Below are 72089 nucleotides of genomic sequence, written 5' to 3'. Positions count from 1 at the left end.
TAAGACAGGGTAACCCTAGCCCCTATAAGGGTGTTTGTTCTCTTTCTTGCTATGTGTTATGTGCAATGTATGGGGATTCTCAGATTCAGATGAGTGGTTCAAGCATTTCAGTTTATGGGGTTAAGTTCAAATTTTTGGCATGATTTAGCAGTAATCATTTGAGCCGGCATGCTGCTGAAATTTGATTAGGGATTACGTTTTATTTTCGCTAAGTCGTTTTAGCACCATAGCTTCAGAAAACTCTGATATCTCACAAAGTTTACTACTATGAATCCCTTAAACTTGCAGGATATCAGATCATTTTTGTGATCAAGAATGGAGCACCTACTGATTGCACAAATTTCATTCCAGATGCGGTTGATGGCCGGGACTTTAATTATTAACATTGGCTTTATTCTGAGTTTTGAATTGAGTGTTGAGTCTGAGTTTGATTCCACAATGTTTGTAAAGTTGGGATCAGTGTCACGCCCCCAAACCGCCCCTAGTAGTTTGGTGCCGTGATGGCCAGTAATCCGAGATTACCGAAGGCCAACTTTTAAAAATTTAACACAATCAGAGTATAATAAACGGGGCTCACAAATGCGGAAGCAATAAAACAAAATACAAGTGGTCCATAAGAGCAGTGCATAAGTCCAATGAAATGGCATACATCTCTACAACTTGAATACAACAAAGCAAAATACGTATTACATCTTGATCAAAAGGCTTCTCGAGCCGACATATACAAAATGACAGTGAATACAAGCCAAGAAGCATGATTTTCAAGATTCGCCGACATAAAAGAAACGACATCACCGACGTGAATAAAAACAAAGCCGACAAAATCATGGATCCAAAACAAGCTTTCAAAAACACATTCTAGGCGTCGCCGACGTCCTGCTCATCACCTACATATATATAGAGAGGGTGAGCTTGGATACTCAGTGAATGGTACTAATAATAAAGGTTTTGCATGAATATAGCCGAAGTCTTTCAAAACAAAACATGCCAAAACCATACGAATATTAGCCGAGATCTTTTCAAAGCAAAACACATCAAAACTTTATCAAAACAAGAGATGAACCGTATTCATCTATCAAGTTTTACAAGTCTCAAGGGATGCTTACTGGCATCGGCAAAACACAAATCAAGCTCTCCGAACAAACAAATCCACGCGGTAAACCGTCAGTGGCAAAACAGAGACTACACAATCCGTAATCGATTAGCCAAAGGTACTGCGAAAGTTTATAGTCCTCCAGCACAAGGGACTTGTGTTACTTAAGCCCGTAGCTCTTTTCAACACGATGGTCTTGTGTTACTTAGGCCTGTAGCCCGTTTTAACACAATAGTCTTTCCAAGAAAGGACCGTATCTTTTTATACTTAGTGCTGCGAAAGTTTAGAGTCCTCCAGCACAAGAGACTTTTATACTTGGTACTGCGAAAGTTTAGAGTCCTCCAGTACAAGGGACTTTTATACTTGGTACTGCGAAAGTTTAGAGTCCTCCAGTACAAGGGACTCATATACTTGGTACTGCGAAAGTTTAGAGTCCTCCAGTATAAGAGACTTTTCAAGAATGACATCAAAACAAAGCTTATACTTGATACATCAAAACAGAGCTATTCATTCATGCTTAACAAATACTTTCGTCAAAACAAAACAAAGCAAGATTTATCAAAACAGTATAACATAGCTTTATTAAAAATACCACTCACATAGATCTCCTCAGGTGTAGGCTCAAAGCAAAGATCAAGGACCTACAATCACATGGCAAATCACGTTCTCAAAACAAGCTTTATATGCACGCAAATGATCCCGGCATTCTCACCAAATCCAATCAGTAACAAAGCAAAACACGTTGGGAGTTTATACACCGCTCCCGTCTCATGAAAACACACTGGGTACCAACCAGGTCTCTGCCGAGGTTCCACACCTCCTTGCCGAGGTGTGATCCTGATGGCCACATTCAAAAGCAAGGTCGGGAAAACCGGGGCTTCCCTTTAAAGAACATGAAGAACATGATCATGAAGAAGACGAATGCAAGATCATAACTTGTTACAAAAATCTGAGATTTCATGCCATGAGTTCAAAACATGGACCTGGGTACCCATACAAGAAGGTCATGCAAGGACAAACACAAAAACATGGTTCTGGTTCCAAACTTTCGGATCAAAACGAGATTTTTCTTCAAGAACACATGAATACTATTTTTCTCTTCCAAAACCAACTTCAAATCGATGCATGACATGCAAAACAAATCCGATCATGCAATGCAGCTAGATGATCAATAACAACAACCAGAGTAGATCAAGATTCTTACCCTAAAGCTCGAATCTAACGGCTCAAACCTCGAAGATCAAGCTTGGAAGATCTATTCTCCCTCAAGAACTTGTCCTCCTTTCTCTAGAGCTTCTCTCTCTAAAGGCAAAGATTTGAGACAAAATGATTTGTTTCTTGGTCTGCCGGCTGTCTTAACAATCAGCTCGGACACGTGGCGCTACCGGGTTGGTTCAACTCAAAAGGTGATTGATTGATAAGACAAGTCTATGACAAAGCGTATGCAGCAAGCTAAGGCAAGACACGTCGGCAAGTAATGACATCGGCTAAAGTTAAAGCTTCGGCAACAGGGTAACAAAGACATCGGCTAGGGAGGACGACACTTGACTAAGCTGTGCCACACCTTGGCCGGGGTGTGCCACACCTTGGTCTAGGCCATACCTGCCCAAGGGCAAGGATCTCTAAGTGCAAAAATCTCGGCAAACATACCCGAGGTGAAGATGGGGTCGACCAAGTGGTTCCAAAACAATTCTAAGTACAAAGGTTCAGAGGTGAACAAAGCTCAAGATGACCTCGGCTACACACCAAGCAAGGAACAAAATCATGCAAGCAATACTTAAACAAAGCAAGACAAGGCAAAACTTGCAAAACAACATAACAAGACAAGATCATGCATGAATGTATGCAAGTATAACAAGAATAAGGTGAGGGTTGCTACAGTCTACCCCCCTTAAAGACGTTTGGTCCCCAAACTTAAGTTACCTTGCTCTATAAACAACTCCGGATAACGGATTCTCACATCTTCTTCCTTTTCCCACGTGGCTTCTGTGCCATAATGTTCCTTCCATTCTACCTTTATCATTGGTATCGATTTGTTTCTCAACTGCCTCACTTGCCTGTCAATAATCCTCATTGGTGTTTCTTCGTAGCCCAAATTCTCATTAACCGAAATCCCAGAATGATCAATTATATGTAGTGGATCTCAAATGTACTTCCTCAACATCGAAACATGCAACACATTGTGGACTTGGCTTAAATCTGGTGGCAAAGCAAGTCTGTAGGCAACGGGGTTAATTCTCTCAAGAATTTCAAACGGTCCAATATACCGGGGTGCTAATTTACCTTTCTTTCCAAATCTTGAAAGTCCTGTCATCGGCGAGATCCTCAAAAACACATGACCCCCAACCTCAAATTCTAGCTCCCTTCTCCTCTGGTCGGCATAACTCTTCTGTCAACTCTGCGCGGCCCTAATCCTCTGCTGAATGAGCTTATTCTTTTCGGTCATTCTTTGAACTAATTCGGGACCAATCATAGCTGTATCTCCCACCTCGGTCCAACATATCGGCGATCTGCACTTCCTTCCATACAAAGCTTCGTACAGCGCCATTCTAATGCTGGCTTGATAACTGTTGTTGTATGCGAATTCTACTAATGGCAGATGTGATACCCAACTTCCCTTGAAATCCAATACACACATCCTTAGCATATCCTCAAGTGTCTGAATGGTTCTTTCCGTTTGCCCATCAGTCTGGGGGTGAAAAGCTGTGCTAAACCTCAACTCAGTCCCCAAGGCTCCTTGCAGGCTCTGCCAAAATCTAGAAACGAATTTCGAATCTCGGTCTGATACAATAGACACCGACACACCGTGAAGTCTAATAATCTCATTCATATACAGTTCGGCAAGTCGGTCGGCATTGAACGTAGTTTTAACTGGCAAGAAGTGTGCTGACTTAGTTAGTCTGTCAACAATAACCCAAATTGAATACATACCTCTTTGCGTCCTCGGCAGACCCACCACAAAATCCATGGAGATGTGTTCCCATTTCCACTCAGGAATTGACAAGGGTTGTAGAAGTCCTGCTGGTCTCTGGTGTTCTGCCTTCACTTGCTGACAACACAGACACTGCAATACGAACTCAGCTATTTCTCTCTTCATATTTGGCCACCAGAAGGTCCGCTTCACATCTTGATACATTTTGGTGCTTCCTGGATGGATGGAAAATTTGGAGTTGTGGGCTTCTTGCAAGATCTTCCTTTGTAACTCTGGGATGTTGGCCACGCATAACCTTCCTTCAAACTTGAGCACTTGATTTTCGATGGTGTATCCTGATCTCGGCTTTGTGACAATCTCCTCGGCTATTTTCTTGAAGAATTTATCCTCCATCTGTCTTGTCTTTACCTCATCAACAATAGTCGGCTCCACTGCTATCATGGTCAAACACGCCAAATTTCCATCAGACTTTCTGCTCAAAGCGTCGGCCACGCTGTTAGCTTTACCTAGGTGATATTGGATCTGCATATCATAGTCTTTTAACAACTCAAGCCACCTTCTCTGTCTCAAATTCAATTCCTTCTGAGTGAACAGGTACTTTAAACTCTTATGATCTGTAAAAACCTGACAAGAAGCTCCATACAAATAGTGACGCCAAATCTTTAAAGCAAATACGACGGCTGCTAGCTCCAAATCATGGGTGGGATAGTTCCTTTCGTGTTGCTTTAACTGACGAGATGCATATGCTATGACTTTACCCTTTTGTATCAATACACAACCCAAGCCCTTATGTGAAGCATCGCTATAAATATGAAACTCTTCGTTACCTGATGGAAGTACGAGTACTGGTGCTATCACTAACCTCGTCTTCAGTTCCTGGAAAGCTGATTCCCGATCTTTAGTCTATTCATACAGTGTTCCCTTCTTAGTCAATTGCGTCCATGGAATTGCAATCCTTGAGAAATCCTTCACAAACTTCCTGTAATACCCTGCCAAACCCAGAAAACTACAAACCTCGGACACATTAGTCGGCCTCGGCCAATTTACTACGGCTTCAACTCTGCTAGGATCAACTGAGATACCCTCTTCATTAATCACATGACCCAAGAATGAGATAGTAGGAAGCCAAAACTCACACTTGTTAAACTTAGCATACAATTTCCGGTGTCTCAAAATCTGGAAGGCAAGTCTCAAATGATTTTCATGTTCAGCTTTACTCTTGGAATAGATCAATATATCATCAATGAAGACAACTACAAACTCATCTAAATATGGCTTGAAGACTCTGTTCATTAAATCCATAAATGCAGCAGGGGCATTGGTCACCCCAAAAGGCATTACTAAAAACTCATAGTGGCCATATCTTATCCGAAAAGCAGTCTTCTCAACGACTTCGGCTTTAACTTTAAGCTAGTGGTAACCAGACCTAAGGTCAATCTTAGAAAAGACTCGTGCTCCTTGTAATTGGTCAAGCAAATCATCAATCCTAGGTAGTGGGTACTTGTTCTTGATAGTGACCTTATTAAGCTCTCTGTAATCGATACAAAGACGGAGTGTGCCATCCTTTTTCTTAACAAATAAAACAGGTGCTCCCCATGGTGAAGTGCTCGGCCTAATAAATCCCTTATCCAACAATTCTTGTAATTGCAGTTTCAATTCCTTAAGTTCAGCTGGGGCCATCCTGTAAGGCGTTTTGGAGATCGGCTGTGTTCCCGACACGATATTAACAGTAAACTCTATCTCTCTATCGGCTAAGTGGCCAGGCAATTCGTCTGGGAAGACGTCGGGGAATTCATTAACAACTGGGATGTCGGCTAAATTAACATTTCCATTCTGATCACTCAGTATACTACACAAGTAGCCTCGACACCCTTTCTGAATTAACTTATAGGCTTTAATGGACGAAATCAAGTAAGGTGGGAGCACTACCCCTTTACCGTGGAAAGTAACCTCGGCTAGGTTTGGGGGTCTCAGTGTGACACTTTTCGAAACACAATTAATAGATGACTGATTTGCGACTAACCAATCCATTCCCAGTATAACATCAAAATGAGTCATGTCCAGAGGCATTAAATCTACTAACAATTCAACATTCTCAATCACAACAACACATGCTGTATAAATGGATACAACAATCATAGGCCTCCCAGATGGAGTAGACACAGATAATGCATAATCAAGGGGCTCTAGTTCTCTATTAATTTTCTCGGCAAACTTAGCAGATACAAACGAATGCGTAGAACCCGAATCAATTAACACATAAGCATCTTGGGAGCAAATTAGGAGTGTACCTGACACCACTGTCGCAGCATTCTGAGTGTCTCCTGGTACTAGCGCAAATACTCTGCCCTGCCTCATCTGCCCTTTTTCAACATTACCCTTCTGGACGGAACCCGAGGCATTCTCACCCTTCTTGTTGTTATCAGTCTTTGTCTTAGGACAATCCTTCACATAATGACCCATTTCGCCACATTCATAACAAGCTCCAGACATCCGACGACAGACCCCGAAATGTGGCTTCCCACAACTGGAACATATCGGCTTAGAACCACTCTCTTGTCTTAGGTTGCTTGAACTGCCGACGTTCGCTTTCTTCTTGGTACTAAACTGTGCGCGGCGATTGTCATAACTCTGCCTCTTCCTCTGGCTCTCCCCTGAACCCTGGTATCTGTTCAAGTTAGCTTCGGCCAGAATGGCTTTGTCCAACACTTCGGCGTAAGTCGGCATATTATACAAGTTAACCCGGTCTTGAATCGGTCCACGAAGCCCACTCTCGAACTTCCTGGCCTTCATGTATTCATCGTTGGCCATGTAAGGTGCAAACCTCGCCAATTCAGTACAAGCGCGGTCGTATTCCGCCACTGTTCGGTTGCCTTGCGTCAAAGTCTGAAATTCGGTAGCCTTGTGGTTTCTAACACTTAGGGGAAAGTGTTTGTTGTAGAACAACTCTAAGAATCGGGTCCAGGTCAGATCTGGATTGCTTTCTTGAACCATCATCCACCATCTGCGAGCGTCGTCGTCTAACGTGAATGCTGCCAACGTCACCTTCTGAGCGTCGGTGCTAGGAAAGAGCTCGAACAACTTTTCCATTTCCAAAACCCACGCCTCAGCCTTCATTGGCTCTATACCCCCAGAGAATCTCGGTGGTTTCATTTTCTTGAACTCCCTGATCAAAGCTATCGTGCCATCTCCATATAAGGCTGGCTACGAAGGAACTTGCGGCACTGGAGGAGGTGGAGGCGGAACTACATTTCGGCCGTTGGTCTGCACGGCCTGAGTCGACGTAGCACTAGCGTACTGCTGTCTTGTTTGCCTCAACTCGCGGGCCAAACCTTCAACTAATCTTTCCAGTCTGTCCAATCTGTCTTCGGCCTGATCCCGGCCAATTGGAGGTCTACCTGTCCTCATGATGTTATGAGCATGCAAAGTGTGACTTTAAAACAAATAAGCAAATAACCATGTAGGCAAGTAACAAATAGGTATGTCAAGACAATGCACACCTCGCTCAAATAGCAAGTACCACGATGCAAATCCTAACATCTTTCTAAGGGAAATCCTATGCTCTTTAGGACTCAAAGTGTGTGAATAACGTATACTGAGGAACTTGTGCTCTGATACCATTCTATCACGCCCCCAAACCGCCCCTAGTAGTTTGGTGCCGTGATGGCCAGTAATTCGAGATTACCGAAGGCCAACTTTTAAAAATTTAACACAATCAGAGTATAATAAACGGGGCTCACAAATGCGGAAGCAATAAAACAAAATACAAGTGGTCCATAAGAGCAGTGCATAAGTCTAATGAAATGGCATACATCTTTACAACTTGAATACAGCAAAGCAAAATACGTATTACATCTTGATCAAAAGGCTTCTCGAGCCGACATATACAAAATGACAGTGAATACAAGCCAAGAAGCATGATTTTCAAGATTCGCCGACATAAAAGAAACGACATCGCCGACGTGAATACAAACAAAGCTGACAAAATCATGGATCCAAAACAAGCTTTCAAAAACACATTCTAGGCGTCGCTGACGTCCTGCTCATCACCTACATATATATAGAGAGGGTGAGCTTGGATACTCAGTGAATGGTACTAGTAATAAAGGTTTTGCATGAATATAGCCGAAGTCTTTCAAAACAAAACATGCCAAAACCATACGAATATTAGCCGAGATCTTTTCATAGCAAAACACATCAAAACTTTATCAAAACAAGAGATGGACCGTATTCATCTATCATGTCTTACAAGTCTCAAGGGATGCTTACTGGCATCGGCAAAACACAAATCAAGCTCTCCGAACAAACAAATCCACGTGGTAAACCGTCAGTGGCAAAACAGAGACTGTACGATCCGTAATCGATTAGCCAAAGGTACTGCGAAAGTTTATAGTCCTCCAGCAAAAGGGACTTGTGTTACTTAAGCCCGTAGCTCTTTTTAACACGATGGCCTTGTGTTACTTAGGCCTGTAACCCGTTTTAACACAATAGTCTTTCCAAGAAAGGACCGTATCCTTTTATACTTAGTGCTGCGAAAGTTTAGAGTCCTCCAGCACAAGGGACTTTTATACTTGGTACTGCGAAAGTTTAGAGTCCTCCAGTACAAGGGACTCTTATACTTGGTACTGCGAAAGTTTAGAGTCCTCCAGTACAAGGGACTTTTCAAGAATGACATCAAAACAAAGCTTATACTTGATACATCAAAACAGAGCTATTCATTCATGCTTAACAAATACTTTCGTCAAAACAAAGCAAAGCAAGATTTATCAAAACAGTATAACATAGCTTTATTAAAAATACCACTCACATAGATCTCCTCGGGTGTAGGCTCAAAGCAAAGATCAAGGACCTACAATCACATGGCAAATCACGTTCTCAAAACAAGCTTTATATGCATGCAAATGATCCCGGCATTCTCACCAGATCCAAGTCAGTAACAAAGCAAATCACGCTGGGAGTTTATACACCGCTCCCGTCTCATGAAAACACACTGGGTACCAACCAGGTCTCTGCCGAGGTTCCACACCTCCTTGCCGAGGTGTGGTCCCGATGGCCACATTCAAAAGCAAGGTCGGGAAAACCTGGGTTTCCCTTTAAAGAACATGAAGAACATGATCATGAAGAAGACGAATGCAAGATCATAACTTGTTACAAAAATCTGAGATTTCATGCCATGAGTTCAAAACATGGACCTGGGTACCCATACAAGAAGGTCATGCAAGGACAAACACAAAAACATGGTTCTGGTTCCAAACTTTCGGATCAAAACGAGATTTTTCTTCAACAACACATGAATACTATTTTTCTCTTCCAAAACCAACTTCAAATCGATGCATGACATGCAAAACAAATCCGATCATGCAATGCAGCTAGATGATCAATAACAATAACCAGAGTAGATCAAGATTCTTACCCCAAAGCTCGAATCTAACGGCTCAAACCTCGAAGATCAAGCTTGGAAGATCTATTCTCCCTCAAGAACTTCTCCTTCTTTCTCTAGAGCTTCTCTCTCTAAAGGCAAAGATTTGAGACAAAATGATTTGTTTCTAGGTCTGCCGGCTGTCTTAACCATCAGCTCGGACACGTGGCGCTACCGGGTTGGTTCAACTCAAAAGGTGATTGATTGATAAGACAAGTCTATGACAAAGCGTATGCAGCAAGCTAAGGCAAGACACGTCGGCAAGTAATGACAACGGCTAAAGTTAAAGCTTCGGCAATAGGGTAACAAAGACATCGGCTAGGGAGGACGACACTTAACTAAGCTATGCCACACCTTGGTCGGGGTGTGCCACACCTCGGTCTAGGCCATACCTGCCCAAGGGCAAGGATCTCTAAGTGCAAAAATCTCGGCAAACATACCCGGGGTGAAGATGGGGTCGACCAAGTGGTTCCAAAACAATTCTAAGTACAAAGGTTTAGAGGTGAACTAAGCTCAAGATGACCTCGGCTACACACCAAGCAAGGAACAAAATCATGCAAGCAATACTTAAACAAAGCAAGACAAGGCAAAACTTGCAAAACAACATAACAAGACAAGATCACGCATGAATATATGCAAGTATGACAAGAGTAAGGTGAGGGTTGCTACAATCAGGCTCGAGTCATTCTAGCAAGTCTAAGTTTGGTGATTTCAAGAGTGATAACCCAAATATCATTGTCCTTTTTGTGCTTGTCTTTTCCTTTGCTTTTGAGTCTGTTTCAACCATTGAACAAAAAAGTTATGAATGAAAGATGCAATAATTTTCACCTACTTTTCTATGCCTTTAGTTCATTGCATTGACAACAATTTTCCAAACATTTTGTAAAACTCTAATAAAAATGAAAAGGAAGAAATTCCTCAGGATTTGTAAAATTTGATCGACTAAGTGGAACTCGCATGTTAAGCCCTTGATGGATGAGATTGTTTCAGTTAATGTGGGTACTAAAAAAATCCTCGCTTGGTCCAAATTGGTTTTACATTGTCTTCAGAAGAACATGAGCAATTAGTCGCCTTATTAAAAGATTTCAAAAAATATTTTTGCGTGGTCCTACAAAGACATGCCTGGAATTGATTTTGAGATTGTACAACATAGGACCACTCTTGACCTTGAGACCCAACCTCCCTAACATTCAAACTTTGATTCTGAATGTCCAATAATCAACCAGACTATGAGGCTTGCATAGCTGGATTAGAAGTAGCGCTAGAACTAGGGGCAATAAGAATCGATGTGATTGGAGATTCAAATTGGATTATTTCTCAAGCCAATGGAGATCGGAAAGAAAATCAAATCCTAGAATTTGAAAGAAGAAGATTAGTGCTGGAGGACAATCGAACTCCTATCCATGGCCCTAGGGGCAAATTTAGACCCAATTAGTCGGGTCTCTACATCATCACGTCTATCTGGTCAAGAGTAGTAGCCATTCTCATGGATTTAGATAGCCTAGAGATCTCACAGCCAATCAACATAGGCAAGCTACAAATGCACTACCCTTGAGAGGCTCGCTGGGCCAAAAATCCAGAAGGGTGACCCAGGCAAAAGTTAGAGTAGAAAATTTTAAATAAAAAAAAATTAAAAAGTAAAAGAATAGAAAATGAAAAAAATGAAAAATGAAAAAAATAGGAAAAATGAAAAGTGAAAATTTTAAGAAAAGCTTGCAAGGCCGAAAACTTAGAAGGGCAGCTTCAGCAAAAGTTAGAGTACAAAAGGATAGTGCTAATACCCAAGTGAACCTTAGCCCGGAACTATGTGAGGCCTGATTCCTATCTTTGGGATACGTAGGCAGCTTCATCCTGAAGTTCGCCCCAACCATTTTCAACTTACTTGTGTTATCTATGTTTGATTGGTGTATCTGCATTCGACTCGGCTATTCTGTCCATGTTTAATTGGGCTATCTTCATTCACTTCGATTGTCCTATCTCTTCTTTATGGAAGGTTTAGTTACAAGACGGATTTAGTGGTACTACAGTATATCCTGCTCGTGTTGTTTGATTATGGGGTTGTGCATCTCAAAGGTTGAGTTCATGTTGGTCAGGTAGTGACCATTTATGAAAACAAATTTTTAGAACTTTAAATGAAGTTGACTGATTTTCTTGAAAATTGTTCTATTTTTGCAAAACCCAGACCATTCTTTGGACCAAAAAGGGAAAATTTTCAGTGCTCACAGCTTAACTTACATGATTTAAAAATAGAAAGTGAAAGAAACATGCTAGTTTAACTCTTATATTGGTCAAAATCTTTTTAGCAGAAAACCAAACAAATAGTCAAAGCGATGAACTAGGGGCATAGTCGAGTCAGGTTTTCTGTCTTTCCCTTGTATTCTCGAAAGTCTCCATTTACATTGTCAATCACTCGCCGAAAAAGTGTGTAATTGTTGTAGAGAACCCTTTAGTTGGGTGGTTGTCAGGGCGGTTGACGGCAGTGATTTTTGTTTTGAATCTCGTTTTACGACATCGCGTCCACAATATTCTAAACCATGCCTGTGTTGGTCGCGCCTGTGATATTCTAAACTGCGTCCGCAATTGTCATTCCCACGGTGTTTATAATCGCACCGGTGTTGAAGTTTTGTGTCCTTTTTATTCCGATAAGTGTCGATTTAGGTTATTTTTGCTTGGTTTTTCTTTTATTGAGTCAGTTTTTTAATTTCTGATTAGTTGAGGGCTTAATGTCAAATTTAGAGCTCATTAAAATTTAATCATTCTCAGATTCAAGTTCAAGAAAAATATTTTCATGCTCAAGTGCATTGCCATTTACGCCATGATGTGCAAAACAAAACGAAACTTCTTTTATTAAAATCCAGGGTGAAGCCCTCAATTACCGCTTTCAAAAACAACAAAAGAGAAATCTAAAGCATTGGTGCTCCTTCCTAAGCAAAACCAAAAAAAAAAAAAAAAACAAGGAATGCAAGCATTGTTCTCAATTTTGGCGACTTGTGTTTCTAGTAGCAAAAGGTACAAGCTAACGCCTTAGTTTCACCACCCGTTTCCATTATTGATTGCCTTGCCACATCTTCACTCCTTAGAAGCCCTTGAAGGCTCTACTTCAACATTTGCAGAGCTTCCAAAAGAGATTACTCCCTGCCATCTGTCAAATGAAGAGCACCAAGGATCTCGGAATCGGGCCACGAAGGTCATCTGTGGTTTCAGCTCTTTGTTTTGCCTTTTCAAGTTTCTAATCTCTTCTTGAGCATCCTTGTACATATGCTAGAGCAGAGAGAGTTGTGCATTTAGTCGATGTACATCACTTGTCTTGCTTTGTAGCCAACGAGACAAATTCGAGACCACGGTCACGGTCTCCACATAAGACTTCAATGTGTAAGAGTTGGCCTTTCTATCAGACTGTACTGCCATCAGTTGTTCGACTAACAACGCAGGAAAGTTGAAAACAATAGCAAGGGCAGGGACACTCTATCGAGACTCAGAGGAGTTGGTATCAGTAATCTCTATCAATGAGTCATTAAGGTCCAGGAAAAAGGAAAGAGTACGGTGGGAAGAGGCCATGACAAAGGCGAGTAATGCCAAAAAGAGAGTTTGCAGAGTGATTTTGCAGGTGTTTTTCTGCTCTGCTTCTCTCTCGTAGGCCGTCTTTAAGAAGAGAATGGAGAAAATGAAAGAGAAGAAGAAGCCAAAGGAGGGGAAAGGCTAAGGCGATCGTTGACGAATCAAGGGTTGGTTTGGCTATGTCGGTCAGGCGCCGTGATTGTTGAAATTACGCGTCAGACGCGACATTCAAAGGAGACGAAGGAGAGAGGGAGAGAGAAAAAGAGAGAGAGAGAGAGAGAGAGAGAGAGAGAAAGAAAGAGAAAGATGTATATATTGTGTATTTGTATATGTATACCGTACATAATATGTTTATGTGTATATGTATATGTGTATCTGTCAATATAATGTATCCGTATATGTATATGGATGTATATGTTTTGTATATATTTGTATGTAATATGTATTTGGTATAACGTTTGTATCTATATCTGTATATATGGTTTGTATATTAGGAAAAAAAATCAAAAAGGAAAGAAAAATCAAAGAAAAAAAGAAAACAAAAAATCAAAAATCCAAAAAAAAAAAATCCAAAAAAAAAATTCAAAAAATGAAAGATGCAAAAAAATAAAAAAGAGAAGAAAAGAAAATGAAAATAATTTTTTGTGCATCCATCAAACCATCTTTCTGAATCGATCGCATGATCAGACCATTCATATGCATTGATTGTATAATCAAATAGTTCATGTGCATCCATTGTGCAATCTCATCATACTCTTCGCATCTATAGCATAAATCTCACCGCTTCCCATGTTTCCATCACATCATCAAACTATTCTTGTGCATTTGTCGCATCACATTCCCTTTGTATTCATCATTTACATATGAAACGTGTTCAGCCTTGTCAGCATTTTGTCATCAATGTTCCTTCTCTCATGATTTCAGCATGGTTGGAGTGTGTTCCTCTTCTCATGATTATAGCGTGGTTAGAGTGTGTCCTTCCTCACATGATTTCAACCTGTTTGGAATGTGTTTTTCCTCCTATCGTGATTCTAGCATGGCTGGAGTCTCTTCCTCCTCTCATGATTTCAGCATGGTTGGAGTGTGTTCCTCTTCTCATGATTACAATGTGGTTAGAGTGTGTCCTTCCTCACACGATTTTAGTGTGTTTGAAATGTGTTCTTCCTCCTCTCACGATTCTAGTGTAGTTGTAGTCTCTTCCTTCTCTCATGATTTCAGCATGGTTGGAGTGTGTTCCTCTTGTCACGATTACAACGTGGTTAGAGTGTGTCCTTTCTCACATGATTTTTGCATGTTTGGAATGTGTTCTTCCTCCTCTCACGATTCCAGCGTAGTTGGAGTCTCTTCCTCCTCTCATGATTTTAGCATGGTTAGAGTGTGTTCCTCTTCTCATGATTATAGTGTGGTTAGAGTGTGTCCTTCACACGATTTCAGCGTGTTTGGAATGTGTTATTCCTCTTCTCACGATTCTAGTGTAGTTGTAGTCTCTTCCTTCTCAAATGATTTTACATGGTTCGAGTGTGTTCCTCTTCTTATGATTACAACGTAGTTAAAGCGTGTCCTTCCTCACACGATTTCAATGTGTTTGGAATGTGTTCTTCCTCCTCTCACAATTCTAGCGTAGTTGGAGTCTCTTCCTTCTCTCATGACTTCAGTATGGTTGGAGTGTGTTCCTCTTCTCATGATTACAACGTAGTTAAAGTGTGTCATTCCTCACATAATTTCATGTGTTTGGAATGTGTTCTTTCTCCTCTCATGATTTCAGCATGGTTGAAGTGTGTTCCTCTTCTTACGATTACAGTGTGGTTAGAGTATGGTCCTCCTTTCACAATTGCAACGTGGTTGGAGTATATTCCTCATCATACAATTTCAGCATGTTTGGAGCATGTTTGGCTTTGCATTTCTTGCATTCATGTAGAAAACATGTTTGCATCACTCATGTAGAAAGCATGATTGAACAATATTCTTTACTGTACTCACATCAGTTATCATGCATCATGTTGTTTGCTTCATTCCTGTGCAATCTTTACAGCTTTATCATCATCGCGTTGCATTGCACAAATCATGAATTTTCAAAAAATTGGCTTCATGAAGCGTGCAAGTCCAGCTTTCAATTGTATTTCGAGCTTGTCATTTGCATCTTTCCCTTGAACTACGATGGTTTGATTCCTTGCAAAGAGATACGTAGGCAACTCTCGGGTTCAACCAACTGCATTTGCATCTTGTTTATTTGCTCAAGTCTTATGGCCTTCACAAAAGGGTCATCTGCAGGCTTTAACATTCACTTACGTCATGAAATGGATTTGAGTTCTGTCAAAAAGGGACAACTATAGAACCCCATTTTGACCGACCTTAAGACTTGGGTGATTTCTTCTGAACACCCGTTTATGAAAATTGGAATGTGTTATTTTACAAATTTCTCAGCAGAAAAGTCTGGTTTAAACTTTAATTCCAACCTTACACCCGTTTTGGCCAAATTATTTTAGACCTATTCAAAAAAAAAAAATGAATTTTTTCTTTTCCAAAAAAACTAGCAGTTTTGAAAAATCGGCATCCATACCAAATGGCAAGCCACATGGTTTGGAGATACCACATGGCAAGCCATGTGTGTTTGGAAATACCACACGGCTAGCCATGTGTTTTGGGTGTTTTGAGTGTCTATTAATGCCACCTCATTTTGTTGTTTGGAAAAAAAAAATGAGAGAATTTTGAGAAAAAAAAAACTTGTTTCAAAAGGAGGGGGAAAAAAAGAATAGAAAATTTTGGAAAAATTGTGTTTCACAAAGTCTTGAGAAGAGAATTTTGAAAAAAAATAATTTTTGTTTCAACAAATCTTAAACCTTTCGATCTACTGATACATACCACTAAAAAATTCCATTAAAGCTTAAACTAGCAACTTCTTGTTGAGAGCTCAAAACACACTCCATAACAGTGATTGTGTTAGGAAGAAAGTTTCGTAATCAGAAAATTCATCTTTTCCTCTAGAGGTGAGTTTTCACACTTTTCTCATTTATTTTCTTTTTTTATTTCTCTTGTCTTTAAATATATAACACAACATGGTAGAAATGGTTAGCTGATTAATCTGATGTAATTTTTTTATTTTCTTGCATTTCTTTTACTATTTTAAATATGTAGTTTTTTTTAGTTTAATAATAATGTAAATAAAATAATAATATATTAATTATATTATGTTGTATATTATTATATTATTATATTATAACAATATATGTTTTTCGTGCGGTGATGGATGAAACCGTCACACACACAATTCTCTCAAATATATGTATTATTATTATTATTATTATTATTATTATTATTATTATTATTATTATTATTATTATTATGTTTGATTTGTTAAATTTGGCTTATGTTTAAGTTAGATAGTCATTTGTTGTAATAATTCCTACCCCATGTCTTTTATTTGGTGTTGTAAATATTCGGTGTTATAATAACTCCTAACCCCCACTTTTTTTTACTCATTTTTATGTATGTCTTCCAACGCCATTTCTTTCTATCCCTTTTATTTACTCGGTTTCCATAGTCTGTAAATATCATCATATTTTCTTTTTTATCCTACCCATGCTCTGCATCCATATTTCATGCATTTAGATTCGGCTCATTTGCATCTATGGGTTTAATCAATTATTGTGTGATTACGTGCGCTGCCTCATGCTTTTGAGATGATTCACATGTCATGTTTTAGTAGCTGAATCTCTAGCCGCATTTTGTGTATGTATTGCATTAGGATTTTTTATATAAAATCATGCATATTTCCGAACTTTATTTTGTAGCTGTTCGCGGGACATCAGTAAATATGTAAGTTTTTATACTTTAGCATCCTGCCTGTGTATGTTTTTATTACTATGTTTGGCATCCTACCATGATGTTACTTGCTTATTTGATATAACTGTAGGAATGGCGATGGATGGAGGTTGTGTCACTTAATTTGGAATAATATTGATTTTCATGTTTGTAAACTCAATTTCTTTGAGTTGTACATCATCAAAACTCTTTCAAAACACATGAAATCAAATTATTCCAAAGTGAATGGCATAGTCTATATTTGTATGCTTCACATGGTAATTTTAGGATTTATTAATAAATCAGAACATGAACATATAATGTAAATAAAACTCATATCATGATTTAGTAGAGGCTGATCTTTGATCGGGTGAGCGGGGGTGCTCAATTAATGACCTTCTCCTCTCATACCTAAGGTTCCGAGCTAAGCATCCTTGGTGACGACAAACAGTGGCGTTGGCACGAGTCACAGGTTTCCTAATTTTTTCAAAATATTCGGTGGCACTACAACAAAATGCACTTTTGGCGACTAAAAAAAATTTAGTCACCAAAAGTTATGGAATTAGCGACCAAAAAATATATTAGTCGGCAAAAGTATAATATTTAGGTCCTAATTTTTTTTAGTCAGGATATATTGATTGTTAGCGACTGAAATAAAATTTAGTCACTAAAAATGACAAAATTGGCGACAAAAAATTTTTGGTTGCCAAATGAAAAACAAAAATTTACTTTTTCTCTTTGGCGACAAAAATTTGTTTTGGTTGCCAAAAATTTACTTTCAGCAACTAAAACATATTGTAGTCACTATATAGTTAGTTTTGGCTATTAAAATTATTTAGTCATCAAATGAAAAACAAAAATTTATTTTTAATCTTTGGTGACCAAAGTTTGGTCGCCAAAAATTTATTTTCAATGACTAAAAAAATTTTAACCGCCAAAGAACTAAAACATTTCGAGGGAGATTGTAACATGCCCGTGGGGGACCTCGCTACAGTTCGGACTCGGCTTTCGTAGTCACGGTTCTAAGTCTGAACCAAAGAGTCCAAATCCGGCAAATTGTTTTAGGAAAACTGATTTTTGAAAAAGTAGTGCCAAACATGGACTGCTTTGCCAGATACAGAGTCGCCACCTAAATATTTTATTCTGGGAAATTTAGGAAACCCTGACTCGGTGCCAAAAGGCCACGTGTCCGTCATCACCAAACTTGCCTCGGCTCGGGAAGTTGGGTACGATTGGGGAAGGTCACTTCGTGAGCACCCCCGCTCGCCTGGTCATAGATCGGCCTCTACTAACCATGATATCAATTTTTGAAAACTTTGTATGTCCTTATACCAGTTATTAGCCTAGGTTACTATGTGATGCGCACAGCATACAAGTATAGATCGGGTCGCCTGAATCGGAATGAAACATTTCATGTTTGTTTTTGAAAATGGTTTGCTACCCGCAGGTAGGCTTGAAACATTTGATGATTTATTCCAATTCAGATAACCCAACCTTCACCCACAGGCATTCAGGCAGTTATATCAGATAAGCACATAGCCTCATGGTAAATATGCTATTCATGGCAGCACTCACACGCATGCAAGGATGCTAAAGCATAGAAACTCACCGAGTACTCCAAGCCAAAATAGAAACTCATTAGAAATCATGCATGAATCCTAAGTATACAGAAATGCCTAATGCAACACATGCAAAATGCAACTTATAGCAGGCTCGGCTATTCTAAGATGGTATATGAAATGCTACAACTACCATGTATTCAATTTGGAATTGAAAGTACAATGCAGTTAGTATGGTGCGCCGAGCCCGGTGCATGCAATACAGATGAATGATGCAAACATGCTGTCAGACTGTATGCTAATTTAAACATGCCCTAATCTAACCATCATAAGCAGGTAAATAAAAGGGAGAAAGACGTGGGGTTGGAAGACATACAACACACACACGCACACTTATTACAGTTGTGCCCTCACTCGGAGGGTCCGAATAAATATACAGTCCAAATATTACAGTCCCGAATAAAAGAATATTACAGTCCAAAATATTACAAAATCCTAATTAATTAAAGAATTAACTAAGAAAGCAAATAAAACTGGCGTGCAAGCCAGGGACTGCCTTGCTTCTGATGGATGATGCATGTCCGGGTTGTCTTGCGCGGAAATCCACCGGAATGCCCCAATTAGCCTCTGTTTACACCTGTTCTTGAAATGCGTGCCAACCCCCAAAAAGTTGTTGATTCTTCGTTTTGCTGCAACAGAGAGCAGGAAAGGGGCATAGCAATGTATTTGCACAGATATATGCATGTCTCGATCCTCGTGCCACCAATCACGCATACCGAGGCATGATGGCCGATGAGTCGAAATGCACAACTCAATGTAGGATGAATGCACATGAAACTACAACTAAAACCTAACTCCATCATGGCTAATCCGGAGTGTCGGTGACTGGGGAATTGAGACACATTCCGTCACTCGGAGTACGAAATGTGCCTCGTTTCCTGTGCCCGGGCTAACTCCTATTCCGGACACGATGCAATATGCATGATATGCATGAAATGCAACTAAGATATAATCCTAACATACACAGAATGCTATGGAAATGAGATGCCTCGAAATGCGTGCTCACGGGCACGCGAACCGAGAAAATGACAAAATGCTATGAAAATAAGGTACCTTGAAATGCGTGCACACGGGCACGCGAACCGAGGCGATGACAAAATGTAACAAAAATGAGATGTCTCGAAGTGCGTGCACGCGGGCACGCAAACCGAGGCGATGACAAAATGTGATAAAAATGAGATGCCTCGAAGTGCGTGCACGCGGACACGCAAACCGAGGTGATGACAAAATGTAATGAAAATGAGATGCCTCGAAGTACGTGCACGCGGGCACGCAAACCGAAGCAATGACAGAATGCGATGAAAATGAGATGCCTCGAAGTGTGTGCACACGGGCACGCAAACCGAGGCGATGACAAAATGCGATGAAAATCAGATGTCTCGAAGTGCGTGCACACGGACACGCAAACCGAGGCGATGACAAAATGCGATGAAAATGAGATGCCTCGAAGTGCGTGCACACGGGCACGCAAACCGAGGCAATGGCAGAATGCGATAAAAATGAGATGCCTCGAAGTGCGTGCACACGGGCACGCAAACCGAGGCAATGGCAGAATGCGATGAAATGACATGGAAATGACAAATGGGCTTATACCAACATGAGTGAGCCTCAGCCACACTCACATGGGATGCCGGCGGATAAAAATGAAGTGCCTCGAAATGCGTGCACACGGGCACGCAAACCGAGGCAATGGCGGAATGCTATGAAAATGAGATGGAAATGACAAATGGGCTTATACCAACATGAGTGAGCCTCAGCCACACTCACATAGGATGCCGGCGGATAAAAAAGAAGTGCCTCGAAATGCGTGCACACGGGCACGCAAACCGAGGCAATGGCGGAATGCAATGAAATGACATGGAAATGACAAATGGGCTTATACCAACATGAGTGAGCCTCAGCCACACTCACATAGGACGCCGGCGGATAAAAATGAAGTGCCTCGAAATGCGTGCACACGGGCACGCAAACCGAGGCAATGGCGGGATGCAATGAAATGACATGGAAATGACATGCAATCATTCTAATGGAATTTCAGCACTAAAATATGGGGGAAAACAGTCCCGAAATGAGGCAAAATGACATGAAATGCAAGGAATTGTCCCGAAATGCAACATTAGGCACCCGAAATGGCCTATAGCTATGCTAAACATGCACAACATGGACATGCAATGCAAATACAGAAGCTAGACAGTCCCAAAAGATGCACTTTCACAGTTATAGACATGGCCAAACAGCAAGCATAGGCATGACAAAAATAGCATGCAAGAATAGGGGCCAAAAGAGGGGTAATGAAGCAAGTGATATAAGAAAAACCCAAACTGAAAAATTTCCTTCTAAAACACTTAAGAGGGACCAAAAATATGAACATTTACAGTATATGGAAGCCTCAAAATCAGTATACAAACATGTTAAAAATGTGATGCAAAACAAGGCTCAAAAGGTGCTATAACATGAAGTATACAAAATAATCACCAAACAGAAAAAAGTTGTTAATGAAACATGAAGTATAGGCCAAAATAAGGCCAATTTCTGTTCGAACCAAGGTCCAAAAACAGAAGCAAAGGGGGCTGCCAATTTATGCAAAAATGGGGCCAAATAAGGGATATAACTACAAGTGACACATGGAGGCACCAAACAATCTTGAGCCCTTCTCCAATGTTGAAGAGGGGCTCAAAATAAGCCTAATATCAGTTTACAACATGCTCAAAAAAAGATTTCTCATGGGCCAAAAATAGCATGCAAAATCATGACATCTAAGAGGATCAATGAAGCAAGTGTATTATGGAGGGCTCAAACAGGGTTGAGCCCTTAATGAAAAGTGAAGATGAGCTCAAAATAGGGCCCTTTTCAGTTAGGGCCGGAGCTTGAAACAAAAAGGAAGTGGGGCTTACAAATAGATCAAGAAAAAGGGTCAAAAGGGTAAAAGTATTACTTACCCTTGAAGACTCAAACTTTTGTTGCTTCTTGGATGAATTTGCAGCTTCTTTGACCTTTGAGAAACCTTCCTTGTTGCTGGAAATGAGATGGTGGTGGTAGAGCTTGGTGGTGTAGAAGGAATGATGGTTAGGGACTTAGGGTTTTTTGAAGAATTGAAAAGGATGAAGATGGAGTTGGCTATGGAAGCTTGAAGGAGAATTTCTCTAACCCCAAAATACTACAAGGCTTGCTTGCTATATAGGCCAAAGAAGGGGTGTAAAGGTGGGGGAAAAGGAGAGCAAAATTCCCCCACAAAATATCCCCCGGATAAAGATCTTGTCTAGGGGATATTGCCCCACAGCTGTAAAGTGCACAGTGCAAGGAAGCAGGCCGGCCTAATACTTTTGTTGCAGATGGCCGGCCGGCCACACCCCCTAGCCGGCCGGCTAGGGGTCAAAAGGTTCAATGAGATTTTCTGGCTGGCCACCAACTGGTGAGGTTCCCCTATGTGTGTACAACACAACCATGTGGTTAAAAGTCTAAGAAAGTGGGTCCAAGGGGTTCAACATTAGCTCGGAAAGAGGGGGTCAAAAGGGTCAAGTTGAATTACTGGCCGGCCACCAACTTTTAGGGGCCTCTCATGTGTGCACATCACAGATATGTGGTTCAATGTTCGAGAAAAAGGTCCAAGGGGTTCAACATTAGCCCGGAAGGAGGTGGTCAAAAGGGTCAGGTAGCATTAATGGCCGGCCACCAACTTTTAGGGGCCTCCCATGTGTGTAGATCATAGGTATGTGGTTGAAAGTTGGCAACACTAACCCTAGGGTGTTCAACATTAGCCCGGAAGTTGGAAAAACGGGCGCCGGGAGGCTCCGGAGGAAAGATAACTGGTTGCTGCAACAATTACTAGCCTTCCACCCTTCCATGACGTTCCTCGTGATAAAACAGAGGTACCTGCCAAAAATGAGCAAAAACCGATGCAAAACGAATGTTCGGGGGCCAAAACACGCAGTTCGGGATCTCGAAAATGGGCTGTTAAGGACCGAAAGTGGCGTTCAGCCACGAAGTGGGTTTCCGGGACTCCAGTGTCCCTCAAAAGGGAGCAAATAGGAAGTATGCCAAAAATTAGAGCAATAGGAGATGGTTAAGCGGTCCCGAACCGAGGCACACGGCCTGACGGCTCCGAAAACCGGGAACCGGACTCCGAAATGGGAAAAATGGCCTACGGCCACCAAATGTAGCCTACGGACATTGAGAGTTGGTCTACGGGACCTCTCTCTTCCCTCAGGAAAAGAAACAAAGAAAACCGAGTCTGGTTCGCAAACCGAGACAAGGCACAGGAGAGGGTTCGGAAGTCCGGAGGCAGGGCTCACGGCCGCATCTCTGAAACTTCTGAACGAGCACATTATGCAACATCACCAAGCGCTCAATCGGTGACGTCTGAGTCTTAAGGTCGGTCAAAAATGGGGTGTCTACAGAGACATTTCAAATTTTGGAGGGATTTATAAAATTAATTAACATTTGCCGACAAAAAACAAGTTTGGTCGCGAAAGGTGTGAAAATTTTAGAGGGAAATGGCGCCTGCCTGTTCTCTGTTTGGACAAAAACATATTGTTCTCTCTCTCACACAGATTCTCCTTTACAGCCAAACCTCACCCCACCTCTTTTCACAGCAGACCACCATCGCTCCCCGTACGTTGCAAAAGCCGCAGCCTCAAATCACAGGTTCTCTCTCTCTCTCTCTCTCTTGCTTGCTCTCTTGCTCTAGGTCTGTCTATCTCTCTCTCTCTCTCTCTCCCTTCTAACTGTTGCTCTAGGGTATTATATGCTTGATTTAGTTTAATTTCATCTTGATTTGTGACATGGGTTCAGTTGTTGTGGTTTGATTTCTTAGGGCTTTGTTATGATTCATAATAACGTGATGTATAGATAAAATGAAAGACCAAGAAAGTGAGATAAAAAGAAAATGTGTTATTGAGACATAGAGTGATAAATATTGTGGGTAGCCAGTGCTCTTTACTTAAGGAATTTTGTTTGTAGTTTACGGATTCTGGTTTTATTTTGGTTGGATGTTTGTTTCTGTTTGATTGTTGTCTTTTGTGTTCAATTTTCATATATTAATCTTGTCATTGCCTTCTTGATCATTGCATGATACAAATTTGTTTGTTAATTGTTATTCTCAGAACCTGTATACAACTTTGTTCACTAATTTTCTACAATCCACTTAGTCCTAATGCTGGTCTTGTCTACCACATGAATTTTCTGCAGGGGTTTATTAAGTTAAATTCTGCAATTTAATCAGTAATGGGTTGTGGAGATTGGTTTAAGAATATAATTAGCTTAATGAAAAGGAAGGATGCAATTTATTCTTTTACAATTTGTTTCTTTGTAACACAGAGAAGTTGAAGTTGAAGTTGAAAAGTGCAAATGAATATAAATACGTGAGGCAAAGCAATTGCAATCAATTTCTTGGGTTAATGATGCTGAACAGTTTCACATCGTAATGGTATTTTCTTCTTGTCATTGTTCTTGTTATTATGAGCACAGTTATAACCATCAATTCTTTTAGAGTCTTATTTTTCCCTTTCCCCTGCAAGTTTAGAAATAGGGGTTGATTTACATATGAATGTCATTGTGTCTTTTTTCACTCTTCAGGAAGCTCTGGATATTGTTCATGTTGGCTAAGATGATCAAGAAAGTGTATTTAAAATTCTCACTACAGTTTTGTGGTTGGGGAGTGTCTCCTTTACAGTGATTGATAATGAAAACCATGTTGAACCTGTGGCAGACGAAGGTAACAATCTATTAAAAGGATAAAGTTTAACAGTTGCATGGTTGTTTTGTTGATTTGATTTATTATTATTTATTTTGTTTCTAGCTGGTTTATTGGCTGTAGGTAGCAACACTTCGAAATTGTTGGGCAAACAATCAGTGAACCGTTTTTGCTTACTAAACAATCCTATTTATTACAGTTTGGACACAGTAATCCATACTAGCGCTCCTTGAACCTGTTGGTCTTGAATATGACCCCATGCACCTCAGTTCAAGGGTTCAAACGCTAGTGACGGATTGCTAAAATTGGACATGGCAATCCTTGTTGTAGCGAAGAGGTTTTGAAACCCCTTTAGAAAATATTACATTGCTGATGGTACTTCATGAATGCCATCAGCTGTTCTTATAATCAAATAAAAAATTTAGCAAACAAGCTCATAGGATTTTGGAAGATGGAGAGGAACTATTAATAGATTAGATTGATTGTTAATATTTGCTGATATCTAGTTATTTCTCTCACTTCAATCCATTGTATTAATGATCGCATGGGTGGATTAATAAATTGTTCCTATACTTTCCATAACATCGATGAATTAATAAATTCTTCACATTCTTCATATCAATAAGTTTTATACATGTGTGTTCTCCTTTTTGTTTAGCCCATACTTTCCTTTGCCTTTAATTGCTGGTTGAATTTTATTTGTTAGCTCAGTCATTGTAGACGCGCCCGCGAAGGGGGGCCTTATGCTACTACAGTTCGGACTCGCGATTTGTTGTTGCGGTTCTTAATCTGAACCAAAGAGTCCAAATCTGGCAAATCGTTTTGAGAAACAGATTTTTGAAAAAGTAGTGCCAAACATGGACTGCTTTGCCAGATACAGAGTCGCCACCTAAATATTTTTTAATGGGAAAATTTAGGAAACCCTGACTCGATGCCGAAGGCCACATGTCCGTCATCACCGGAGTTGTCTCGGCTCGGGAGCTTGGGTACGATCGGGGAAGGTCAGCTATGAGCACCCCCTTTCGCCCGGTTCGAAGACCGGCCTCTACTAACCATGATATCCGATTTTGAAAACATTACGTGTTCTTATTCCATTTATTAGCCTAGAATTACTTATGTTATGTGCGCAGCAAACAAGTATAGACTAGATTGTCTAATTTGGAAATAAACATTGCATATCCGTTCGGTTTTGAAAAGCGTTTTGGAATTTGCTACTCGTAAGTAGGCTAAAACACGGATTTCAACGAGTTTTTCCAACTCGAGCAGTCCAACCTTCACCCACAGGCATTAAAACATTTTAACACATAAGCACTTAGCCGCATGGCAGGCATACTGTCATGGCAACACTCACACACATGCGGGATGCTAAAGCATAAATACTTACATCGTACTCCGTGCCAAAACAGTAAACTAGTCAGCAAACATGCATGTCCTAGTTCATGTTAAAAATGGCTAATGCATCACATGTAAAAATGCAATCTAGGCAGGCTCGGCTAACCCTAAACATGGCATGTGAAATGCGATCAACTACCACATATTCAATTTGTGAATTGAAGTACAGATGTAGTTAGCGTGATGTACCGAGCCTAATGTATGTAATACAAATGCATGGATGCACGCATGCATAGCATAAGGTATGCTAATTTTAAAGATGCCCTAATCTACCATCATAAGCAGGTAAATAAAAGGGAAGAAAGAAGTGGGGATTGGAAGACATACACACCACCCACACACACTTATTACAGATTTGCCCTCACTCGAAGGGACCAAATAAATATTACAAATTAATTAACTACGCAAGCTAATTAAATATTACAAATTGCCTAATCAACTAAGCAAATTTAATTAAACTATGAAAATAGTAAATCGCCTCGGGAAATGCGCCGCCATGCGTGAGCTGCCTCTGTTTTCCTTCCTTCACTCCTCTGGAGGTTGCCAAAACCACAAGACTGCTTCCTTGGACAATGGGAATCATCACCGGCTGAATGGAATTTCCACCGGCAGTGTGGTGTTGTTACCGGCACAAAACAAAGCTATCGGCTGGTGATTTAATGCCGGTCGGCAATACATACTGCCGGTCGGCAAAGAAAGTCTGCAGAACCTGCAACTCACAGCAACAGAGGGCAAGACAAAGCATGGCAGCACAATTCAAGGCATATATGCACCAACCATGTCCCTTATCATGGTAATGACTCAAAGGGGCATGTGCCTCGATTCTCGGACCACCAATCACGCATTTCCATGCATGATGGCCCAAAGAATCAAGTATGCAACTTTCATGTCAAATGAAATGCAAACCAATCAAACAAACGAAGGCCCAATTCCTATCATCAAGTCAAGGAACAAGGCATGCATGCAAGATGCAATGCAACCTAGGCATGCAAACTAAGGATGCAACATGGCATGGCAACAAGCTTATGCAAGCATACAAGCAAGCATGGGGCCATGCAAACCAAATAGAGGGTGGACTTAAACATTAATTAGGCAGCCCTAAATTGGCCTAAAACAGTGGCCAAAATGCCCAAAAATAGAGGCTAAACACACATGCACACATACACATGTTATGGTCCAAGCATCAAGCATTAAGCAAGCAACATTCAAGCACACTCGCAAAGGGATTTCATGGGCAATTAGCACGCAACATGAGCTCTAAAATCATGCTAAAACATGGTGCCAAACCAAGCAATAAATCAAGCCAAGCATGCAACAAATGGCCTAAATGCTCAAAGCAAACCAAAGGAGTATTGAACTACACTTAGCAAGACTAAACATGGCATGAACTTATTGACCAAAAACAGAGTTTTAGGACATTAACACAAGACCTAAGGATCACTTAGATGGCATCCAAATGACTCAAAAGCAAAGGCATGCATAATCACCAAAACATGGAGCATGAGATGACAACCTTACAAGGCATTAAAGGGACAACTAAAGCAAGCATGCAAGCATACTATAAGGTCTGAAATGACATGGTGGATGGTCCCAAATCACCAAATCAATGCAAGAATGGCATGCTACACACTCACACACTTAAGGCCAACAAGCCAAAATCAACCCAAACACTTATGGACAGACCTAAAACATGTCAAGATAAGCACAAAATCTTCACAAATGTAAGCCTAAAGCACGCTAGAAACAAAGGCACACGACCTAAGACATGTTAAGGAATCACAAGGCATTACATGGAAACTATGCTAAGCATGCATGGAGTACCAAAACCAATTTAAAATCATGTTATATTATGGAAATGTAAGCATGAAAAACAGTCTATACATGCTCAAACACACACTCAAACATAGGCTCCCTTTAGAGACCAAAACATGCCCTTTTCAAGGACAACAAGGAGAGGGGGTGGCCCTCTCCCTTTAGAGACTTCAAGGCACCATCTCCACCACTGAAATACCTCAAGATTTCAGTGGTGAAGAGGCCCAAGCACCAAAGTCCCGAAACTAGCACAAAATAGCACAAAATGAGGCCTTTCAAGGCCTAAGAGGGGTCAAACACCCTCAAACCACAAAACACTCTTAATAAACAATCAAGAGGGCCTAAAAATAGAAATTTTTTGTGTTATATAGTAAGCACGAAAAATAGCTCTAAGACAGGTAGAAAATCAATGCAAAAATGGGGAATAATGGGACTAGATTCTCACCCTTGAAGACCCCTTTACAAATGATGCTCCAATGGCTCTCTTTGGCTTGAATCCAACACCAAAACTTCAAAATCAGTCCCTTAGAACCTCAGTAGCTAAGTGAAGGTGAAACACTAGGTGTTTGTGTGCAATAGTATGGACTAAACACACTAAAACACACACAAGAGGGAAAAATAGAGAGATAAGGTGTATCAAACCCTAACCCTAGAACTCAAACCCTAACAATGGCTGTCTAAGCTCTCTCAAGTGTCTCAAGTGTCTAACCCCAGCAACAAGAGAGAGTCCCTCTCTATATAGAAGCTTTTGTCTTGTAAAGCTTACAAGACAAGCTTCATAAGTGGGAGATCCCTCCATACACGTGTATGGAGGGGAGCAAAAGCAAGACAGCTGTCTTAAAATATCTGCAAAAGCAGATGCACCGTAGTCGGCCGACCAAAAATGCCATCTTGGCCAAAAGGAGTGCCGACCGGCACTAAATAGTGCTGACCGGCAACAAAAAGTGCCGGCCGGCAATAGAAAGTGCCGATGGAAGCAAAAACCAGCCGGTGGCCTCTAGCCACTGCCGGTGGTGGGTGGGGATGGTCTACAAGCCCTACCCTGCCTCTCCAAGGCAAAACACAAGTGTTTGGTGTAAAACCAGACACTAAACAGTCAAGTACGGAGATCCTGAGGCAAGGCGCGCGAGCCGAGACCTCCGGGAACTCCAAACGAACACAAACACGGATAATCACCGAGTGTTCAAACGGTGACGTCCAAGTTTTGAGGACGGTCAAAAATGGGGTGTCTACAGTTGCCCCTCTTTGACAGAACTCGAAAGTCATAACAATGACGGGAGTGAATGTCAAAGCCCAGAGACGACCCATTTTTGACAAGGCCGAAGACTTAGACAAACATGCAAGACAATCAAGATATGCGCCCGAAGGTAGGGGCAAAATGCAAGACAATGCACAGAGCCGGACATAACTTATGATCATGCAAAGAAAGCTGTAACGAAGCACACATGCGACAGTTTTAAGCCAGCATACACCGAACTACACTATAATGCATAAAGGATGTAAGAGAATTATGCAATTCTCAATACGTCTCACTCGGGAGATACAATACCTGTGCGGCTCGTCTGGTTGCACCAGCCTCAAATGAACCGTACATACAATATCGTGCCTGAAAAGAAAACAAACTTAACAGGTACAATATCGTTAGCAACATGCATAGTAGTATACTCGAAATGCGTGACAGCGCAAAGCAAGTGGGGAGCATAACAATGCTGTGGAAATACAAACATGTAAGTGGAGCATGCGGTCTACGCCGGCAACGAATTTGATCATAAGCATGCGGTCTACGCAGGTAATGAAATCAACAAATTATGCGGTCTACGCAAGCAATACATGCGGTCTACGCAAGTAATGAAATTAATATGGGGTCAACCCAAACGAAATATGCGGTCTACGCAGGTAATGATATAATGCGGTCTACGCAAGCAAAACATGCGGTCTACGCAAGTAATGGATTTGAACAATGATGCGGTCTACGCAAGCAATACATGCGGTCTACGCAGGTAAAGAAATTGAACGATAAATATGCGGTCTACGCAAGTAAAACATGCAGTCTACGCAGGTAGTGAAATTGAACAATTAATATGCGGTCTACGCAAGCAATACATGCGGTCTACGCAGGTAAAGAAATTGAACAATAAATATGCGGTCTACGCAAGGAAAGAAATTGAACAATTATGCGGTCTACGCAAGCAATACATGCGGTCTACGCAGGTAAAGAAATTGAACAATAAATATGCGGTCTACGCGAGGAATGAAATTGAACAATTATGCGGTCTACGCAAGCAATACATGCGGTCTACGCAAGCAATACATGCGGTCTACGCAGGTAAAGAAATTGAACAATAAATATGCAGTCTACGCGAGGAAAGAAATTGAACAATTATGCGGTCTACGCAAGCAATACATGCGGTCTACGCAGGTAAAGAAATTGAACAATAAATATGCGGTCTACGCAAGTAAAGAAATTGAACAATTATGCGGTCTACGCAAGCAATACATGCGGTCTACGCAGGTAAAGAAATTGAACAATTAATATGCGGTCTACGCAAATAATAAAATTAATTACAAACATGCGGTCTACGCAGGTAATGTAATTAGCATGCGGTCTACGCAGGCAATACAATTAATAACTATGCATGACAATGGAAAAGTGGATGCAAAATGATATGCAATATATACAAAACAATGTATGAACAAGGCAAACGAGGCACGCATGCCAATGCAAACGAGGCACACGTGCCGATGCAAATGAGGCACGCATGCCGATGCAAACAGGGCACGCATGCCGATGCGGGATGAGGCACACGCGCCGATGGGAATGAGGCACGCGTGCCTATGCGAAATGAGGCACACGTGCCGATGCGAATGAGGCACACGTGCCAACGCACATGGGGCAACTTTTGAATTTAAAAGGATACAAAAAGGATACACCTTGCACAAATTCGAGTGCCATGCACAGAAGACACGACCCGAGGTCACAACGGAGGCCGATTGAGCGTCGGAGATGCACTCTCTTGCACTTTATTAAGCTATGAAGACCAGAAACTACTCATATGGCCCAAACAAGGCTGTGGGAACACCACCGGCCGGGAGGGGAGGCCACCGGCTGTCCACCGGCTGAAAAATAACTCCATCGGCACAAAATAATGCCGGCCGGCACAAAATATTGCCGACCGGCAAAAAGTTGCTGAGTCGGGGCAGATTCGACATTTCACTTCGGGTGTTTTAAAATAGGGTTTCAAACCCTATTTTCTCACTTCCCCACCGCCGAACACTCTCACTCTCTCTCTCTAGAGTGTTTTTCTCTCATTTTTCGCCCGTTTCTTCGCGTTCTACGCCCATTTCGTTGTCGGATTCGCGATTTCCTTTGCGTTTCGGACATTTTCAACCGATCACATCTTTGTTTTGGTGCCTCGTTTGGTGTTCCCGTCTTTTTGGGGTTTGTTCCCCTTGCTTTCCTCTTCATTCCCGTGCCTTTTCACATTCCGGCCTTTCCGGTCATTTCTGACCCTCTCGGGAGTTGACTTTTCGGTTGACTCTTCGCATTCCAGCCCGGTTTCCTTTCCTCCGGCCATTTTCACATCATTCCTGACATGGCGACATTCCACGTGGCGGGACTCCCCCGGACCACGAGATGGATCCCGGGGTCGAGCTCCTACCGTTGAGCGAGCGCCCGTTCGACCCGGCGACCTACCGACCGGCGATCCATGTTCTGCCCCCCGACGGCCTGCGTCAGTTCCGGAGCTTCGAGAGGCACGTGGCGCCTGAGTTACTACTACGCAAGCCTACCTCCCACCTTTCATTCGGCACTTCCAAGGTAACTCTCTTTCTTCTGCTTTACTTTCCGCAATGTAGGATACAAAACTGTCATAGTTAGTTGTACTCTTTAACTGCTTGAATCTGACATGCTATACACCGTAGTTGACTGTATACATACAACTGATATCTGCTTGAGACTGACACATGCACACACACTGCACTAGCTCCGAATCACTCAAACATACTGCACTCACTGTATTTCACTGAATACACACTGGCACCCAGTATTTGTCTGAATCTGTTAAATTTACACACATGCTACATTTGTTCTGAAACACCCAAACACGCTGACACATCACACGTATTTCACTGTAAGCACACCGGCACCCAGTATTTGTTTAAATCTGACAAACTTGCACACATGCTTTATCTGCTCGGAACCACCCAAACATGCTGACACATCACACGCTGTAGTTCACTGTAAGCACACCGGCACCCAGTATTTGTCTGAATCTGTCAAACTTGCACGCATGCTACATCGGCTTTTTCAAAACTGCATTTTGAATGTTGTCTTGCAATTGTTATTTTTTGTTTACAGGAGGGTTCCCATACCATCCGCGGGTATGGGAACACTGGCGCTCGGGAGTGGTACGATGAGCTCCCTGACGCGGTCCGACGCATAGTAGACCGGGCGGGCTTTGGCGCCTTCTGCCGAGGACTCTCCAGGCTTTCCACCTGCAGACCTCTCCTTGCCGCTCTGGCGGAGAGATGGTGGGACACCACCGATTCGTTTCACTTTTCCGCTGCAGGGGACATGACGATGACCCCTTACGATTTCTCGATGCTCACTGGCATCGGGGTAGGGGGTGATCCGATCCCATTCGATATCGACATGGATGAGTGGACCGCCGCTCAGGTCCATCTGCTGGGGGAGGCCCCACCTCTTGCTCGTCCAGGCTTCGTGCGGTACTCCTGGTTCGATGTACAGTTTAGGGTCCAGCCCGTGTTGGAGGAGGAGGCGCAGATGACTCGGGAGGATGTGGAGAGGTACGCCCGCGACTTCCTGATGTTCTTATTCGGGACGACCATCTTCGCCGACCGGGCGAACACCGTGCCTCTCTGCTTACTCAGCGCACTGGTGGACGTCAGGGACATTTTGCACTATGATTGGGGTGGCGCCGCTTTGGCCACTCTCTACGGGTACATGAGCTCGGCTTCGCGCGGCAGCGGCCAGTTGCTCGGGGGCTACTGGCGGGCTTGGGAGGTACACTTCTTCTCCGCTTTTCATTTCTGTCTGATATTTTCTGTACTCTGTACACTGCACACACTGTAGTCTGCTTTATACTTGCTGTATACTGTACACACGACACACACATACATTCTGCTTCACACTGACTGTACACTGCTCACACTGTACACTGCACACAATACACTGCACAACACACGGCTCTGCCATTTTTGCTTTATTCTGTATATTCTGCTTTTTCTGATAAATGCACTGGTATTTACCTTGCAGCTGTGGGTTTACGCCTACTTTCCTAGGCTTGCCCCCGTACCAGTCACAGAGACTCCCCTGGTCGTCCCCTTCTCACGGCGCTTTGACGGGAGATGCACCCGGCGGCCGCGAGAGACTTTCGACTTTTTCCGCCGATACTCGACACCATTACCCCGACCGAGGTATGTTTTACTTGCAGTTCATTTAAGCTTCGCTTTCCCACTGCATATTTCAATAACAGTAGATAACAAACTGTCTATCACTTTCAGATCACTTGGCGGCCGTGGGCTCCGTTGCCAGCTGTGACTCGAGATCGGTTTGCCAGTGCCGATGAGACCTCACGTTTCCGGATCTTGCTGGAGGGCCCGGTCTGTCGGGCTTGGTACCTGGGTGAGCATGTCCTATGCCAGACCCTGGGGTTACCTGAGCAGATAGTCCCGATTCACCCTCCTGCGGATATGAGGGAGACCGAGAGGCTCACCAGCGAGCAGATGGACGACTATCGGGAGTACGTGCAGACGTACCTGATGCGACCTCTGAGCGGCGGCCGTCGAGTAGAGGGGGCCAGGCCTGTGGCATTGGTGGCTGGGGCCGGAGCGGGAGTTGGAGTAGGGGCTGCGAGGAGGGCCCGAGTCCGTGGCAGGGGCGGAGCTCAGGAAGGACGGGGGACTGGCTGGCCCGCCCTGCCTATTGTACTGACTTTCCAGGGGCAGGGTGGGGCGACCTATCAAATCCCCTTCGCCCCTCCGCCAGCTGATCACGAGTTTGTCGGTGTCCCTGACTTACCTCCGGTATGTATTACTGTATTTCTGTACAGCCATTTCATTTCGGTTTATTTGATATTCCACAGAATATTGATGCATCTGGTACTTTTGCAGGCTTCTTCTGAGTACACCCGTCAATCGTTGGCGATGAATGCCTCGATGATGGGGATGCTTCAGTGGACATTTGACCTCCTAGCCCTCTACAGCATACTGGTATGTTCTTTTGACACTGGCCTCAAACCATTCATACACTGCTTTACATAATCTGATGCACGGCACAACACCTGATACACTGATCTCACAGCATCTGATACAATGTATACACTGCATTCCGCACTATACTCTGCACTAATAAACTGCTCACGGCATTCACACTGTACTCATACACTGCATTCTGCACTGATAGACTGCTCACGGCATTCTCATACTGTACTCATACACTGCATTCTGCACTGATAGACTGCTCACGGTATACTGATGCATTTCTCTTTATGTACTTTTTCAGCCTCCTTTCCAGATTCCCATGGTAGGAGGTGCTTCAGCTGGACCTTCCGTCCCTGCCCGAGGGAGAGATGAGGAGGGCCGAGTATTCCCCCGCTCCAAGGTGGGGCGCGTTCATGTCGGGAGCAGCTCGCGAGCTCCAGTCCCGGATGATGATGACGACGAGGAGTCAGAGGCGGAGGCAGAGGCGGGGTCCGGGTCATCGAAGGAGGAGACCGGAGGCGGTTCTAGCTCGGGCTCTGACGACGATGCTGATGATGCTCCTGGACGTTCGTCCAGGAAGAGGACCAGGACAGACTAACGGCCCTTGGAGTGCTCGACACAGATGCGGATTTTTGTTAGTTTTTCTTCTTTCTTGTACTTTTCCTCTTTTCCTTGGTAGTTAGATTACCTTGTACTGCCGCAGGCAGATTTTGTTTTCCTCAAAACTTTGTACTCGAGAAAAATTATGAAATGAACAGATTTTTGCTTAAAAAGTGTTACATTTACATATCTCATGTATTGCATTGCATTCCATCATGTTACACCTCAATGTAAATGAAATTGATTGGTTGTCTGAAAATTGAACACTTGCACTGTAATAACCAGATAACTAAACAGCCAACAGCAAAATAAACCAAGTAACCCACTGCCTGATTCTTGGACACACAACCCTTACTCTGTGGGGATTAATCTGTATACAGCCCTTAGCGCAGCATTCGGTTCATCCTGCACACAGCAAACTTGAGTGAACGGCCCAATCTGACAAGACGGAGCTCAAAGGCGGAACCGGTTGGAGTTGAAGCATGCTTCAATGTAGAGAATGGCACCGCATTCTGGGTATAAACAATTCTGAAATTCAATGAGGGTTTTTCAAACCGGGGTATTAAGCCTACAACTGAACACAGTGGGAGGACTCGAACAAAAAGGTACACGACCTAAACACAACGAGACACGCTCGGAAAAGACCTAAAACAAAGGTTGAGATAAACAAAACAAAAGACACGACACACAGACGCGTTAGCGAAGATGGGGGGACCTCGGACCACGAGGAGCCAGTTCAATCTGGGTATTGTTTCCCACCTCCTTCTAATTTGTGATTCTCACATCACTCGACTCTCGAGCTCGGATTTGCTCTCAAAACCCTTTTCCTCACTTTTCTCTCAACTTACACCTCTCTATTCTTCATTCTCTCATTTTTCATCCCTCCCCGGGGTGATTGATGGATAAATAGAAAGGTGTGGGTTCGTGCTCAACACCGTTAGCTCACGGCTATTTCTTCTGGCAGGTAGAGCGCTCTTCTGGCAAGTACGTCGATGACGGGGGAAAGACAGAACGCCTAGCTCAACTGTGCCCCTAGTTCATCATTTTAACCATTTTTTGTGTTTACTTTCTACTAAAACAGTTTTGATCAAAATGAGAGTCAGATTAACGTACTTGTTCGATTTTTGGTTTGAAAACCATGCGAGTCAGGCTGTAAGCACTGAAAATTTTCCTTTTTGGGTCCAAGACAATGGTCCAGTTTTGGAAAATGGAATAGTTTTCGAGAAAATAGTCAACCTCAGTAAAAATTTTCAAAAACTATTTTGCAAACAGTCAATGCTCAACGGGCATGGAACTTACTCTTTAAGATGCGCAACCTCGGATCGGAGGCAATAGAAAATTACCCCTAGTTTAAAGGGGGGGGCGGAGGTAACGGAAAGTTGCCCCTAGTTTGAACAGCGTCTCATGACGGCTCGTGGCAACGGAAAGTTGCCTCTTGTTTGGATGGTGCCGCAGCAGTCCGCAGACAGTCTTCATTGGCGGTGGTCGAGCTCTTGGACACAGAGATGACGAAGATGGTCACAACACATATATGGACACAATCACCTTGAAAGGTGTTGGCAACTGGACTTTGGGATGAAATCGAAACCATTGCATGGACTGAGACGCTATGAAAGCGTTGGGGGCTGGACTTCATGATGAAGTTGCCTACGTATCCCAAACATGGGAATCAAGCCTCACGTAGTTCCGGTTAAGGTACACTCGGGTATTTTAACCTTCACTTTTCCGGCTCTAATTTTTGCCAAGGTGCCCGATGCGGGTTTTCGACCTTGCGAGCTTCTTTTCATTTTCTATTTCTTTTTCTATTTTTTTTTGCATTTTTTTTCTTTTCTTTTCTTTTCTTTTCTTTTATTGTTGTATTTTTCTCTTCTTTTTTTTTTTTTCTCTTGCTCTAACTTTTGCCTGGGCCGCCCTTCCGGGTTTTCGGCCCAGAGAGCCTCTCAAAGGGTAAAAGTGTAACAAGTCCATGCCAAATGGTTTTTTGAATTGAAGCCTCTCTGTGTCTAGGAGAATGGCTGTTGCACTGATTTACAGAAGAATCCATCATGGTTGCTCTACGAGCTTCTTCTGGTGAGATCTACTCGTTTTGATTCGGCTTTGATGCCTCCTGCTCGAGGGCTGCTTCTGATCTGGCCATGCGGGCCTTACATGATGTTTGACCGTTTGATCTTTCTAAACGGATTCAAGGTTTGAAACGGATGGGTTGAATCTTGAGGCTGAGAGCGATCCTAGGCTGCGCAATCTCAAGAGCGATCCCACACAAGTCTTCGCAGGGCCGTGTAAAACATTTGTTTTTGAAAGTTTTTAAGAAAGCGACGAATCGCTCGTGCCGAAGATAGTGTGGAACCAATCTGGATCAAGCCAGGATCCTTCTCAGTACTCACGCCGACAAGCATGATTTCATTCATTAAAAGGCTTAGCACGCCTCTCTTTCTCTCGAAATGATCAAAGCTTTGCAAAACCCGAGGAATTCCTTCCTCTTCGTTTTCATCACCGCAGTGTTCAAAAGGTTTGTTTTTTTTTTGAAAAAACTTAGGTTAATGTAATGAGTTTGGCGCGCAGGAGAGCAGGCGAGATGTACTGTCAGCCCAATCAAATTCTCTGGCACTTATGCTGAAAGCAAGCATGAAGTTGGGATAGCAACAACTGTTCCGTTCAGATTTGTTGGTGTAACTGGCCCCTTGGCAGAAACAGACTCAAAACAAAAACAGATAATTACAAGACAAAACGATGTTCGAGGCAACAACCCCAGAATCACCTGGTATTATATACAAAGGGGACTGACTCGATACAACAAGACAGACCCTTAAGCAAAAAGACTGACTCAAGACAAAGAGACAGACTCAAAAAAAAAGACTGACTCGATATCCAAGCCAGGATTTACAAAGTTAGCATTCACAGCCACTCAAAAATGCGTACCAGACGCCACATTCAAAACACATCCAGATGCCGCCCGCAGGTGGTTTATCTCCTGATTACATACTTGCAGTATCTGTGTCCTCAAAGTCCAATAGCTGAGTGGTAATGGACTTGGCTGAGGTGAGCGGGAGGATAACCTCGTTATCAATCAAATCTTGCACCTCATGACGGAGGTGGAAGCAATTGTCGGTAGCATGGCCTGTCTGCTGGTGGTACGCGCAGTACTGAGCAGCATCATGCGTTGCAGGGAGATTTTTCGGGAGAGGCCGAGGCTCCAAGGGTTTAAGGTGCCCCTTCTCGGCAAGGATCTGAAGTGCCTTGGACAAAGGCATGTAGAGAGCATGAAAGGTCCTGCGCCCCCGGGGCAGGCACTTTTGAGCACCCTTACTAGCTGAACAGGCGAAGGGGTCGGCAGGCGCCACCTTGGTTTTCTGATCTTTCCCGGGTGCAGGGGCGGGAATAGGAGGAACTGCCTTGGCATGGCAGGGCCTATCCCGATTTTCTGACTGGCTTGAACTACCCTCAGGTGGAGTGGGGAAAGCATCCTCCACAGTCTTTGCCACAACTGCGGATATCTGTTGCTTGTTCATCCCCCCGGCTTTCAAAGCCTTGACTGCCCACAGCAGTTGTTTGATAGGATTGGCATCTGCCTTCATTTTGTCCTTTCCTCCGGCCTTAGCCTAGTCAAGGGTTTGGGTTGCTACTTCAGAGCGAAGCCCGGTTGTTGCTGACATGTCGTGGTTGTAGCCGGAAGCCACCTCTGGCTGGCTGAGCTCTATCACAATCCGCCCCAGCAGCGGTGGCTCCTGTGGTATGAAATTCCTAGCATACGGTGCCGCTGGGGGCGAAGCTGACATTCCGTAGGCGAGATCCGCCACAAACCTCTAGAGATCACTTATCATCCCCATTAGCTCAAAGGTGGTGGGCTCACGAGCCTGATACAACTGGGGGGCCCAGACTGGGTGCACAACGGGCGACCTGGGCGGATATGGCATATCTAAGTTGGTCTCACTTTGTAGAGCGATCCCTTGATCCAATGCAGTTGTCATGACCACGATCTCTTCTGTATTCTGTGCTGCCATAAGCCCTGCCTCAGCAAGGGGAGACACTGGCTATTCTGTATCAACTCTCCGACTCTCTGAACTGAAAGGAGAAACAAACAGCATTTCAGCCCCAAACGGATCAAACACAGGTGTAGTCGAACAACTGTATTCCACTACTGATCACTGTTCCCAGAAATCACTGTCCCCAAAAACTGAACCCGATACCCGCAGATAACTGATTCTTATAACTGACACTGATACTGGTGTCCTCAGTTCTGATACTCAAACTTGCAAACTGATATATACTTTCCTGTAGAAATACATTCTAAAAGCACATAGCAAGTAAAGAGAGCTCAATCACCCCTCTGTTGAGGTAGGGTTTCCCTGTCCTATTTTGTCAGGAGCTAGGGTTCTACTATGCACACAGCAGTTCTCAAACAACCTAACATCGGGTAAGCAACCTGTCCTAACTTGGAATGGTCACTATGGATCCGAATATGCACTAGGTCGAATGGTCGAAAAGGGTGCCCCGGTAAAAACCGGGGTTTGTGTTCCCATACTGTCAGAGCCCATAGCCAGTCAGCCTTATGGTCATGCCTTGACAAGACAAGCCTCCGGCAAACCGTTCAGGAATGGCAGATGGCAAACACTGTGTTCCTAGGCGCACCAATGCACATGCAATGCAAAGAAACACATAAATGAAATCAAAACAGGATATCATGAGTTCGAGTCAAGCTCTCTAAAATCCCCAGCAGAGTCGCCAGAAACTGTAGACGCGCCCGCGGAGGGGGGCCTTATGCTACTACAGTTCGAACTCGCGATTTGTTGTCGCGGTTCTTAATCTGAACCAAAGAGTCCAAATCTGGCAAATCGTTTTGAGAAACTGATTTTTGAAAAAGTAGTGCCAAACATGGACTGCTTTGCCAGATACAGAGTCGCCACCTAAATATTTTTTAATGGGGAAATTTAGGAAACCCTGACTCGGTGCCAAAGGCCACATGTCCGTCATCACCGGAGTTGTCTCGGCTCGGGAGCTTGGGTACGATCGGGGAAGGTCAGCTATGAGCACCCTCTTTCGCCCGGTTCGAAGACCGGCCCTCTACTAACCATGATATCCGATTTTGAAAACATTACGTGTTCTTATTCCATTTATTAGCCTAGAATTACTTATGTTATGCGCGCAGCAAACAAGTATAGACTAGATTGCCTAATTTGGAAATAAACATTGCATATCCGTTTGGTTTTGAAAAGCGCTTTGGAATTTGCTACTCGTAAGTAGGCTAAAACACGGATTTCAACGAGTTTTTCCAACTCGAGCAGTCCAACCTTCACCCACAGGCATTAAAACATTTTAACACATAAGCACTTAGCCGCATGGCAGGCATACTGTCATGGCAACACTCACACACATGCGGGATGCTAAAGCATAAATACTTACATCGTACTCCGTGCCAAAACAGTAAACTAGTCAGCAAACATGCATGTCCTAGTTCATGTTAAAAATGGCTAATGCATCACATGCAAAAATGCAATCTAGGCAGGCTCGGCTAACCCTAAACATGGCATGTGAAATGCGATCAACTACCACATATTCAATTTGTGAATTGAAGTACAGTTGCAGTTAGCGTGATGTACCGAGCCTAATGTATGTAATACAAATGTATGGATGCACGCATGCATAGCATAAGGTATGCTAATTTTAAAGATGCCCTAATCTACCATCATAAGCAGGTAAATAAAAGGGAAGAAAGAAGTGGGGATTGGAAGACATACACACCACCCACACACACTTATTACAGATTTGCCCTCACTCGGAGGGTCCAAATAAATATTACAAATTAATTAACTACGCAAGCTAATTAAATATTACAAATTGCCTAATCAACTAAGCAAATTTAATTAAACTAAGAAAACAGTAAATCGCCTTGGGAAATGCGCCGCCATGCGTGAGCTGCCTTTGTTTTCCTTCCTTCACTCCTCTGGAGGTTGCCAAAACCTCAAGACTGCTTCCTTGGACAATGGGAATCATCACCGGCTGAATGGAATTGCCACCGGCAGTGTGGTGTTGTTACCGGCACAAAACAAAGCTATCGGCTGGTGATTTAATGCCGGTCGGCAATATATACTGCCGGTCGGCAAAGAAAGTCTGCAGAACCTGCAACTCACAGCAACAGAGGGCAAGACAAAGCATGGCAGCACAATTCAAGGCATATATGCACCAACCATGTCCCTTATCATGGTAATGACTCAAAGGGGCATGTGCCTCGATTCTCGGACGACCAATCACGCATTTCCATGCATGATGGCCCAAGGAATCAAGTATGCAACTTTCATGTCAAATGAAATGCAAACCAATCAAACAAACTAAGGCCCAATTCCTATCATCAAGTCAAGGAACAAGGCATGCATGCAAGATGCAATGCAACATGGAATGGCAACAAACTTATGCAAGCATACAAGCAAGCATGGGGCCATGCAAACCAAATAGAGGGTGGACTTAAACATGAATTAGGCAGCCCTAAATAGGCCTAAAACAGTGGCCAAAATGCCCAAAAATAGAGGCTAAACACACATGCACACATACACATGTTATGGTCCAAGCATCAAGCATTAAGCAAGCAACATTCAAGCACACTCGCAAAGGGATTTCATGGGCAATTAGCATGCAACATGAGCTCTAAAATCATGCTAAAACATGGTGCCAAACCAAGCAATAAATCAAGCCAAGCATGCAACAAATGGCCTAAATGCTCAAAGCAAACCAAAGGAGTATTGAACTACACTTAGCAAGACCAAACATGGCATGAACTTAGTGACCAAAAACAGAGTTTTAGGACATTAACACAAGACCTAAGGATCACTTAGATGGCATCCAAATGACTCAAAAGCAAAGGCATGCATAATCACCAAAACATGGAGCATGAGATGACAACCTTACAAGGCATTAAAGGGACAACTAAAGCAAGCATGCAAGCATACTATAAGGTCTGAAATGACATGGTGGATGGTCCCAAATCACCAAATCAATGCAAGAATGGCATGCTACACACTCACACACTTAAGGCCGACAAGCCAAAATGCAAAGGGGATGTATGATGCATGCCAAAATCAACCCAAACACTTTTGGACAGACCTAAAACATGTCAAGATAAGCACAAAATCTTCACAAATGTAAGCCTAAAACACGCTAGAAACAAAGGCAGACGACCTAAGACATGTTAAGGAATCACAAGGCATTACATGGCAACTATGCTAAGCATGCATGGAGTACCAAAACCAATTTAAAATCATGTTATATTATGGAAATGTAAGCATGAAAAATAGTCTATACATGCTCAAACACACACTCAAACATAGGCTCCCTTTAGAGACCAAAACATGCCCTTTTCAAGGACAACAAGGAGAGGGGGTGGCCCTCTCCCTTTAGGGACTTCAAGGCACCATCTCCACCACTGAAATACCTCAAGATTTCAGTGGTGAAGAGGCCCAAGCACCAAAGTCCCGAAACTAGCACAAAATAGCACAAAATGAGGCCTTTCAAGGCCTAAGAGGGGTCAAACACCCTCAAACCACAAAACACTCTTAATAAACAATCAAGAGGGCCTAAAAAAAGAACTTTTTTGTGTTATACACTAAGCACGAAAATAGCTCTAAGATAGGTAGAAAATCAATGCAAAAATGGGGAATAATGGGACTAGATTCTCACCCTTGAAGACCCCTTTACAAATGATGCTCCAATGGCTCTCCTTGGCTTGAATCCAACACCAAAACTTCAAAATCAGTCCCTTAGAACCTCAGTAGCTAAGTGAAGGTGAAACACTAGGTGTTTGTGTGCAATAGTATGGACTAAACACACTAAAACACACACAAGAGGGAAAAAAAGAGAGATAAGGTGTATCAAACCCTAACCCTAGAACTCAAACCCTAACAATGGCTGTCTAAGCTCTCTCAAGTGTCTCAAGTGTCTAACCCCAGCAACAAGAGAGAGTCCCTCTCTATATAGAAGCTTTTGTCTTGTAAAGCTTACAAGACAAGCTTCATAAGTGGGAGATCCCTCCATACACGTGTATGGAGGGGAGCAAAAGCAAGACAACTATCTTAAAATATCTGCAAAAGCAGATGCACAGTAGTCGGCCGGCCAAAAATGCCATCTTGGCCAAAAGGAGTGCCGACCGGCACTAAATAGTGCTGACCGGCAACAAAAAGTGCCGGCCGGCAATAGAAAGTGCCGATGGAAGCAAAAACCAGCCGGTGGCCTCTAGCCACTGTCGGTGGTGGGTGGGGATGGTCTACAAGCCCTACCCTGCCTCTCCAAGGCAAAACACAAGTGTTTGGTGTAAAACCAGACACTAAACAGTCAAGTACGGAGATCCTGAGGCAAGGCGCGCGAGCCGAGACCTCCGGGAACTCCAAACGAACACAAACACGGATAATCATCGAGTGTTCAAACAGTGACGTCCAAGTCTTGAGGACGGTCAAAAATGGGGTGTCTACAGTCATCCATTTTAGTTTCTCAATGGATCTAATTTTCAGAATGTCCTATATATAATCCATTCCAACTTGGAGGAGTTGATGAATTAGATATGTGGGCTTTTCTTGTCTTATTTCTGGCAAGCAATGATTAGGATTCTATGGTGAATCTTTTATAGAGTAATTAAGTGTGTAAGAGCATCCACTGGTGTGTGTGTTTATCTCGGCAAACATGAGATTGAACTAAAAGTATCATTGTTTGGATTTTGCAATGAAGCATGCCTTACCATTGTATCTCAAAAACTATTTGAAAAAGATTCAAAATGCATATTTGACTTCAGATGCTATTTATTATTTAAAAGAAATTGAAATTTTCATTGTTTTAGTAAGTCATACATTTTGCATATGTTATTATTATTTGGAAGAACCTAAGGAGCATTTTTTTCCCTTCTATTACTAGGTTAGCTTCTTTTTCAAAAAGAATAAGGATAGAGAAATTCTTGAGACTTTCTGCTGGCTCTTGATGTGTCATTCAATACAACATATATATATATATATATATATATGTGTGTGTGTGTGTGTGGTCTTTATGCAGAGGTAGGCCAATAGAATTACGAATGTAGACTGCACAACAGAATGCACAACAGATAGAATTCTCAAGGATGCAACAACAATGGAGGAAAACAAATTTGCTGAAAATAGATTCGTTGTCATCATGTTAAGTAAGGTGAGTTTGGTTATATGCACGGAGCATCACCTACATCTACTTAATCATTTCTGTTCACGATTTTAGGAATAGGTAGGCATGTAAGAAAGTGGAGTTTTTGCGTTTGAACGTTTGTAGAAAAATTGTATAATTTTATAATTGTTATAATTTGCAGAGTATAATATATTAGAATTATTAATTTTATAATTGTTATAATTTGAATAAAGACCACACACACATATATATATATATATATATACAGAACATATAATATATTTTTCATTCAATACAACATATATATAATCATTAATTTTATTAATTCTAAATGCTAATGGTTGTTTTTCTTTTCTTTTTTTTACAGATTGCTTTTACATGGACTATTGTGGATATTTATTTTTGTGTGCAAAGAACATTTGTTCAGTATATGAAAGACATTTATTTTTGTATAATCCTATGTTTTGAAAATCCAGTGTTTTTGTATATAATATTTAATTTAGATGGATTATACTTGGTTGTTATGGATTTATATGATATTTGGAATAAGATGTTACAAGTTAAAGTTTTTGGATAGTTGATAATGAAATGGATATTATTGATAATGGATTTAAATTATAATTGACAGATGTATTTTTCTGTATCATTCTATATATGTACAAGCTACAGGTTGCATTGATAATGGAATGTATATAATTTAGAAATTAATGAAAAATATTCAATTTGTGCATTTTAAAAAAAATTAATAAATAGAGCTTTTGATGACTAAACAGTTAGTAGCCCCCCCAAAAAATGAAAGGTTTTGGTGACTAGAAAATTAGTAGCTAAAAAGGAGTACCATGATTTTAGCAACTAAAAACTTTGTAAGCAAACAGGTGTGTCGCGTTTTTAGTGACTAAAAAATTGGTAGCCAAAAAGGAGTGCCACGTTTTAGCGACTAAAAAATAGGTAGCTAAAAAATTCAAGATGAAAAAATATTTTTTTTTGGTGACTAAATATTTTCTTTTGGGTGACTAAATTTTTAGTCACCAATTAGCGACTTTCGGCAACTAAAAAAAATTTGTCGCCATTTCTTTTGCCGACAATTTGTCAACGACCAAACAGGCGACCAAGAATTTTAGTTGGCAAAAATCTTTGGCGACTAAAAAAATGACTTTTGGCGACTAAAAATTTAGTTGCCAAAAGTGTAATTTGTTGTAGTGTGGCGACTCCGAGATCTGGTAATGCAGTCCATTTTTGGCAATGGTTTTGCATAAAATTGATTTTCTATAAAAGTTGTTAAATCTAGACTGTCATCTATGTTTCACATTGCACTTGTGAGACTAAATCAAAGAAATCGAGGGTTCGATCTGTTTAATGCACACGGGTACCCCCTGGGCGATGTTATAAATTCCTTCATTGAGGCTTGGAATGTCTGCAAGAACATCAAGCTCACTCTCGATGCCGAGTAACAGAGCAATGATTCTACAATGGAACTTGAACAATAAGAAGAATAGGAAGATGAAGAAGGGAGTAAACAAGAGGAAATGAAAGAGAGCAGCTGATAAGGATGGAACGAAGAAGAGGAAGATGGGCGGCTCCGGTGAAGAAGATCGCGATGGCGACAAGCGCAGCTCTGGCGCCAATGAAGGGATGCAACGGCCTAATTGAGAAGAGCAATGGTCTAAGTGTGATGAGAGAGAGAGAGTGAGAAATGGTTATGACGAACTGGGCCAATATATAAGAAGAAAAAGGAGAGAGAAAGATAGATGAGCGAGATAAGGTTTGATGAGAAAGAGAAATGGTGGTGAAGAAATGGGCCAATAGATAAGAAGATAGTTTGGTTGCTCTAGGAGATAATAAATGCATGGACCTATGGCCTGACGAATGTTCTTTTGAACTTAAAAAAAAAATTCGTGCGGATCTATGATCAGATAAATATATAGAAAAAGACCTATGGCCTGGGCATCCTTGATAATATTGTTAGTATTTTTTATGAAAAATTGTCACTAAATTGGTTGAGGTTAACTTACTGAGTTGGGTAAGTTTATAATTTTGCCCTTAAAAATATGGTACACAACACTTATGTGCATATTTTTCATTAAAAAAAAAATACAAGTAAATTACACTTTGCACCCCTGTACTTTGCACCAAATCTCATTTTGACCCCTATACATGAAATCATGACAATCAACTCCATGCACTTCTGGTCAAATTCCACTTTGGTCCCTACACAAGAAATTGTGGTAGCCAACCCCCTATACTTTTGGTAAAATCTCACTTTGGTCCATACACAAGTGTCAATGTCCCTTTTCTGTTACTCAGTTGTTTAAATTTTTAACAGAATCTAGTCATGTGATAAGAATGTCACTATAAGATGAGGGTAAGAAAGGAAAATCATCTACATTTTCCACTATTATATACTTTATCCCAAAATCTACATCAAAATATGACTGCATTAGGCTAAAAAAAATACAGATTGTGAACAATTAAGAAGATGAGCTAGGGTTTTGCATAAATTAGAATCACAAAACTCTGTTTTTCACAGTAACACAATTTTTTGCATATTTATCTTTCTTTCCCTTTGAATTCTGTCGCATTTTTTTTATTTCAAAAGCTCTACTTTCTTACCTTCTCGTCCCAATTTTTACCATATGAACATATATATATATATATATATTGTATTATATAACTCTCATATAGTTATCACATAGGACAAAGTGTATTGGTAGGAAACATGGATGATTTTCCTCTCTTACCATCATTTCGTAGTCACATTTTTGTCACATGACTGAATTTTGTTAAAAATTTTAAAATGAAGTAACAGAAGAAAGGGGTTAATTACATTTTGTACCCCTACACTTTGTACCAAATCTCATTTTGGCCCCTACACATGAAATCATGATAGTTAACCCTCTACACTTTTGGTCAAATGCCACTTTGGTCCCTACACATGAAATTGTGACAGTCAACCCCCTGCACTTTTACTCAAATCCCACTTTGGTCCCTGCACAAGTGTCAATGTCCCTCTTCTGTTATTTCTTTTCTAAATCTTTAACAAAATCTAGTCATGTGACAAAAATGTGACAACGAAACGAGGGCAAGAAAGGAAAATCATCCATGTTTCCCACTAATACACTTTGTCCTACTTCATAAGCACATGAGAGTTATATAATACGATATATATATATATATATGTTTGTATGGTAAAAATTGGGACGAAAAGGCAAGAAAGTAAAGCTTTTGAAATAAATAAATAAATTTGCAAAAAAAAATAAAGAGAAAGAAAGATGAATAGACACAATACCATGTTACCATGAAAATAAAGTTTTGTGATTCTAATTTATGCAAAACCCTAGTTCATCTTCTTAATTGTTCACAATCTGCATTTTATTTTAGCCTAACACAGTCATATTTTGATGTAATTTTGGGATAAAATGTGTATTGATGAAAAATGTAGATGGCTTTTCTTTCTTACCCTTATGTTGTAGTCATATACTTATCACATAATTAGATTTTGTTAAATATTTAAACAACTGAGTAACAAAAATGGTACATTGACACTTGCACATGGATCAAAGTGAGGTTTTAACAAAAGTATAGAGGGTTCACTATCACAATTTCATGTGTAGGGACCAAAGTGGGATTTGACCAGAAGCGCAAGGGGTTGACTGTCATGATTTCATGTATAGAGGCCAAAGTGAGATTTGGTGCAAAATGCAGGGGTGTCAAGTGTAATTTACCCCAGAAGAAAGACATTGACACTTGTGTAGGGACCAAAGTGGAAAAGTGCAGGGGGTTGACTGTCATGATTTCATGTGTAGGGGCCAAAGTGAGATTTAGTGCAAAATATAGAGGTGCAAAGTGTAATATACCCAAAAAATGCCAAGAGTTGAAACCAATTGGAACAAATTGAGACAAAGTCATAAATTCAAGGTCAAAATCGAGCCAATTGAAATTATAATGACTAAAATGACAGAATAACTAAAGTACAAGAATACCATCACAATTTTCCCTTTATAATTATATCCGTTAAACCAATTATCAATATTTATACACACATAAATACTAAGTACTTACAAATCATTGTAGACCTTATCTTTTTTATTAAAAAAAAAAAACAAATAAAAAAAAATTCATTATAGAGCTTATCACCTGTAGACACCCCATTTTTGACCGATGTTAAGACTCAGGCATCATCGATTGAGCGCTCGGTGATATTGCATTTTGTGCTCGTTCAGAAGTTTCAGAGTCTCGACTGCGAGCCTTGTCTCCGGATTTCCGGACTCTTTCACGCCTTACCTCGGCTTGCGAACCAAGCTCGATTTTCTTTGTTTTCTCTTCCCAAAGGGAGGGAGAGGTCTCGTAGACCATCTCTCAGTAGCCGTAGGCTACGTTTCGTGGTCGTAGGCCATTCTGCCCGTTTGGAGCCCGGTTTCCGATTTTTGGGAATCGTTGGCCGTATGCCTCGGTTCGGGACCGCTTAACCATCTCCGTTTGCTCCGGTTTTTGGCATACCTCTTATTTGCTCCGTTTTGAGGGACACTGCGGTCCGAGAGACCGACTTCGTGGTCGAACATCACTCCCGGTGCCTAACAGTCAGTTTTCGGGACCTCGGGCTGCGCGTTTCGGCCCCCGAACCTTCATTCTGCATTGGTTTTGGTTCATTTTTGGTAGGGACCTCTGTTTCATTGGTAAGAAGGCCGTAGAAGGGTGGGAGGCTAGTAATTGTTCTGTCAGCCAACTTTATCCCTTCATCGCCCTCCGTCGCCCGATTTTCCTCACTTCAAAGCCAATGTTGACCATCCTTGGGCCATTTTCTTGCACCCTAAACCCCATATTTGTAATGTACACATCTGGGAGGCCACCAATATTTGGTGGCCGGCCAGTAATTGTGTTTGACCCTTTTGAACCCCTCCTAAAAATGGCCTTTTCTCTCTCTCCTGGTTCATTTTCTCCAGTTTTTGACCACATAGTTGTGTTGTGCACACATGGGAGGCCACTAATATGGCATGGCCGGCCACTAATCTTCGTTGACCTTTTTGACCCTTGGCCGGCCGGCCATGGGAGGTAGCCCACCGGCCCCCTAAGCCCAAGAAAACTGGCTGGCCATGATCCACAGGGTTGGTACATTACAAATCTGTATTCCTTTTTCCCAGATTTTGTATCCGAGAGGGGGTTGCCATTTTGGAGGGAAACTTGGATTGTTTTCCCCCCTTTTTCCCCCCTCTTTTTGCCTATATAAACCAGCCTCCAGCTCTGGTTTTAGGGGTTAGAAAAATCACCCTTAGCCTCTTATATTGTATCTCCCTCTCCTTCTCTTCCATAGACCAAAATCCCTCAAACCCTACACCATTTTACACTACACCTCATAGCACCACATCCCCATCTTCCATTCCAGCAGCTTGAAGCTGATTTCCAGAGCTAAGGAGCCATCAAAATCAAGCCAAGAGTTGTCAAGGACTTGGTCTTCAAGGGTGAGCCACTTTTTCCCTCTTTTTCAGATTATTTTGTATGCTTTCTAAGTCATTCTTGCTTGCTGTTTTGGGCTCCGACCCTAACTGAAACTAGGCTTATTTTGATCTATTATTCATGTTTGTGTAAGGGTATTTACCTGTTTGAGGTCTCCTTGTTGCACTTGCTTCATTATCTCCCTTGTATGCCATCTTCTTGTGTAGTATTTTTGGCCTATGTATAAACTGTTTTGAGCTCTATCATGAACTGAAAAGTAGCTTATTTTGAGCCCTTCTTCAACATTGTTGAAGGGATCATTGCTGCTTGAGGCTTTCATTTGCCACTTGCCTTTATATCTCTCTTTTGGCTCCATTTTTACATGATTTGTTAGCCTCTTATGCTTCTATTTCTGGGCTCTGGTCCGAACTAAAAATGACCTTATTTTGACCCCCTCTTCATGTTTCATTAAGGGTCCTCCACTGTTTGAGGCATCCTTTTTATACTTTGTGTTGTAGCTCTCTTTTTTGCCTTATTTAGCATGGCATTTTGAGCATTCTTGTACACTGTTTTCGGTCCGGTCACCAACTGAAAAATATCATTTTTTGGGCCCCTCTTCAACTTTGTTGAAGGGCCCTCTCTTGTTTGGGGTCAGAAGCTGTGACTTGCTTCTTTATCTCACATTTAGGGCCATTTTTGCATGCTAGTTTTGCCCTATTTGTGTTTATTGTTTGACCTTGCATAGAACTGTGAATGTGCTTATTTTTGGGCTATCTTGACTCTGTCTTTACATTTCATGATCAAATAGTGCATGCTTGATGTAGCTACAAGTCATTTCATGTGCTTAATCTTGCATTTCGGGACCATTTCATGCATCGGGTGCTATATTGTCATGATTCGGGGCTGTTTCGGGTCATATTTTAGCGCTAAAATTTGTATGCTTGTATGCCATATTCCATGCCTTGCCATGTCTTGTTAGAGTGGCATTTTGTGCCTTAGGATCGGTCCTCGGTTTGCGTGCATGTGTGCACGCATTCCGAGTTGTCTCATTTTCATCTGATGGCCTCTTATGTGAGTGTGGCTGAGGTCCACTTGTGTTGGTGTAAGTCCATTTGTGCATTGTGTATGCCATTTTATTTCATAGCATTGCGTATGCTAGGTTGTATGTTAGAGCATTGCGTATGCCTTGTTACATCGTGCATCGTGTATGCCATTTCATAGCATTGTGCATGCTAGGTTGTATATTAGTTGCACTCATGCATGTCATGCATATTGCATTGTGCTTGGGATAGGAGTTAGCTCGAGCATGGAAAACGAGGCACGTTTCGTACTCCGAGTGACGGAACGTGTCCCAATTCCCTGTCGCTGACACTTCGGATTATCCATGATGGAGTCTAGGTTTTGTTTTGTTTTCATGTGCATTCATTCTATATTGAGTTGCACATTTCGACTCCTCGGCCATCATGCATCGAGATGCATGATTGGTGGCACAAGGATCGAGGCATGCATACATTTGTGAAAATACATTGCTATGCCCCTCTCTTGCTCTCTGTTGCAGCAAATCAAGAATTAGCAACCTTCCGGAGCTTGGCGCGCTTTCCAAGAATAATTGTAAAACAGAGGCTAATTGGGGCATCCTAGTGGATTTCCGCTCAAGGCAGCCCAGACATGCATCATCCATCATCTGAAGAAGAGTCAAGGCAGTCCCTGGCTTGCATGCCAGTTTATTATTTTTCTTAGTTAATTTGTGAATTAATTAGGAATTTGTATATATTTGGACTGTATTATTTGGACTGTACTATTTATTCGGACCCTCTGCGCGAGGGCACAACTGTAATAAGTGTGCGTGTGTGTGTTGTATGTCTTCCAACCCCACTTCTTTCTCCCTTTTATTTATCCGCTTATGATGGTTAGATTAGGGCATATTTCAATTAGCATACAGTATGATAGCATGTTTGCATTCATTCATCTGTTTTGCATGCACCGGGCTCGGCGCATCATACTAACTGCATTGTATTTTCAATTCCAAATTGAATACATGTTAGCTGTAGCATTTCATATGCCATGTCTAGAATAGCCGAGCCTGCTATAGTTGCACTTTTGCATGTGTTGCATTAGGCATTTCTGTATAATTAGGATCATGCATGGATTTCTAATTAGTTTCTGTTTTGGCTTGGTGTACTCGGTAAGTTTTATGCTTTAGCATCCTTGCATGCGTGTGAGTGACTGTCATGATAGAATGCTTACCATGAGGCTAATTGCTTATGTGATATAACTGCCTGAATGCCTGTGGGTGAAGGGTGGGTTATTTGGATTGGAACAAATCATCAACTTTGAGTTTTAAGCCCACTAGATAGTGGCAAAAACCATCTTTTCTTAAGCCCACCTGAGGGTGGCAAAATCTGCATTTTAAGCCTACTTGCGAGTAGCAAACTATCTTTCAAATAAACAAACATGAAATGTTTTGTACCAATTCAGGCGATCCAGTCTATACTTGTATGCTGCGCGCATCACATAGTAAATCTAGGCTAATAACGGGGATAAGAACATACAATGTTTTCAAAACTAGATATCGTGGTTAGTAGAGGCCGAGCTTTGATCGGGCGAGCGGGGGTGCTCACGAAGTGACCTTCCCCAATCGTACCTAGGTTCCCGAGCCGAGGCAACTTTGGTGATGACGGACACGTGGCCTTAGGAAAACGAGTCAGGGTTTCCTAAATTTCCCAAAATAAAATATTTAGGTGGCGACTCTGTATCTGGCAAAGCAGTCCATGTTTGGCACTTCTTTCAAAATTTGTTTTCTCAAAATGATTTTCTGGATTTGGGCTCTTTGGTTCAGACTTAGAACCGTGACAATTTTAGAGTCCTGAACTGTAGTGACCCCAAATGAACCGAACGGGACTCACCCTCTCGAGGCGTTCGGGGACGTCTACAGTTTCTGGCGACTCTGCTGGGGATTTAGAGAACTTGACTCGAACTCATGATATCTGTTTTTTTACTACACTTTTGTGTTTCTTTGCATTGCATGTGCATTGGTGCGCCTAGGACACCGTGTTTGCCATCTGCTATTCCTGAATGGTTTGCCGGAGGCTTGTCTTGTCAAGGCCTGACCATAAGGCTGACCGGTTGTGGGCTCTGCCAGTATGGGAACACAAACCCCGGTTTTACCGGGGCACCCTTTTGACCATTCAACCTAGTGCATATTCGGAATCCGTAGTGACCATTCCAAACTTGGATAGGTTGCTTACCCGATAGGTTGTTTGAAACCGCTGCGTGCGTAGTGAAACCCTAGCTCCTGACAAAATAGGACAGGGAAACCCTACCCCAACATAGGGTTGTTTTGGCTCTCACTTGCTTGTTATGTGCTTTTAGAGTGCATCTCTACAGGAATGCATGTATCAGTCTACAAGTTTGGGCATCAGGCCTGCAGGCATCAGTATTTGGAAGAATCAGTTTTACCTGAGGGTATCAGTTTTCCGTCAGAGTTTTGGGCAGAATTCAATAGAGAGCACACTCATTCAACTATGCTCATATCTGTTCAGGTGAAATCAGGCTCAGATGCTGTCTGTTTTCTCTTTTGCTAGGCAATCTTGGAACCATAGCTTCAGAAGGCCCCAATATTCCCCGGGTACACCGAACTTGTGTTGATAGACTTTGTTGGGTCAGAGATTCAGTTCAAGGGCAATCAACGTTCCTTTACCAGAGGCAGGGTGAAAAGGTCGGTCAGGCACAGACCACCAGTACAGCAGCTACCAGCTCAGTGGTCTTTGAACAGCCAGGTTGAGATTTCTAAGCCTACTGCAGACACAGGTATACCAGTTGCTCAGTTAGATCAGGGCAATATGTCGGGTCTGGAAGAGATGGTGCGCCAACTCCAGGATAGTATGAAAGCCATGCAGCAAGATGCTGTCCGTCAAGCAGAATTCACCAAGCAACAGGCTGTGGTCATAGCCCAACAGGCAGAGACAATTGCCAGGTTAGAGCAGCAAACTGGAGTATCTACTTCACACCAGGCTCCTCCCCCACCAAGAGTTCCCATACTCGGGGAGGCAACCCACGTCCAGGATGATACGGACATTCCAGGCGGGCCAGCTCCGCCCCCGGTGATACCCCAGCTGTCTAAAACACCCACCAACCTGTCAGACTCCCCCTTTGAGTTCAAGACGGACCCCACAGCATTGAAAGTGAGCAGGCTTGAGAAATTGTTCAAAAAGTCTCAGGGGGCCCACTCTATTCCTAATATAGAGGATGGTTATACCGACTCAGTGGTGACATTACCGGATCGGTTCAAGATGCCACATATCGATCGATTCGATGGCTCTGAAGACCCAATGGTGCACCTCCAACTGTTTTCTGATATTTTGAGGCCAATGGGTTTGACCACAGCCCAGAAATTGTCACTATTCGGCCGAACCCTGTCTGGGATAGCCGCAATCTGGTATGCAAAATTGGAGAACTCTGTGAAACAGAACTGGGAAGGGCTGGCTGAGGCCTTTATTGCTCAATACTCCTACAACACACAGATCGAGGTCACGACTCGTGATCTCGAAGTCACCCGCCAAGAGCCAAAGGAGGGTTTCTCAGAGTTCGTGACAAGATGGAGAGCAAAGGCCTCAATGATGACTACAAGGCCTTCCGACAAAGATCAGATCAGGATGATTGTTCGGAATCTACATGGCAAGTTGCTGCAAAAGATGGTCGTTCTACCTCTGTTTACCTTTCCAGCCCTTCATGAAATGGGGGTTCAAATTGAGGATGCCATCAGACAAGGGATCTTTGCAGAAGATAATGAGCCTTCGAAGAGAAATGTTGCTCGCAGTTCCAATGCTACTACTGATGGTAGCACAGCTGCGAAATGCTCAGAAGTAGACACTATCATCACTTCCCTCAATGACCAAGAACCAACCACTTCAACTCGGCCCCAAGCCCGAAAATTCCATCCTCTTTACATGAGTCTCTCCCAAGCTTTGAAAAAGCTACAAGAAGAAGGGCACCTAGAACTCCTAGAACCCCAACCCCTTTCCAAATCCTCTTCCACCAAGATATGACCCAGCTAAATACTGTGCCTATCATCAACAACACGATCATGATACGAATCGTTGCATCCGCCTCCGTCATAAGATTCAGGATCTTCTTGACGAAGAGACCCTAGCTCCACCAAAAGGACCTCAGGTTAGTACTAATTCATCACCTACCCATCTCAACCTCATCCATACACTACCATCCACCTTCGACCCCAGCATATACATCACCTCAGCCCATCTACCCAAGCCTGAGGTGTTCATTCCAGAAAGCATGGACGTATGCATGATGGATGCACCTGGACCCCAATCATGTCAAACCCGTGAACCCACTACTTCTGAGCTGAAGAGAATGATCGAAGATCTTCAGAGAACTGTGACAGATTTGGCCTCCGGGACATCGGCTCCGTCATCAACCACATCACATACCAGGGAGTTCATGTCAAAAGGCTCCCCAGTCTTGGAACGGGCTGTATTTGAGGAATGCCAATCCCTTGGCAAAGTGGAGGCAGACGGTAAGAACAAGGTAGGGACAGGCATTGGTCCCCATGAACATCTTCTGTTGGCTGTTGAGGCTTTGAAAGCCGAAGGATTAAACAAATAGCAATTGCTTGCAATGGTTGCAAAAACTGTGGACGACACTTTTGCCACTCAGAATGAGAGCAGTTTGAATCAAGGGGCAAGCCGGGAGAAGGGTCGTTGCATCAGAAACGTTTCTTTCAGCTATAATCCTGCACTCGGAAGAGATCAGCAAACCAGGCCAGCACCTGTTAATCCCTCTGCTGGTGCGTCCAGCAAAAATCCACAAACCTTGAAGTACCAACCTCGAGGTCGGAGGGTCTTCCATGCCCTCTATATGCCATTGTCCAAAGCTCTCCAAATCCTTATTAGACAAGGTCATCTCAAACCCCTTGAGCCTCGGCCTCTTCCGAATCCTCTTCTGGCTACGCATGATGCTGCCCAATACTGTGCCTTCCATCAACAAACCGGTCATGGTACTGACAATTGCTCTCGTCTTCACCACGAAGTGCAAGATCTGATTGACAATGGGGTCATTGCCGCGCCAAGCTCTGCAAAGTCTATCGGCACTAGATCGGTGAACTTGGGGGATAATATGACCATGTGATCGGGGGATGAACCACCTACGGGCGGCGCTCGATTAATTCCAGACGTGGGAATGGCACGCACTGTTCTGAGCAATGTGCAAATACCAGTTTTTGTGCTTTCTGACTTGGGTATTGGGTCAGTTTTGTTGTTTTGTTTTGAGTTTGTCTTTTTTTGTTTTGAGTCAGTCTCTTTTGTTTTGGGTCTGTCTTGTTGTATCGAGTCAGTCCTGTTATATAGGAGTCGGGTGATTCCGGGGGATGTTACCTCGGGCGTCACCATTTTGTTTTATGTTTGTCTTTTCATTTTGTTTTGAGTCTGTTTCTGCCAGGGAGCCAGTTGTGCCAACAGATTTTTTGAATAAAACAACGGTGATCTTCACGCTCTCGCATTTGCTTCTGCCTTGTGCCAGTTATGCCGAAAGTTTTGAATGAGACGGCAGTATTTGACTAAAGAACTCTGTCTTTTCTGTGCCTTGAAATCATTGTATCGACCTAAGTTTTTCAAAACTTTTTTGATCACTGCGGTGAAAACGAAGAGAAAGGAATTCCTTGGGATTTGCAAAACTTTGATCATTTGAGAGAAAGAGAGGCGTGCTAAGCCCTTAATGAATGAAATCATGCTTGTTAGCGTGAGTACTGAGAAGGACCCTGGCTTGATCCAGACTGGTTTCACACAATCTTTAGCGCGAGCGATTTGTCGCTTTCTTAAAAACTTTCAAAAACAAAATGTTTTGCGCTGTCCTGCGAAGACCTGTGTGGAATCGCTCTTGAGATTGTGCAGCCTAGGATCGTTCTCAGCCTCGAGACTCAACCCCTTCGCTTCCAAACCTTGAACTTGAATTCAGAAGGTTCAACGGTCAACTACGATGTGAGGCCTGTGTGGCCGGATTTGAAGCAGCCCTCGAACAAGAGGCCAGGAAAGTTAGATCAAAAAGATCAGAAGAAGCTTGCAAAGCTAGAACAGAAGTACCCCTCGAACTAGGGGCAAAGATATCAGACATGCTCGAAGAGCTGAAGATGAGTCCTCTTGCAAATCAATAGCCACTCTCCTGGATACGGATGGCTTCGAAACCCTATAACCATTTGGCATGGACCAAGCTACACTTTTACCCTTGAGAGGCTCGCTGGGCTGAAAACCCGGAAGGGCGACCCAGGCAAAAGTTAGAGCAAGAAAAAGAACAAAAAAGAAGAAAAAGAAAAGAAAAGAAAAAAAAAAAAAGAAAGAAAAGTTGCAAAAAAAAAAGAAAAGAAAAGAAAAGAAAAGAATATCAAAAAACAAAGAAGAAGAAAATAATTGAAAAGAGAAAGAAAGAAAAACAAAGCTCGCAAGGTCGAAAACCCGCAACGGGCGCCTTGGCAAAAGTTGGAGCCTAAAAAGGAGAGGTTAATACCCGAGTGTACCTTAACCCCGAACTATGTAAGGCTTGATTCCCATGTTTGGGATACGTAGGCAACTTCATTCTAAAGTCCAGCCATAAACACTTCCAAATAGACTGTGTCCATGCGATGGTTTTGGTCATCTTTGTCTTATTTGTATCTGAGAGTCTGGTTGTGTTCGTCGCTCTGAGGACTGATTACAATTCGCTGCGGTGCTATCCAAACAAGGGGCAACTTTTCGTTGCCATTCAAAACGCCGTAGTGTCATTTCAAACAAGGGGCAACTTTCCGTTGCCATGCAGTGTCCTTCAGACAAGGGGCAATTTTCCATTGCTATGGATCCGAGGTTGTGCATCTCAAGAGTAGGTTTCGTGCTCGTTGAGCAGTGGTCGTTTGCAAAAATAGTTTTTGAGAATTTTTATTGAGGTTGACTAATCTTCTCGAAAAGTACTCCTTTTTTCAAAACTGGACCATTTCTTGGACCCAAAAAAGGAAAACTCTCAGTGCTCATAGCCTAACTTGCATGATTTTAAATTAGAAAATCGAACAAGCGCGTTAATCTAACTCTCATGTTGGTCAAAACTGTTTTAGTAGAAAGCAAAAAAATAAAAAATGGTCAAAATGATGAACTAGGGGCACAGTTGAGTCAGGTGTTCTGTCTTTTCCCCTTTGTCAAAATACTTGCCAGAAAGGGCACTCTACTTGTCGGAAAGGGCACTGTATTCGCCAGAAAAGGGCACAACAAAGGGCAGAAAGCTCTCACATCCTCCAACCAACGAGGTATCAAGCCAAGTGCGAAGCACGAACTAGAATGGGGCAAGATATTCCACTCCATCATCTGGACAGATCTTATCACGTCCAAAATCCCCAGCAAGGCATCATCAACTGATGTTAGCTGCAGATTTGCTACACACCCAGTTGTAGCGTAACCCTTCCGTGGGAGGAATTCACTAGCTGTGAGCGGAAGAAAGAGAATCTAGCAGAATGCTAGGGGTACGAGCCCACAATTTGCTGTTTATCCATCAACCACCCAGGAGAGGGATGAAAAATGAGAGAACGAAGAATAGAGAGATGTGCGATGAGAGGAAAAGTGAGAAAAGGGCGTTTTCAGAAAAAATAGAGTATGAGGGCCGAGTGATGTGAGAACCACAAATGAGAAAGGGTGGGAAACACTACCCGGTGAAACAGGCTCCTTGTGCACGTCTGAGTGTCGTGTATTTTTGTTTTATCTCGATTCTTGTTTTGAGTCGTTTCGAGTGTTACTCGATGTGTCTAGGTTGTGTGCCTTTTATTTCCTTGTTGAGTCGTTTTGCTGTGTTCAGGCGTAGGCTCAACACCTGGTCGAAAACTCATCTCTCAATTTCAAAAATAGAATCGTTCTGCGCTCCGAGTGCCGTGCCGTTCTCCACATTTGTGCAAAACAGAATTGGTTCTTTCATAAAGTCGCGGGGTTCAACCTAAGTCACGTGAGAATAGTAAAACCAGGACCTATCTGAAGCTACATGAGTTCCGAGCTACGAAGCAAAAGAAAAGAGGGAAAATGTCGGGCATCCGAGATTGTTTCAACTTCTGCAGGTTTCGTCATTGCATCCTGTATGTCCAGAATGAGCAATGTCTTGTATGAGCTGTGTGCCGAATAAACAAAATACTGTGTTATGGGCTGTCTGTTTAGAATGAGCTGTGTGCCAAATAAACCAAATACTGTGTTATGGGCTGTGAGTTCAGAATGAGTTGTGTTCAGAATGGACCGTGTGTTCAGAATCAGCGGTGTCCTGCGTGAGCCGTATGTTCCAAAATAAGTAGAATATTGTGTTATGACCTGCGTGTTCAGAATAAGCAGTATGCCGATACGAGCTGTGTGTTCAAAGTGAACAGAATACTGTGTTGACTGTTTCACTGTTTCAAGCTAGAATGGCGATCAGAAGTGCTCTCCCTGAGTACCGTTCCCCGTCAGAGTAAAGCGGTTCAGCGCCACTCACTCCATGAGGTGCTTTCTAGAGTACCGCTTTGTCTATTCATTGCATTCCCTAAACATCATGCTCTACATTGCTTGTAACATGTATTGTATCATCGCACTTGTTGCGTTTATTTGCATCTTGTGTTATCTTATATCCTTTTACGCCGTGCAGCGTTTAGGATCGTTGTCCTCCGGGACTTTCTCAGGTTGCGTTGTGTGCGCACCTGGGCGGTTGTTGTTTGGGCCTCCTCTCACGATTTCAGCGTGGCTTGAGTGTCCCGTTCCTTTCGCGATTTCAGCCTGTTTGGAATTTATCTCAGGTTGCGTTGTGCGCGCACCTGGGCGGTTGTTGTTTGGACCTCCTCTCACGATTTCAGCGTGGTTTGAGTGTCCCGTTCCTTTCGCGATTTCAGCGTGTTTGGAATTTATCTCAGGTTGCGTTGTGCGCGCACCTGGGCGGTTGTTGTTTGGACCTCCTCTCCCGATTTCAGCGTGGTTTGAGTGTCCCGTTCCTTTCGCGATTTCAGCGTGTTTGGAATTTGTCTCAGGTTGCATTGTGCGCGCACCTGGGCGGTTGTTGTTTGGACCACCTCTCACGATTTCAGCGTGGTTTGAGTGTCCCGTTCCTTATACGATTTCAACGTGTTTGGAATTTATCTCAGGTTGCGATGTGCGCGCACCTGGGCGGTTGTTGTTTGGACCTCCTCTCACGATTTCAGCGTGTTTGGAATTTATCTTAGGTTGCATGGAGCGCGCTCTTGATTGATTTCCTTTGTTCTTCCTCCACTCGCGAGTCCAGCGTGGTCGGCGTGTGTTCACCCTTTGCGTCTATTGCATCACATCTATTACATCGTATCTATTTTACTGTCTGGTCTAGGAGACCTTAAATCCTCCGGTCTAAGGAGACCTTAAATCCTCCGGTCTAAGGAGACCTTAAATCCTGCATCTTTATTCGCACTGTCTTGTGCACTCCCTGGTCTAGGAGACCTTAAATCCTCCGGTCTAAGGAGACCTTAAATCCTGCATCTTTATTCGCACTGTCTTGTGCACTCCCCGGTCTAGGAGACCTTAAATCCTCTAAAGGTGTAATTCCTTTGGTGTTTGTCGTGCCCGAATGACTTCCCGTGGTCTGGTATAGCCACCTGCCTATGTTTGCAGTGAGTTCCTAGGAGACCAACTGAGACGGTGGAAGCTAGAGTTCGAATGGCTCATGCCTAGAACACAAAGGTTCGGGATTTCCGAGACTAAAGTCTGGTTTAAATACCCAGGGGTGTATCCTCAGCTTGAAATCTGTATGGAAGCCCCATAGATTGAGATAGCATGTGTATGCGCCTCAATTCTGGATACTGAATCAACCTAGTCTGTCACCCTGTTGGAGAATAGGGAAAGCTGCGACCATAGTCAGGGAGAAAAGTAGTACCTACAGTTCAACCAAGAAGAAGCGAGAGATCCCCAGCACCATGAGGCATGTTATTGTATGTACGGTTCATTTGAGGCTGGTGCGACCAGACGAACCGCGCAGGTATTGTATCTTCTCCGTGTGAGACGTGGCGAGAATTGAATAATTCTCCGCATTCTTAACTGCATGAAATGTAGTTGTTGCTTTGCATTCTTGCTTAAAACTGTTGCATCTATTGTGAATATGTGCTTCATTACAGCTTGCTGCATTTGCATGATCATTGAGTCACCTTCGGCGTCTTGCATTGCCAGTTGCATTTTGCCCCCCCTACCTGCGGGCGCGCCTGCGGGCACATCTCTGTTTATCTCACCTGTTTGTCTAAGTCTTCGGCCTTGTCAAAAACGGGTCATCTCGGGGCTTTGACATTCACTCCCGTCACTTATGACTTTCGAGTTCTGTCAAAAAGGGGCAACTGTAGACACCCCATTTTTTACTGACTTTAAGACTCAGGCATCATCGATTGAGCGCTCGGTGATATTGCATTTTGTGCTTGTTCAGAAGTTTCAGAGTCTTGGCTGCAAGCCTTGCCTCCGGACTTCCGGACTCTTTCACGCCTTACCTCGGTTTGCGAACCAGGCTCGATTTTCTCTGTTTTCTCTTCCCAAAGGGAGGGAGAGGTCTCGTAGACCATCTCTCAATGGTCGTAGGCTACGTTTCGCGGTCGTAGGCCATTCTGCCCGTTTGGAGCCCGATTTTCGGTTTTTCAGAATCGTTGGTCGTGTGCCTCGGTTCGGGACCGCTTAACCATCTCCGTTTGCTCTGGTTTTTGGCATACCTCTTATTTGCTCCCTTTTGAGGGACACTGCGGTCCGAGAGACCGACTTTGTGGTCGAACATCACTCCCGGTGCCTAACAGTCAGTTTTCGGGGCCTCGGGTTGCGCGTTTCGGCCCCCGAACCTTCATTCTGCATTGGTTTTGGTTCATTTTTGGCAGGGACCTCTGTTTCATTGGTAAGAAGACCGTAGAAGGATGGGAGGCCAGTAATTGTTCTGTCAGCCAACTTTATCCCTTCATCGCCCTCCGTCGCCCGATTTTCCTCACTTCAAAGCCAATGTTGACCATCCTTGGGCCATTTTCTTGCACCATAAACCCCATATTTTTGATGTACACATCTGGGAGGCCACCAATATTTGGCGGCCGGCCAGTAATTGTGTTTGACCCTTTTGAACCCCTCCTAAAAATGGCCTTTTCTCTCTCTCCTGGTTCATTTTCTCCAGTTTTTGACCACATAGTTGTGTTATGCCACTAATTTTCGTTGACCTTTTTGACCCTTGGCCGGCCGGCCATGGGAGGTAGCCGGCCGGCCACCTAAGCCCAAGAAAACTAGCTGGCCATGATCCTCAGGGTTGGTACATTACAAATCTGTATTCCTTTTCCCCAGATTTTGTATCCGGGAGGGGGTTGCCATTTTGGAGGGAAAATTGGATTGTTTTCCCCCCTTTTTTTCCCCTCTTTTTGCCTATATAAACCAGCCTCCAGCTCTGGTTTTAGGGGTTAGAAAAATCACCCTTAGCCTCTTATATTGTATCTCCCTCTCCTTCTCTTCCAAAGACCAAAATCCCGCAAACCCTACACCATTTTACACTACACCTCATAGCACCACATCCCCATCTTCCATTCCAGCAGCTTGAAGCTGATTTCCAGAGCTAAGGATCCATCAAACTCAAGCCAAGAGTTGTCAAGGACTTGGTCTTCAAGGGTGAGCCACTTTTTCCCTCTTTTTGAGCTTATTTTGTATGCTTTCTAAGTCATTCTTGCTTGCTGTTTTGGGCTCCGACCCTAACTGGAACTAGGCTTATTTTGAGCTATTCTTCATGTTTGTTTAAGGGTATTTACCTGTTTGAGGTCTCCTTGTTGCACTTGCTTCATTATCTCCCTTGTATGCCATCTTCTTGTGTAGTATTTTTGGCCTATGTATAAACTGTTTTGAGCTCTGTCATGAACTGAAAAGTAGCTTATTTTGAGCCCTTCTTCAACATTGTTGAAGGGCTCATTGCTGCTTGAGGCTTTCATTTGCCACTTGCCTTTATATCTCTCTTTTGGCTCCATTTTTGCATGATTTGTTAGCCTCTTATGCTTCTGTTCCTGGGCTCTGGTCTGAACTACAAATGATCTTATTTTGACCCCCTCTTCATGTTTCATTAAGGTTCTTCCACTGTTTGAGGCATCCTTTTTATCCTTTTTGTTGTAGCTCTTTTTTTGGCCTTATTTTGCATGGCATTTTGAGCATTCTTGTACACTGTTTTGGGTCCGGTCACCAACTGGAAAATATCATTTTTTGGGCCTCTCTTCAACTTTGTTGAAGGGCCCTCTCTTGTTTGGGGTCAGCAGCTGTGACTTGCTTCTTTATCTCACATTTAGGGCCATTTTTGCATGCTAGTTTTGTCCTATTTGTGTTTATTGTTTGACCTTTCATAGAACTGTGAATGTGCTTATTTTTGGGCTTTCTTGACTCTGACTTTACATTTCATGATCAAATAGTGCATGCTTGATGTAGCTACAAGTCATTTCATGTGCTTAATCTTGCATTTCGGGACCATTTCATGCATCGGGTGCTATATTGTCATGATTCGGGGCTGTTTCGGGTCATATTTTAGCGCTGAAATTTGCATTCTTGTATTCCATATTCCATGCCTTGCCATGTCTTGTTAGAGTGGCATTTTGTGCCTTAGGATCGGTCCTCGGTTTGCGTGCATGTGTGCACGCATTCCGAGTTGTCTCATTTTCATTTGATGGCCTCTTATGTGAGTGTGGCTGAGGTCCACTTGTGTTGGTGTAAGTCCATTTGTGCATTGTGTATGCCATTTTATTTCATAGCATTGCGTATGCTAGGTTGTATGTTAGAGCATTGCGTATGCCTTGTTACATCGTGCATCGTGTATGCCATTTCATAGCATTGTGCATGCTAGGTTGTATATTAGTTGCACTCATGCATGTCATGCATATTGCATTGTGCTTGGGATAGGAGTTAGCCCGAGCACGGGAAACGAGGCACGTTTCGTACTCCGAGTGACTGAACGTGTCTCAATTCCCTGTCGCCGACATTCCGGATTATCCATGATGGAGTCTAGGTTTTGTTTTGTTTTCATGTGCATTCATTCTATATTGAGTTGCACATTTCGACTCCTCGACCATCATGCATCGAGATGCGTGATTAGTGGCATGAGGATCAAGGCATGCATACATTTGTGAAAATACATTGCTATGCCCCTCTCTTGCTCTCTGTTGCAGCAAATCAAGAATTAGCAACCTTCCGGAGCTTGGCGCGCTTTCCAAGAATAATTGTAAAACAGAGGCTAATTGGGGCATCCTAGTGGATTTCCGCTCAAGGCAGCCCAGACATGCATCATCCATCATCTGAAGAAGAGTCAAGGCAGTCCCTGGCTTGCATGCCAGTTTATTATTTTTCTTAGTTAATTTGTGAATTAATTAGGAATTTGTATATATTTGGACTGTATTATTTGGACTGTACTATTTATTCGGACCCTCTGCGCGAGGGCACAACTGTAATAAGTGTGCGTGTGTGTGTTGTATGTCTTCCAACCCCACTTCTTTCTCCCTTTTATTTATCCGCTTATGATGGTTAGATTAGGGCATATTTCAATTAGCATACAGTATGATAGCATGTTTGCATTCATTCATCTGTTTTGCATGCACCGGGCTCGGCGCATCATACTAACTGCATTGTATTTTCAATTCCAAATTGAATACATGTTAGCTGTAGCATTTCATATGCCATGTCTAGAATAGCCGAGCCTGCTATAGTTGCACTTTTGCATGTGTTGCATTAGGCATTTCTGTATAATTAGGATCATGCATGGATTTCTAATTAGTTTCTGTTTTGGCTTGGAGTACTCGGTAAGTCTTATGCTTTAGCATCCTTGCAGGCGTGTGAGTGACTGTCATGATAGCATGCTTACCATGAGGCTAATTGCTTATGTGATATAACTACCTGAATGCCTGTGGGTGAAGGGTGGGTTATTTGGATTGGAACAAATCATCAACTTTGAGTTTTAAGCCCACTAGATAGTGGCAAAACCATCTTTTCTTAAGCCCACCTGAGGGTGGCAAAATCTGCATTTTAAGCCTACTTGCGAGTAGCAAACCATCTTTCAAATAAACAAACATGAAATGTTTTGTTCCAATTCAGGCGATCCAGTCTATACTTGTATGCTGCGCACATCACATAGTAAATCTAGGCTAATAACCGGGATAAGAACATACAATGTTTTCAAAACTAAATATCATGGTTAGTAGAGGCCGATCTTTGATCGGGCGAGTGGGGGTGCTCACGAAGTGACCTTCCCCAATCGTACCCAAGTTCCCGAGCCGAGGCAACTTTGGTGATGACGGACACGTGGCCTTAGGCAAACGAGTCAGGGTTTCCTAAATTTCCCAAAATAAAATATTTAGGTGGCGACTCTGTATCTGGCAAAGCAGTCCATGTTTGGCACTTCTTTCAAAATCTATTTTCTCAAAACGATTTTCCAGATTTGGACTCTTTGGTTCAGACTTAGAACCGTGACAATTTTAGAGTCCTGAACTGTAGTGACCCCAAATGAACCGAACGAGACTCACCCTCCCGGGGCGTTTGGGGACGTCTACATCACCACTTATCATGAAGCCCATTGAAGACTTACGATAATAGTAGTAAATGGACAACTTATAGGCTAGACAGGATTGATGATGGTGAGCTTCCTGTCGTTCAAACTTGAAAAAAAAATTTGAGAATTTGTCGATTGGTGTCCTTCTCTAAAGCTTTCTGACAATCAAGTCAAAGATGCTTAATCAAAGAGTAATGTAAGAGAGAGTGTACCTTTTCTATGACTAAAGTGTGGATGTATATATAGGACTCACCTCTCGTGGTTGACATCTCATATGAGGGAGTAATTTTGTTAGCCCACATGTCTCATCTCATCATAATGAGGAGTGCTCAACCTATAAGACACATTCTCCACTAACAGGTGACGGCAGTAGGTGAAGGCGTTAAGATCCTCTAGAGTGAAGGGATAGAGTGATCTCCTATAGTGAATTTATAAGGACACCTGTCCCACTAATGGAACCAGGGGTTGAGATCAATTCCTCACCAAAACGACGTTGTTTTGGTGGGGAAATTTAAAATTTAAAATAAAATAAAATAAACTAAAACATGAAAAGAGAAACGAAGAGGGAGAACACACAGCCACCAGAGTTATTCTCCATCTCCGACGCACTCTCCTTCTCTCATAGCGACCCCACCCGACCCCACCCCTCACCTTCTTCTCTCTTCTTCTCCTTCTTCTACTGGAGAGAGAGAAGCAGGGTGCCTAGTCAAACATTACAATGAAGCTCAAAGCAAGTACTTATATAGGGAAACATCGACATTGCCCCTCTATTTCTCTTCTCTCCTCTTCCGTTGGTCTAAGATCTGATTCAGATTCCGCAAATCTGTTGTCGACGACGAAGGCCGAGAGACCATCTGTCGTCATAGCCATCGCCGTCGGTGAACGCGAAGAGACCAAATCTGGTTGATGGTAGATCTGTTGCCCCATCGTGTCAATAGATTTGATGAGACTTCGCAACTCAAGTGTCTTCCAAATGGTGAGAGCGATTCGAATTCGAATGGTGATGTTGTTGTTGTCGAAGAAGTTATGGATGATGATATTTGTGGTATGGAGTATAGCGATTCCACTTTTTACTTGACCCTTGTTGTATCCCAGACTCGAGTTTCATGATTTCATATTGTTGTTCACATCTTGCTTCCATTATATCTCCCTAAATTTGGCTATTGGATTGTTATTGTTGTGGTTGTGGTTAGGACAGGTTGGTTGCTTAGTTTTCAAACTTTTGTTGCCCAAATTTTTACTCCTCCGCTCGAGCGGCACTTCTTGTGCTCGAGCGGGCTTTGCAAACTTTCAGTACTTTTGCAGGTCTACAAAACTACTGGGAGAGTGTATTCTATGCTCGAGAGGTTCTTTTTACACTCAAGCAGGCTCAGCTCGAGCGGCCTTTCTTGTGGTCGAGCGTTGGTCTGTTGTCTACAAAACTACTGGGGGTGTGCATTTTGCACTCAAGCGGAACAACTTATTGTGTTTGATGCTCGCGCGTCACATCTCGCGCTCGAGTGGACTGTGCGTATATCAGTTCATGAAATTGACTTTTTACATCACTTTTTCATCTATTTTCTTCCCAAAACCCTAGATCTAGAGCCTCTCTCTCTCTAAAACCTACCTTATCTCTACATTTTCACCTAGATCCGTTGGGTTCTCTACCCATGTACCTTTGTTAAAAAGGTAGAGCGTCTCAAGAGCTCCATTTTGGTCTGAACAAGATTTGGTTTCGACGTCATTGAAGTTCCTCCATTGTTTCTTTAGTCTTCTAGCTTAAGGTATGGATTTTCTACACTCTCCTATGATTTTTAACTTAGTTATTTGTTGATTGGGTAAAGAATGTTGGGATTTGGAGGATTTTAGACAAACCTAGGGTTTTGGTTTAAAATCAAAAGAGGGGTTTTTAAATGTGTGTATTGAAAATGGTTATGGGTCTAGATATGAGGATGTGTTGTGTTAAATTTGTTGATTTTGACACATGGGTTGGATTTGGGAGAGAATGGAGTTTTGCCTTAAAATGTTTAAAATAATTATTTTGTATAAATAATGAAATTGGTATTGGAAATATAAAATTAGATGAACGTTTATATCAATGGTGGAGTTGGATGTGTATTATCTCTCACGTATGGAAATTTAGATAATTTATCTGTCTGGACGATTGTATATCTGTTTAGAAATATCTGCTTTGGGCTATCGGTGGAGGATAGCTACGATTGTTATAGAAATTGCATGAGGATTAGGTGAATTGAAACTAATCTCTTAATTGTTGTCATTGAATATGACAGTGTTTTAATACATTGTATATGTATGATATTTGGGAGGAGAAAGGGGATGTACTCTATTGAATTAGGTTGGCATGTGTGTCCAGGGTGAAAATCCAAAAAACTGCGCGTATACATGGGTGTCAATTCCCGCGGACGAAATTTCCATAAAATGGCAAATTGAAGTGTGTTGGTGTAACGGTTGTATCGATTAGATAACCACTGAGTTGTAGCCTCAGTTAGGTTGTTTGGATAATAGTAAATCTAATTCATGAATTGAGATGAAATGAATTGACTTGAAATGAATTGAGATATAAAACTTGGCATATTAAGATCTTGTCGAATATGAATGATTTTATTATGAGCGTTGTACATGCACATTATACTTATATCTTTGTTAAGATCCATATATTGTGTTAGATTGTTTCTACTGGGCTTTGGCTCACCTGACTTGGGAAAAACACTTTCAGGTGCTGGTGATATGCCTCCGCTAAGGACATAGCTTGGGAGGATTGTAAAGTTACAGGCTCATTTTTGTTTATTTTGTATTTACTTTTCACAAGCCGGAGCCTTTATTTGTATTGAGCTTATGACTCATTTTATTGTAACCAAGCATGATCTTGGAAAGATGTAAGCCATTAGGGCATATGACTATCTGTTTGACTTTTATTTCTTATTACCTCTTGTAATACATACTGTAAATTCAAGATGAACGATTTATGAATGTATATCGCATGTGTCATCTTTGGTATATTAACTCTAATTTAATGAAAGCTTCTAATGTTATTTATGTCACATTGTACTAGTGTTTGGAGCTGGTTTATTGAATTTATTTTGGGGGCGTTACATGGAGACTGGTGGTGACAGAGATGGAGGTTCTGTGGTGGAAGTGGTCTCATTCTCTCAGCTTTTCTCCCTCTCTCTCTCTCTCTCTCTCTCTCTCTCTCTCTCTCTCTCTCTAATTCTCCCCAGTTGAAAAGAAACTAGAACAAAAGATGTTTGGAAAAAAAAAATTCCCAATTTACTCACCAAAACGACGTCGTTTTGGCGAGAGGTTGATCTCAACCCTTGGTTCCATTAGTGGGACAGGCGTCGCACCCTCATAAATTCACTGTAGGAGATCACTCTATCCTTTCAATCTAGAGGATTTTAACGCCAAGTGAAGGGGACCCCTCTGTCTTTTTGCCACGTGTTGTGGCCGTTATGATCGTAGAAAATGTGACATGCTTAATTAGGTCATTCTGGTTAGCTTCTTATTAGTTGGCTCTTTTAGTTAGATGAGTGCGCTTCTTGACTAGGTGGACCTCCTAGTCGAGCAAGTATAGATCTTGGAACTAGACCTTAGCAAGGACAAGTCTGACCCCTGTCCTTCGGGGCAAACTAACCTGCTCTAAGTTTGGGTTAAGATGTCACGGGCTTCTTCTGTTCATAGGCCACAACTCGATCATCACCAGGACTCATCAACTTATAATAATAATAAAAAAAATTATAGAGATTGACCTTCGTAACCAAATAAATCCTGAGTTTTTAATTTTTTCAATATAAACCATTATTTTTTAATTTATTTTCAATCTAAATCATTTGTCTATTTATGTTAACTAAAATTGAATGGGAATGGTATTTTAGTCACTAAATTTAATGAAAAATATATTTTAGACATTTTATGTATACCGACATTGAATTTAATGACTAAAATATTATTGTTTTCATTAGTTTTACTTAACGGAAATAAGCAGATGGTTTAGATTGAAAACAGATTAAAAAAAATTAGAGTTTAAAATTAATAAAATTAAGAACTCAAGGCTTCTTTTGTTATAATGGTCAAATTATATGATTTTATAATTTTTCCAACTAATTTGACTATTATTAACCAACCAATTAAAAAACGAGTTATTAAAATGTGAGGTCAGTGTCAATACACACCCTTAACTAATGTGAAAAACCTAAGTGATTCGTGATTAGATCAAGATTAATTGCAACAATCCCTAAACAATTAAAACTAACAATCTAAATCATCTAGCACATACGAAAGTGATTTAGATTGTTGCTTCAAAATCAATAAATCGGCACAAACAATTTTTACGTGGAAAAACCACATTTGGAGCACCTCCAAATGTAATTAAAAAACCACAGGCGAAACGCCACAAATCAATCCACTATGAAAGAAAGAAAGAATACAAATATACCAAATAAATTACCGAAACTCTATAAATTTGTCTTCAATGATCTGTATCTCCTTTCACCACAACCTTCATCTCGGAATTGATCAGATTAATGTTGAATCCACAACATCCATGTCGAATCAACGCTCGCACACAACTTTGAACTCCTTCAAATATTCCACGCTTGAATCTCTGGATTCTACCGAAGAAGAACACGCTTGAAGTAGAACACTCAAACAACTCTTTAATGTATGCTTGTCAAACCATGTGAGATTAATACTCAATCAAACATCAAAGAAAAGTAACAAAATTGCTCCAGAATAAAACCCTAGAACCCTCAAAGCAGATCTAGAAGCATTAAACCTTAAAATGGACTAAAACAAATATTTATAAGAAATATGGCCGCGAAGTTTGCTCAAGTGAAAGATCGCTCGCTCAAGTGACGAGACAGATACGTGTGAAACCCAAAAGTCCCTTTGCTCGAGCCACCAATAGGTTCGCTCGAGTGCACAAAAACCATTCCCAATATTTTTGCAAACAGAGCAAAGTACGGGGACCAAGGCTTCTTCACTTGAGCCAAGACTCCCTGGCTCAAGAGAGCATGACAAAAAACCAGTAACAATTACAACTCGATAAGTTTATGTTTGTTCGTGGAATTGAAAAGACTAAGGGACCTAACAATCTCCTCTTTTGTTAATTCCCGGAAAAAACATTCTAACAAGGTTTCCTAGTAAACACATGCACTAGACTAAACAAGCAACCAAATATAACCAACTAATCTAATATCAACAGCCTTGACGAAATACCTTGCAAACATATATAAAACAAAACCACTGGGAATAGATAGCGCAAGTAATCAAGCAAGTAATCAAAAATTAATTAGTGCATTATCAAATAATACTCTCTTTTTTATCGGAAGAGACAAAGGGAAGAGGATATATAGACCAAACTATCCAAAAACAAAAACAAGATAAGCAAACTGTCCAAAAACACAATAAAACAGTCCAAAAAGAAAGGCAAACATCACTGCGAGGACGGTGGAGGCTGCGGCTGCATCTGTAACAGAGAAAGGATCTGTACATGCATGGAGGACTGCTGAGGAAGGTGGCCATCAAAGGCATCGAGGAGGGCATCCATCTGATCAAGATGGTGTGTGACGGAGCGCTCGAATTGTTGCAGCTAGCCATGAAATGAGCGGGGACGCACCTCGGGTGCACCAACATCGGCCGTATCAAACTCTGCCTCCTCGGCAAGAGGATCATCACCTGTATCAGAAACCCCAACCCCGGACGACCCTCCCCAGACATGGGCTTGACCTTGGGAGATGGTAACTTTGGTGACAGGTTTAGTAGGAGATGCAAAATCATCATCGTCAAATAGAGGGACACCAAGAGAAGAGAGAAAACAGTTTAGTAAACAACCATAAGGAAGACCCAAAGATTTGTGACCCTCAAATACGCCTATCATTTTTTCCACAATCATGATAGAAAGGTTGAAGGGGAAGCGATGAACAATGCAATACCCCTGGTCTTGAGTAATGTGAGAGGAATGAGTGGTAACATGTATGTTGGCACTGCAATGATATTGAGTAGGCAAAATTGGAGAAGAAGCTCAGTTTGCCGAATGAGCGCCTCGGCGATCCAAGTCCGGGGAGTGCGATAAAGTTCAGTGGTGACCATATCAAAATCAGCAATGTTGTGGGTAAGAAAGAGATAGTGGCAATTCTGAATTTCAAGAAGAGAAAGAAACTAGCAAATAACCTCTTGATCAATAAAAATTGCTTTGTTGCAAACGCAAGTGTGAAACGAAGTAGAAATTTTGCTGATGGAATGGATGTTGCAATAGGATTCCTGGACCCAGCTAAGATTTTGAGGATCGGAGAAATGGAGAACCTACTCACCCCCCAAAGCATTAAACAAAGGCTGGATAGGAATAGACTCAAAACTTGGGTGGACATTTCGTTCTAAGTGAACAGTCCGAGACACATAAAACTCCTAATGCAAGTTAGACTTCTCGCGCGATTGGAATTTATCTTTATTGAAAGGGGGACAGGATACAGTGGTTTTGCGACGTTTGGAAACCTCAGCCATGATGGACAAGGACAAGATTAACATACACAAAGGAAAGACCACCACAGTGAAAACCCAAAAACCAACCCTCAACATTAAACAAAACCCAACCAAACACCAGCATAAGTTCAATAGGGTAATGGAACCAAAACCAATTAACAAAAAAACATGAAGGCAGCAGTAAGAGGTTGAATAAACCAATAAAAATCTAGTCAAAAAACCATCATAAAGTAGCAATTTTAACAACAGAACTTATAGCAAAACAAGGGTAAGGCAAAATTAAAAGCCTAAAATTAAAAACCCTAGATAGACTGCACAATAGAGCAATTAACAAAGAAATAAGTAAAAAAACAAAGATAAAAAGAAACGAAATAACAAAAAAAAAAAAACCTCTGAAGAGGACAGACGAAGCCCACACATATGGGGAGAGAGATAGAAACTTACCACAAACTAGAGATGGAGAGGCTGAGAGAAGACAGAAAGCACCCAAAGCCAAGGCAACCAAAGCACAAACAAGAAGAAACGAGTGTGCCCTAGGAGAGAGAGAACAGTCGAAGGAAAATGGAAAAAAAAATGGAGACTGATGAGACAAAAGGCACTATTTAAACCCAAATAGGTCGCTCAAGCAAGAGGTTTGTTACTCAAGCGAAGACACTTACGCACACAAGGTCACTCGAGCCACACAAAAAAAAAAACTCTCAGAATCTGTGCAACCTGCAAAAGTACTAGGGGGAGGAAAAGTGTGCTCACGTGCAAACTCTCTCGCTCGAGCAAAGGAGTACAACCAAAGAACTTTGAAAAACACCCTACTGAGTAGATTAAAAAAAACAAACTCACACTTCAAGTAGGACCTGCAACAAGAAGGGATTAGCACAACAGCACAAATGTGATGCTAAGATGAGATAATCCACGAAGCATGAAACCTGTATTCTCGCAAGTTGGACATTGTGAAGCACAATATCTTGAGCAAATCAGGGAAACCTTGATCAATGATCATAAACTACATAGGAATACACAACTCAAAGGCAAACATGAGAGCTCACAAAATGAATATGTGTGTCTGTGCAATCCTTGAGAGGCCACGTAGCTAGAGTTAATCCTCGTAGTGATTGGATGGCTGGACCTCCAAGAAGAGAAACTAAACATCACTGAGAAAAGTCAAACCACTAGACTTCAAGGGGCATTTGTTGAGTAAAAGCGGAGGCTCCTCAATCAATGAGTTTTTTTTTTTTTTTTTGAACTTTGACTTTTCTTTCTTCTGGGCACTCACTGGATACATGCACGCTCAAGAGTATGGAGACCAAACTAGAGAAGCATGAAAACAATAAAGATGGCCTGGTTGGTGCCACTAAGGTAGCCTTTTCCTAATGCCCGAACTTCCAAAG

The 72089-nt window shown here is 42.2% G+C and overlaps 1 non-coding gene across 2 annotated transcripts; it reads left to right on the top strand.

The window, feature by feature from the left end:
• Window positions 1-22927: 22927 nt before the first annotated feature.
• LOC114262072 (uncharacterized) lies at window positions 22928-43817 on the top strand. Of its 2 annotated transcripts, XR_014329365.1 has the most exons (4): window positions 22928-23066; window positions 23739-23847; window positions 43168-43299; window positions 43640-43817. It is a non-coding gene; the product is annotated as an uncharacterized LOC114262072 (transcript). The 2 variants fall into 2 exon arrangements; XR_014329364.1 differs by lacking the exons at window positions 43168-43299; window positions 43640-43817 and adding an exon at window positions 23997-24820.
• The last annotated feature ends 28272 nt before the right edge of the window (window positions 43818-72089 follow it).

The sequence above is a fragment of the Camellia sinensis genome, chromosome 5 (genome assembly GCF_055761805.1).
Source record: "Camellia sinensis isolate YWXY chromosome 5, ASM5576180v1, whole genome shotgun sequence".
NCBI lineage: Eukaryota > Viridiplantae > Streptophyta > Magnoliopsida > Ericales > Theaceae > Camellia > Camellia sinensis.
The sequence above is the reverse complement of the archived record's forward strand: the minus strand, read 5'-3'. Positions and strand labels throughout refer to the sequence as shown.